The 72,089-nt window shown below is 34.5% G+C and overlaps 2 protein-coding genes across 8 annotated transcripts in view; both read left to right on the top strand.

Annotated features, from left to right (window-relative positions):
- LOC123554275 (uncharacterized) overlaps positions 1-10,513 on the top strand; it is a 21,834-nt gene extending 11,321 nt beyond the window's left edge. For all 3 annotated transcript variants that reach the window (XM_053548295.1, XM_053548296.1, XM_053548297.1), the window contains exons 3-8: positions 3,276-3,476; positions 4,990-5,071; positions 5,708-6,515; positions 6,739-6,844; positions 7,400-7,477; positions 7,892-10,513. In XM_053548295.1, the coding sequence (XP_053404270.1) occupies positions 3,276-3,476; positions 4,990-5,071; positions 5,708-6,515; positions 6,739-6,844; positions 7,400-7,477; positions 7,892-8,271 (1,655 nt within the window). In that variant the 3' untranslated portion in view covers positions 8,272-10,513. The remainder of the gene's footprint in view (positions 1-3,275; positions 3,477-4,989; positions 5,072-5,707; positions 6,516-6,738; positions 6,845-7,399; positions 7,478-7,891) is intronic.
- A 15,235-nt stretch (positions 10,514-25,748) lies between these two features.
- Positions 25,749-71,629, top strand: LOC123555880 (uncharacterized). 5 transcript variants are annotated; one of them, XM_053548294.1, is made up of 8 exons: positions 25,749-25,876; positions 51,166-51,989; positions 53,478-53,678; positions 60,386-60,467; positions 61,972-62,779; positions 65,753-65,840; positions 66,589-66,666; positions 67,190-71,629. In XM_053548294.1, the coding sequence occupies exons 2-8, from the start codon at positions 51,497-51,499 to the stop codon at positions 67,585-67,587; spliced, it is 2,148 nt and encodes a 715-aa protein (XP_053404269.1). In that variant the 5' UTR covers positions 25,749-25,876; positions 51,166-51,496; the 3' UTR covers positions 67,588-71,629. The 5 variants fall into 5 exon arrangements, with proteins under 5 accessions (XP_053404269.1, XP_053404266.1, XP_053404268.1 ...); XM_053548291.1 differs by lacking the exon at positions 25,749-25,876 and adding an exon at positions 30,016-30,160; XM_053548293.1 differs by lacking the exon at positions 25,749-25,876 and adding an exon at positions 49,198-49,308.
- Positions 71,630-72,089: the final 460 nt, after the last annotated feature.

The raw sequence follows: 72,089 nt of genomic DNA, 5'->3' as shown, positions 1-72,089 counted from the left end.
TTTCATGGAATCTTTATTAAAGTTGGTCAGAATGTTCATCTTGATGATATCTAGGTCAAGTTCGGAACAGGTCATGTGCGGTCCAAAACTAGGTCAGTAGGTCTAAAAATAGAAAATCCTTGTGACCTACTTGGTGGTTTTCAGTGAAACTTAGCCACAATGAACTGGGTTGCGTGCGGACAGGTGAGCGATTCAGGACCAGCATGGTCCTCTTGTTTTAGATTTCTCTCAGGTGACGATTAGAAATTGCATTAATGTGTACTAATTGTAATACAGTATTAATGTAGAAACTATACGAATTAAATAATTCCATGCATGAATGTTATACATTACATACATTAATGTTGTATTTTATTTGTTGTTCAAATCAGTGTTTTTAAAATATACACATTCCATTCATTTTTCTTGTACATTACAATATTATATGTTTGTATAACATGACCTATAACATGTTATCCAAAGACGGGTGTAATTTGGTTATAATTATCCATGTAATCTGAGTAGGATGATCATGGGTTAAACGGATAGGTTTTCATCATGTCCATGTAAACATTGCCAATGACAGCAAAACGCTGGATCGAGTTCCATTTCTATTCACGGTTTTGAAATATGAGAATGTAGGGATAATACATGTTTTTATGTGTATTAACGTCTGCAGAAGCCCGCGGGATTGTTTGTGACCGAGACCGAAGGTCGAGGTCACAAACATATCCCAAGGGCTTCTGCAGACGTTAATACACAAAACAAACGTGTATTGCCGCTATTCTTGCATAAAAATATATTTCACGACGATTTATGTATTGTTTTCATACGTGATGACTTGACGATTCCGGTACATTTTTTATTTACCATTCCAGTTGTTCTTGGAAACGGTAAACATGTTTTAAATATCCGTATCCAGGGCCCGGAAATAAACAACACTATCAAAAGCACATCCTGAAGGTTTTTAAGCGATTTTTTCTATCTCTCATTATTAAAAACATAAAATTTCCAATAACTGTTCATATCATTTCACAATTTGGTGGACTCGATCACAATTTCAAGAATAATAACTTTGCATTCGAGTTATATTGAGTACGGACACGCAGTTGGAGTACGGATAAGTACGAACGTAGTGTCAAGTTTCCAAGCTGTTTATATAAATTCTTCGAGAAATTAGATAAAAACATACCGACTGATACTTACCAAAATCATAAATATAATACTTAAAAACGATCAACAGCACAAGTTACACGCGATACTTATTTATTCACAGTTATTTACAATAACTGTACAGACGCTTTGTAAAGGGAGTGCACTTTAAGAGAAGCTATTGCGTACATTGATGGGGGTAGTACGTTTGGGCTTGGAAACAGATACAGCTAAATATACTATGGATTACATTGTATTTATAATGCTACAAGATGAGGTTGTTAAGGAAGAAACAAGACCCAGATGCCAAATATCAATGTGCGTAAAAATACATACATATATCCCTGGCAAAGCATTTCAAAAATAAAAATCATGTATTAACAGCACGTGAATTGCCTTGTTTGCACACGATTTTTCTCCCGTTAATACATGGGCGGATCCAGTGAAAAAAGTAGTTTTTATGCAAGAATATTGTAGAAAGCTTTAGTAGGGAAGTAGTAAAAAGTATCAGGACACCTTACATCATGTTATCTTTCATGCTTTTTTACCCGAAAGCACACAAATTAAACGATAAACCGAGCCATTACACAAATTAAACTATACACCGAGCCGATTTAATAAAGCAACACAAAGGTCTAAACAACTTTTTTAGGCATAGTTTTTATTTAACTTTTCTTTTCGTTGCCTGATTATACACTTAGCTACGGAAGAGCATTAGTGCCAGGTGTATGTTATTTATTAACTCGAAATTTTGAGTCACTAAGTCGAAAAATGAGTTACGTATCTGGAAATTTCGAGTTACTAAGTCGTAATTTCGAGTTACTAACTCGAAATTTCGAGTTTTACGTTGATGTATAGGACCTGGCCAAGGTACCTGGTGTATCCATCGGGTAGCCCTACAGGGTCATATGATTAAGATGACCGGCCAGTGTTTGCTCACAGAAAATATCACTATTTAAACCATGTTTATTTATTTCTTTATTTTGTTGAGTTTAACGTCGCACCGGCACAATTATAGGTCATACGGTGACTTCCCAGCTTTATGTTGGAGGAAGACCCCCCCCCCCCCCCTAAACCATGGTTAAGCCTGGAAGGTTTTCGACCTAGTTTGAGCCCATATGGCAATGAAATATAGACATACCCTTAATGAACGTGTAGTTATGAGTCTGACCAAGATCGGGTACCTAGACAGAATTACATTTTGAGCAGAGGTCAGAGGAGGTGATCTTGAAGTATTCAAACTTATTATATTTCACTGTTTTGACCATATCTGGAAGGTGTTCGACCTAGTTCGAGCCCCTACCACCTGAACATACTATTCATGTATTATATAAAATGAAGGTATATATCCTGGATACAGTTTGAAATCTGGAGTAGCTCTAGAGGCTATGTATGTTAGGCCATACATTGATGTATGTGGTATATGTTCAAGTCCCTACATGTTCGGTACAATATATGGATGTGGAGATGGATGATTCCACTTCGAAGAGTCAAGTTGCCTATTACATTTTTGGCCTTTGACAGACGGACAGACGTTCAAATTTTGCGGATAAAATGGCAAGATAGTAACTCGAAATTTCGAGTTGATAAAATAAAACGCACCTGGCACTAATCCTCTTCCGTACTTAGCAAATCCACTAACGTAGTTTTCTGCCAATATCTTTTGAATTACATAATGAACACCTATGAAACTTTACATATATTTTAAAACATCAACTGTTAACAAATATCTTGTCTTCGAAATATCTATTTTTGTCGTACAATCAACTCCAAGTGGAAAAGAATGACATTGCCCATGTCTCCGTCTTTGAAAAAATCACGGAATAGCGATTTACTTCAGTATTGACAATATATATACCAGATCGACTTGTCGCAGCCCTGAGATTCTAATACAAAATAAAACCATAGATTGTTTCACTCATCAGTTTGATTCGTTTTAACTTATGGATGATTTTAAAACTATACGCATCATGTTTCTGTTAAGTACTGCTTCAGATATTCTCAATAGTGCAGAAAGCGAATCTTCCATTCGTAAGGTCACTTGATGTCATTTGGGGTATTCAGATTACATTGAATTATGTACAAGTTTTAATTATATAATCTTAACTTTCAGTTTTTGTAAACATTCCTTTTTTTCTATCAAGGAACACCATATGAAGATACCAGATGTGAACCATGTAGGGAAGGGGTTTCCTTTTCGGACAATTCTTCCTTCGACATCTGTAAACCATGTTCTGTATGCAACGCAACAGTAAGCGCCAAGTGTACAGTTACGCATGATACAGTTTGCGGCCATCAGCTTCAACGGCTGCCATCACATACCAAGAACTCGTCTAAGCATCTAGGTATTATTTATCTTAATGAGCTGCAACATGGTTCCTCTGCGTTAGTGTTATTTTCGCATGTAATTTGCCTACAACTATGAACGGTTGGAAAGTGTAAAGCTAATTTTATTGCATGTTCTTGCTGATCACTAGTCTGCCAAATCGAATGTTAGCCTATGCGGGTCCGAATATAAATAGTTTTTATTTGCCTTACGTTCCATTTGCCCTTTCTCAATAGCATCGTGTTTTCATTTTATTATATGTATGTGGCATTCTGTCTAAATTGCATGCTAGATATAAGGTTTTCGAGATTTACACTGTAGTTTATATAGTGTAACTTTCTTTTACCAATTTTGTCTTTTGTCTTTTTCTATAGCAGCGATATAATTGTTTATGGGACTTTTAGTCTCTGAAAATCTGATACTCTAGCATATGTCGAAATAAGATTTTTAAGTGGATTGTATATGAAATAAAGAACTAATGGGTTTAGTTTTGTTCAGCCTGAAAATTAACTTTAAATATTGACTTCCATTTACTCTTAATACTGGTCACTTTTAAAAATGATAAATTATTTTCTTTACATGGCCTTAGCCATTTTAAAGGGAGAACAATCTGAATCAGTCACGTTCTTACAGAGCTGAAATAGATCAACAAAAATGCGCCAGGATTTTCTTTCTTTTACTTGTAAGGTTATGGCACATAAACTTTCAAATGACTTGTCACTAATATATACTAAAGCTTATGTACCAAATGATCGTGGCTAAGAAGAAAATGAGAATATTACAGTGTTCAAAATAAGATTTTAGATCAAAGGGTGTGCCGCCCATTTAGTGTTTTATTCCCTGGTTAAGATCAGAAATGTTTTTATCGCGCACATTTGACCAAGATAGGAATGCTATTCTACATGTAAATAATGGTTTTAATTTTCGTTAGGTGTAGGGAGAAGGGAGGGGAGTAGGGATGAAGATAGTTCAGGATGGATTTTTGTTTGCGAGTTAAATTAGTAACTGCAGAATTATGAAATATAGAAACAGATGTTAATAAGGCCTAAACAATTGTTTGTTTCCGATAACATGCTCCAAAAAATAAGGGTAGGTAGGTCGTTTTTATATATATTTTGTTTTTATTTAGATCTAGTTGGATTTTTTGGAAATTATTTTCGTGTCAAAAGTGAGTTATGCCTTAAGAGCATCAGTAAATTGATTTCTAACATCACTAACAATGTTTAAAGCACAAAAAATGCTGTTTTGCAACTTTTTATTAAAAATTAGAAAAAAATGCCGAGGCTATAAAACTTGACATTTAGGGTTTGGCCAAAAATTTAGGGTGGGTCGGGATACAGGAAGCAAACAATTTTTTGTGCCTTGGAAGTAAGGTCAAAGTAATTGAGTTTTACACTATAGCAAACTTCGGCTTGCACGTTTTATTTATTTCAATTTTTTTATTAATGTAGCTTTAAAATTGTTTTCTTTTCTTTTTTTTTTTGCTTGCGGTTATTTTCTACGTTCTAGTTTATATGCATGTTCATCTTTAGGTGACAGTGTTATTGCAGCGATAGCTTGTCCTGTAATTCTTATACCAGTAGCGGCGTTGGTGGTAGCATTTATCATATACAGGTATTGGTATTTACACATACTTGATATCATAGTATACTGTAATATTATATATGCTTACATGTATATGTATTGGCTGTAACCTTTTGTATCTTTCTTTTGTGTGTGTGTGTGTGTGTGTGTGTGTGGGTGTGTGGGGGTGCGTGCGTGTGTGTGTGTGTTGATTTTTTGTGTAACCATTTGATACAGTTCTTACAAACCTTACTGCGGGCTCACTTTTTGAAATGTTTGCAATAAACATACTAATTTTGCTGTTAAATCTCCTATTCTAATAGCACCGTTGTTAAAGAACAGGGAGGCATATAGTGTTTGAACTGGCATTTCGTTCGTTAGTTCGTCCGTCAGTCCATCACATTTTGTTAGTATATTCAACTCCTCCTTCTGTTTTCATCTAAATAAAAAAACTTGATATACATTATACATCAAGTACAGATATGCAGGTTTTAAGTTTCATGTCCGATTATCTTGTTTTTAGTTATGTCCCTTTTTGGACTTTATGATATTACCCTTTCAAGTAATCTCAGGCAGACAAATGTCATACGATGTTGTAACCATTCTTGTTCTAACTCGTTATATGATTTTGAATAATCCGCAGTCATGATATCATTTTGAATTTAACATTATTATTTTATTTATTAGGTACAGAAAAAATAAAGCAACTAACGAAAGTTGTGAATCCGACAAAGTCGATTTATCAAAAATAGATTCGAACGGAGAAAATGATCTTGAAAATGGTAACATTGTAACACAAACAAGCGTCATTGTGAGCGAAACTGAGACCTCAGAGTACAAAAGTGTGTCAAGTCAAGTTATATCGGCAGATGAAAATGACAGTTCTGATGATAGTGAAGAAGACTTGGTCAAGAGTTGCTCTAATTCTCAACAAAGCCAAGAACATGAATATGAAAATAATGCCTTTGATTCACAGTCATGTACCGAATTTACGACACAGAATGAGCCTGAAAACGACAAAAACTGCAACGCCATTCAAAATGCGCAAGAAACGAAATCTCATCAATCACAACTATCAACAGGTTATTGCTACGAGATAAATGACAATGACCTTAACCCGGACCGTATGGTTAGCGATGTGCAAACAGATACTACTAAAAGTGGCGATGAAAACCTACAGGAAGAAGACCTAAATGAACAAATGCAATTCCAGGGCAAACACGAACACACTGAATTTGAGTCAAATAACACAGACAGCAACAGCTCACGATCAAGCAATGAAAACACTTTGCCAACTTTCCCTGTTAGAAATATCGACACATTGTTAGATGGGAAAATCACTTCTGGCAATGAAACGGTCAAATACGACGAAGTGAATATTAACAACCGTTACGATGAAAATACTGATGTTAGTACAGACGCTGCTGCAGTGTCACCGCGAAGTTCTCTTCAGTGTGGAATGTCACACAGGGAAGTTACAACTGAAGAAAAAACAGTAAGTACAGAACATAAAGTTCAAAATCAATATAATGTATTCTGATTAATGCTATTAGCACTTTTAATAATACATGTGTATATCATTTAATGACAACAAAACAACCCTATAACCCGGAAGAGTCCATTCTTTAAAGTTCAGTCACGGCTCAATACACAGTGACGAACTATAGTGAATAAATTCTCTAAATAAAACAAGTTTCATCATATATTTTCTCTTCTAGGCAGAAGAAACTGAATCAGAGGTAGGTGGACAGTTTGGCTGCAACTTTGAAGACGATTTATCAGAGGAAACCATTCGGTCGGATGACTGCAGTCGGAAAAACAGAAGTACGGTTATTTCAGCACCATAATGGTGACCATTCATTTTAATAATTCGATGTTTCCTTTTATTGAATTTCTTATGTGTGTTGCAAGACAAATACAGCTGAAAATGGTCACTGGATTATAACCCCCTATCCTTAATGTCTAATACTTGCAGGCATCCAAGACGAAGTAAACTTCCTTCGACGTGTATATTTAAATAGCAATTTTATAACATGTTTACCATTTATTTTTCGTTTATATTTATAAAGAAAGTTCGCCTTTGGGGTCGAACTTATGACACCACGGTCTGTGTATCTGCGCGAAGAAACTCTGATGAACGATGCAGGGCCATCACGCTCCTGTTATTATGATATGTATAAACCGTTTACAGTCTGATCTATATATATTTTCCATAAGAGTGTGTTAGAGTTGATTTAAAAATAAAATACATCCCCATTAGCTAATATGTGTTGATTAATAACCCGTTCAATAACGCCTACAAAATGTATCAAAATAATTACCTTTAATTGTCATTGTTTCCTAGCAAATATATATTAGTACTTCCTTGTTTATTTTCAGTTTGGTTTGAAATAATAGCCTTCATTGCCCAAAACTTGAAATGGAGTGATTTTCATATATTTATCATGCAGCTTGTAGGTACGTATACAAGACATTGCGTAATCGAAATCAGTAATTTTAATCAGCAGTAATCGATTCATTCTACGAATATTGCAAAATCACAGTTTATAATATGTACTTATACCATCTTTATTAATATATTATGCTACAAAAGACAATGACTTCAAGAAAACTGATACCTTTTGTATCCACTGCTGAAAATATAAAGAAGCGTGAAAGTGGGAGAAATGTCTTGCAAGTAAAATACAGTTCAGTGCCGAATGGAACCTACACTGGACTGAATGTAAATAAGCAGTTAGCAAGTAAACTAATAGTGATATCAAAAATATATATCTATAGATCTTTTGTTAAAACAGCGTAAAAGCTAAAGCTATCAAAGAAATTGCGTTGCGTAATTCCAAAATACTGTAAAACAGATTTTATTTATTGTAGCAATCACGAATGTTGATCTTCTGAATAATATAGACGTCGTATTAGAGCATGCGAAAGAAGAAAACAATGCCTGCAAAAATATGATCCACAGTGTAATGAACACCTGGAGACAGGCGACACCAAAAGCAACAGTACAAGCCGTATTTGACGCTCTGGATGAATGTTCACTGAAGCTTAAATGTGAACAGCTCGGTGATGCGTTGATACAAAAAGGGCTGTTAGATAGAAGGAATTCTCCTTTGAGTAATGCTGTTGTACAAAATGAAGAAACAGCTGAAAAGCATATCTCGCCTCCTGGCGGTAGTTCACTCCATATTCATACTGAGATCAGTCATGAGATGAATGAGTTGAAAGTTCCGGAAAGAGAGATCTTTTGCTGATAATCAAATGTCATTTGCATAAGGATAAGTCACTTGTTGAAAAGATATTGTGACTATAAGGAGAGATCGTGTTTGTACACAGATCCGTTGTATATTCTATTTTTAGAACTGATAAGACCAAGATCGGGTGGGCAGACGCCGAGCGACCATGTTATTGTTAACAGTGATGTTTTTCTAACTGCTTAAATTTTCTTAAAACATCAATTATATCAATTTTTTTTTTTTTGATTAATGGAAAGGATATAAAACAAGCAATTTATTGATAACTTTTAATTATTATTTCGAAATAAAATGGATTAATTATGAACGCTTAACTTACAGTGTTTTTTCTAAAAGTTTTTAGAATTGCTACGCCGCTATTAAAATCATATGTCATTTAAAACGGTAATTCATTTTCAAAAGATGTTTGAATAAGAAAATATGAAAGTTGTAAGCATTTCAAAACTTTTTGAATTTTTAAAATCCATAAATGAACGAAAAAGTTATTAAAAATTCCGATCTCATACACAAACGATGTAAAAATATTTTGTTTTGCCCACCACCAGATATACAGGTGTTGATGCGTGACGTCAGGGCGATCTCTCCTGTATGTTTGTACTTTTGTGTTGTGTCTGTCACTTTTCGTAACTTGTCTAGCAGCCAACTTTTTTTCTTGCCTGTCCTGTCTATAATTACTGTTTCCCTAGAGCTATTTCATAATCATTTTCTACCAAAAAAGTAAGGCTGCAAAATCAGTTTTTTGGTCTTTTTGTGCAAAGCCACAAAAGTAAGGTGTATTGAAAATTTCTACAGGCCTGACCTTGCCAATGCCACAGTTGCCCGGACGCAATATGAAACTAGGTGTGCCATTATGACTAGAAGGTAACTCCAGCCATTTATTGGCTATTCTGTTGTGTACCATCTCTATTGTTCTCTTTGTAATTTCATTTTCCATATTTTCCTTAAATTCATAAGTATCAATTGTATTGCTGTTTTCATCCACAAATGCCATTTATATTAGCGAATCAATCTGCACCCTTTCACTCGACGTAATGACGTTGCTTTATGACGTCGATGTCAGAACCCGCAGACGTTCTTGTTATCCGGGCCATGATGAAAATGGCGCGTGAGGCACGGTAGTGCGTTATGGATCCGTCAACGGCGACCGAAATGGTCATTTTTGACGTTTTGTTTTTTGTTTTTAACTTATTATTAACAAAAAGTATATTATTGTGTTATATAGATGTTTTTTACTTAGTAGACGTGATGTACTTGTACAGGCTTATTGATGTAATATAACCTAATTATAATGGTTTGTTATTATATAAATATAAATGATATAAGAATTACGGTTTCTGATTTCTTTAAGATGCAGATTTGTATTTCTATGTGTATCAATTGATTACGTGTTAATATGTATTAGCCAGATACCATACTTAGTCAATTTCAAAGTTTTCAAATTTCCATGAGTTTTTCGGCTGCATATTGACTAAATTTTCAAACTTGTTTGCATATAAAAGGATTGGTGTTAAGTTTCAAAATCATTGATTTGTCTTTGTGCGCAAGGTCAAATTTAGAGGTAATGTGCTCTTACTGGTTAGGTTACACACGTCACCTAGAGACGAGTATTGCTCCATAATGAACCCATTACTTATCTTTTTAATGTAATTAGTTTGGATCCAAAGGTCATTTTATCTGATTTATAAAATAATTTATATGATTTATAAAACGGCTGTGTTGTGCCGTCTTGCCATTATGACATACGTAGTGCCATAATTTCCCTATGGCCATTATGAAACTAGATGTTTTATTATGACTAAAAGCCAGACAATAGCCCTTTATTGAACTTTCTATTAAGTGCCTACTCTTTGTTTTCATGTTATTTCCATTTTTTCATATTTCTATATACTTACGAGTTTTAATTTGTTTCTCTGTTTTCATCCACAATGCCATTAATTGTGGAAAATTGATCTGCACCCTTTCACCCGCCATAATAATGTTGCCACATGACGTAGACGTCAGCATCATTTTGATTATGGCGCGTGAGGCACGGTTGTGCATTATGGATCAGTCGAACGTAATTTTCGACGTTTTCTTTTTGTGGTTACTTTTTACCGCAAAATATATAATAATGTCAATGTCATATATTGTTTACATGTTGTTTGACTTCATAATTCGGATGTACAGGCTAATTGATGCAATGTTATCTAATTTCAATGATTTGTTATCAGATTATAAGAAACAATAAATGAAATAAGCCTGATTTCTTTTTTATGCCAATTTTGTATCTCTATGTATATCAAACAATTATGTGTGGTGAAATGATAAAATTATGTATTAGCCAGATACCCTTCTTAGGCATTTTCAAGGTTTTCATTTTGGTACGAATGTTTCAGGCTTCTAGCCTCATTCCACGTCTTGTCAGTCTGGACTGTTTGTGCCTAAACAGTCCCGGTTTGGTATATGTAGCAGAATATCTGTCTAGTAACAATCCATGGAAAAATGTTTGTATACATGTTCCTTATCACCAACATAGACATCACATTGAAACGTAAATCATAGTAATATTCTAATAATGAATTACCCAAGAAACAGCTGTGTAAAATTATTTTAAAATTGGGTAGGCGGATTCTGACAAGTGTCCACTTTATATATGGAAAGGCGACCTTGTCATCTGATGGTCATGTATCCAACAAATTTATCTGATTCATTTAAACAAGCTTGGTAGGATGTTATTTAATAATTTACACAAAGAAGCAATTGTGGGAATCTGTTTCGAAGTCAATTAACAGTTTCTGACAAAAAGAATAGTTTTACTTCCAACTTTATATATAGGGAAACGGCCATGTTTTTGACGAGTCGGAAATTAGTATACTGGAGGGTCATGCAAAGGACGTTTCTGTGAAATGATTTCGACTTAGGGAAAGTAATTTCAGACGAAAAAATCTTTGAATTTTCCACTATATACAAATTGGAAAAAGTCTACTAGAAGCAAACAATAATTAACACTTGCAGCCCCTGTGTGGTATCAAACGAAACTGCTTGTGCACATTTATTAGAGGTCATTCAGTCTTAGTTTCATCAGATTTAACAAATTGTTTTAGAGGAGAATATTGTTTGAAGAAGTACGTCTGGACATAATTATGTGCAGCTGACGAAACGATTACGTATCTGAGCACTTTGTGTTCAACAAAGCCAAAACCAATTAATGTAACATTGCCCGCGGCTTGTTTGGAAACAGAACACACACACACACACACACACACACACACACACACACACACACACAGAGAAACATTTAAATAAATACCCTTCTATAGTATCAACTGCAACGTATCGTAAGTTATTCTCAGTTTTACACACTTAGCAAATTATTTGCTCCGCTTTACAGATGCATTACGTTATACAAGTATAATAACATGTTTTCGTGAAGTTATGTTTATGCCAGTCAGGCTCCGGATATAAAGATTACATGTTAAAATGTTCTTTTCATAGCCAGATTTTCAAGGCAGTGAATCTGCAAGTTCATTTGGAATGGAAAAAAAATCCAAAACATATCCGCTTTGTGTGAAAAATACCGTTTTGAGGATCGATCCCTAATCATCGTATTCTTTACACCATTATGAGTTAACCCGCCCGTTTAGCTCAGTAGGGAGAGCGTTGGTCTACGGATCGCGGGGTCGCGAGTTCGATCCCGGGCGGGGCATATGTTCTCCGTGACGATTTGATAAAGAGACATTGTGTCTGACATCATTCGTCCTTCACCTCTGGTGTTTCATGTGGGGAAGTTGGCAGTTACTTGCGGAAAGCAGGTTTGTCCTGGTACAGAATCCAGGAACACTGGTTAGGTTAACTGCACGCCGTTACATGACTGAACTACTGTTGGAAAACGGCGTTAAACCCAAAACAAACAAACAAAAAAAAAAAAAAAAACATTATGAGTGTAGGGATAACGCATATTTTTTCGTGTTATAACATCTGCAGAATCCCGAGGGATTCTGCAAATGTTATAACACGAAATGAACATGCGCTAACGCTATTCTAGCATAAAAAGCGTAAAAGCTGATAAATGATTACAATGTCACTCAACGTCATTAAATTTCCACGAAATTCGCGGGAATGTCTGAGTTGTTTTTTTTACGTTGACGTCATTTCGTTTTGAATTATCCGTTTTGGGGCTGAATGACGTTTACCCTTTGCCACGGAACGCGCATATATAAAAAGGTGTTACAACAGCACGCGAGCGCGAGAATCTCTCTGTAAACACACGTTTTCTGTCCTGTTAAAACACCCCCGAAAAGTGACAAGAACAGCAGTTTTATGCTAGAATTAATTGTGAAAAACAGGAAGCCTAATAGATGCGGTTCTTATGAAAACAGAACTGTTCGGTTATTGTATGTCATGGTTATTATAGAATATGCGTGTTCTCCGTGTTCGATGATTCACTGCATGTATCAGCTCAATATATCTTCAGATCCAACAAAAGTCCTACTTAGCGTATCAAATAATACATTGTTTCAAGGCGAATAAACTGACTTGTTAATCGGTAATTACTGTAGAAGTGTTTGCAGTCATTGAGTTAAGCTGCTGTCTGCACCAGATATAATATGGAAAACAGAAAAAAAAATCTGTATACTTGAAACAAAGACACTGTTTAAAGATTTCAAAAGGTACGTTTTATACATCTCTTCTTCATATTTTACTACAAAAGGCCTTACTAAAAGTGTAATAGTGGATCTGGCGATGACAATTCGACAGAACATTGATTTATATTGTATAATTCAAATTACTTATCTGTATTTAAAGCAAGAAAACACATGTATTTGTTAAGAAAATTATATTATTCTGATTCTTATTGTAAACAATTTCTATTCACTACGTCATTCACAATTATATCGCTTAAGGGGACGCATACTTTGAAATTAGAAAAAAGTGGGTGGGGTATGATAAAATTTACCTGCAAAAAAGTACAAGGTTTTGGTACATGAAATGGATACTGTTTCAACTGTTATAAGTACACAAAGGATTGCTCACTAAAATAAAAATGAGAAAACTGAAACAAGAAAGTTATTGTTGAATTACATAAGACTTCTTGTGTACATTCAAAGTCAACAATTAAGACTTTTTGGTGCGAAAATAATAGTGCTTCACCTTGTCCAAACATTTATCAATGTCCTACAGATTCTAATTTAAAGAAAGAATGTGAAATATGGTCACTGTCTTGCTTTTCATTTCGCATATGTAAGCTAAAACACATTATTTAGTTTGTTTACAAAGTAGTGCATAAGAAAAGATACGGTGGTCAAGGAATGCCACATTCCAAAACTAAAAGAGTATATTCCCCTTAATACATTAAACATTTATCGTTACAGAAGTCTAGTGGCTTACAATAAAGGCCTAGAAATGTTGCCATTATTAATTTTTAACTTGGTATTCATGAACTACAATGCACTTAAATATCAAAACACATTCAACAAACTTTTGAAAATGTATTGTCTTAAAAATCCCTAAAATAAGTACACAAAGGATTGCTCACTAAAATAAAAATGAGAAAACTGAAACAAGAAAGTTATTGTTGAATTACATAAGACTTCTTGTGTACATTCAAAGTCAACAATTAAGACTTTTTGGTGCGAAAATAATAGTGCTTCACCTTGTCCAAACATTTATCAATGTCCTACAGATTCTAATTTAAAGAAAGAATGTGAAATATGGTCACTGTCTTGCTTTTCATTTCGCATATGTAAGCTAAAACACATTATTTAGTTTGTTTACAAAGTAGTGCATAAGAAAAGATACGGTGGTCAAGGAATGCCACATTCCAAAACTAAAAGAGTATATTCCCCTTAATACATTAAACATTTATCGTTACAGAAGTCTAGTGGCTTACAATAAGGGCCTAGAAATGTTGCCATTATTAATTTTTAACTTGGTATTCATGAACTACAATGCACTTAAATATCAAAACACATTCAACAAACTTTTGAAAATGTATTGTCTTAAAAATCCCTAAAATAAGGTATGAAATTTGGTTGAGAGGTCCAATCAATGTGTATATGTGCAAAAGTAACATTCTAATCTTGTTCACAAAAGTTACTAATACACAGCAGGCATGTCAATGATCAAAACTGGACGAATATACAGTTATCCTCACTTTAATGTCATTTATAATTTGTCCTTGAATTCTCCACCATACTTTTCATAATTCTGTTTGCACGAGTTGCACGAGAATGCTGTCATTCACGTAAAAAAATGGGGTCAAATAAGTTGTAAATGCAATATCATCTAAACGTAATTAATGGATTATGCAGTTCAAAATAAACTTTATCTCATAACGTAACGAACATGTATAATGTTGTAACAACAACTTTACTTACACTGATTTAAGTAGCAGTCGGTTTATAAGTGACTATTGATTCATTTTATGTTTTGTTATTGTTGTCAAAAAGTATAACGAAGTGCCTCACAACTGAAGCGGAAACCAGTTTGATGCGCAAAGTAGTCCAATGTAAGTAATATTTTTTGACAAATGTCCACAGAAATTAATAATTTTCTAATATTAAAGACGAATATCTGAATAGGATTCATTATTTGATAAGAAATTATAATCATCGACATGTTTTTTTAAAAATCGTACACGTGCTGACACCTAAGTTGTCTCCCGTTGTTTATTAGAGTTACCTTTCGTCCGGCGCAGTAATACATTTGCAGTGAATCGCCGAGAAGTCGTGGGAAAATTAAAAACCATGTAAATAAACTAAAATTAACCACCTTTTCAGATGAATTTCAAGTGATCGCCATTATGCATTTAACCCGCCTGACCTGTGTAGCATCTTAGATATCTGTTGTAAGGTATTCATTGTGTAGAATGTCATGTTATGCCCTTGCAATGCTAATCCCACTCTGATTTTTTTTGTTTACATTTTTATCAATGAGAAATATGGCGTCCATCCCGAGCTGAAATGACATGGCGTTAAATTTTTACATGTTTAAGCAAACCTGGTGTGTTAGAAAGAAAATCTCATCCCTTCAACATACTTTGGAACACTGTTATTGTAAAAAACCTGATTTTTCCTTATACAAAAGCTTAATATTTTGTGTTGAATGTACTTTCACAAAGACCTCTGTTTTCCTATTACATTCATAGTACCACATCCTTACCCACAAAATACTGAATATTACAGGTGTCCATCAGTATTAAATCAGTTTAGGAATATGTTTTTTATTTTCCCACCATCGATTTCTTGAATATGCACCCCTTCCGCATTTCTGTATGAACTGTTAATGTAGCAATATGCGTCCCCTTAACAGTTTATAACAATGAAACGTAATACTGATCGTTTCGTAATATAATTCACCGAATTGCATTCATTTTATACTTGATAACAAAGGATAATACATGTATATATACGGAATAAGTGAATTAGGCAATATTGCTCAAAGTAAAACAGAAAAGAAATATTTTGCTAGATTGTTCGTCAGCTAAGAAACAAAGAGAAATTTGTTCATTCAGCTATAGTAATTAGAAGTTTTACGTTTTGCTCATTTTTTTTATTTCATTTCTCTACATGAATTAATTTACAAACCAATAGAATAAATAAATATCCAGCGTTTTATTTTTCACCGTTCTACTTGAGAAACTTTAATTTTGTCGACTCTTTACAAAACGCACACTGCCATTCGAAAATGTATCAAATGTGACAATTTGAACGAACTTTACGTTTTACAACATTTGTATAAGCTTCAGTCTTTTATTATGTAGGCCTTCTAACCTTCCTGTAATTAGTAAAATCACCCAGTCCGGAATTAACAAAGATAGAAGCTTAAACTTACTCATTAAATACCTCTTATCTCTTGAATATCTTTCTTCAATGTCATAAAGACATGTTCTTTTTCTTAACATAGGTACCTCTACATGTTCGAGTCTTTGGTGGTGGTCCAAGGCATTCAGTTTTTCAACCTCATTTCTCCATTGACCGTATAAATATGTAAAACGTGGGCATGTGTACACATATGAAACACACTTTTTAAACTTTGAGTTTGTATGAAATATGTAATTCAAAGAATCGTTTTCTAAATATTCTGTAACAATCATTAGTAAATCGTGCTTGTCTTGTCTACTGAAGGCCCCGGTCAGCATGTTTCTTTCTGGTATGATATAATTAGGAAGATAGTTATTTTGCAAACAGTGTTTTATGAAAAATAGGAATTTTTTAACGAGGAATATCAAAAGGTCTGGAGAGAACTGATTAGGGGGGCTTCCTTCTGCTATCCAGAAAACTACATTTTTTCACAAGGTATGATGAGAATGGTTTACATTTCTGTTTGACATTTTTTGCAATCATTTTTAATAAAATGTAAAGCTTTATTTGAATGTCATTAAGACTTCTAACTAATTTTATTTCTGCTGTAGTGTAGCATACCCGCCATTCTATGTTAACATTTTCACTTTCCTTCATTCCAACTGGAACTACATATCCCTCAATATCAGAGAGGTCCCTTACAATGTCTTCTGGCGGCCAATTACGAACCCCTTTTCTCCTCATTCTTTGAACTATATCTTTGCCATAATAGTATAACCCACACACGATATCGTGCCTTACATTTCCAGATTCAGAAGTAATTTTATCGCAAGTGAGTGCTGGACCATTTGTCGTAAAATTATCATCAAACACGAAGTTGTCATATTTGAAATGATGCATGGTTTGCATAATTTTCAAAAACATATTTCTGAATATGGTACTAGATATGAAGGGATATCCGCTTCAAGACTGATACATATCTGACAGAGAAAGTAAATGTCCTATTATATATTTATCGTTAGAGAGATGTACAAACTCTTATCTCGTATACACCGGAGGCGTGTCTGTGTTATCTATCTGCAGTATATTAAAATATCTGGCGAAAGCAACTCTGTCTACACACACAGTGTCATCACTAATCAGCATCATATCTACATCACTGTCCTTCAGATTTGTCCCTTCCCCCAAACTTCCAGCAAGTAGTGGTGAAAAAGGAACTCCATATTTCGCGCATTCTGCCGAACATGTATTCGAACAAATCTCTAGTCGTTTTGCTCGGACAGAAACAGCGTCCCGTCCGAATCCAAAAATATCAAGAGTGGAACCAATTAAAAGGAAAAAAAAAATTTCTCTGTTTGTTTCGGTAGACATGTTATTCAATTATACTGCACATATATCTATTTAGTATACTACTCTAAAAACAGCAAGAACTGGTACTGCCATTTTGACATCCGTGCATTACACTCTTACTTCTTTCAGTTTGCGAGACTCAAAGTGTCATCAAGCCAAACTATCTATGAATGAGTCCCTTTCTGTTTATTACAGAGTTCCATTTTTAATGCATAGCAGATCTGTCACAGAGAACTTCTATTACATAGTGCTTACACAGTCGAATTCTGCATAAGTAGATACCAGCAGAAAGTATTGATCTAGTTCTGATTATAGTTTCAAAATATAGGTGTATCATATGATTTTATTTGTAGTTTGCACGTAAATACTTAATATAGTATCATCTAAATATTCTCCATTTCAAATATTTAATTGATTTAAAACAAACCATTTTAATAGAACATGTCACCAGTCGAAATGTTTTAACACATATTTCTCCTGTGCAGACCTCTTCGAAGTAATCTGTTGTTCGCAAAAGTTTATACGCTCCTTTACCGAGACATGTTATTTAATACATTTTAGCTAAACAAGTCTGATATTTTTCAATGAAGGTTGTTACTTTAATTTTTATTTAGATGCAATTTCAAGTTCTTGTAATATCAGGACAACGCTCAAATTTGAATTTATTAAGTAAATGAATCGACTTGGCTGTGTTTTCTTTTCGGCTAGATCTATCAAATCAAGTTATTGCGAAAGTATATTTGTCGGAAATAATGTGTAAATCACAATTATAATTATTCAAATCCTTCAGCTGATACCGCCTTGGTATATCATACTGCTTATTTCAGCGGTATTCAGCGGTATATACATCAATCTGTTCTTTTTTCTGAAAGATCCTTTCATTTGCTATTAATTAAATACAATGATATACATATCATGTTACTATTGAGCATGTTAATGTCACTCATTGGTTTTAAAGGTAGTTCAATACTTGATGAAAGAAGTATACAAAATCGTGTATAGAAAAAGTATGATTAGAATAGATAAGTGTCGAAAAGCCGCGTAAAGAGAGTTTTGTGTTAACTTTAATTGATATCAGGCACCTTAAAGACTAAAATATCCTTTCTATGTAAAACAAAATACCTTAAATAAATATTCATAGTCTGTTATTTGATATATAAAAAACACACACACACTTAGGAATTAAAGTGCAACTTTAAATGTATACAAAATAAAAAAATCATATTTTCAAATATGCCAATCACAAGATTTTGTAAACACACAAATTAAGAAGTTCATGCGTATATTAGTATGACTTTAGGTTTAAAGCAGTAGAGCGGTTGTAGTGGTCAAGTAGTAACACTGATGGAATACGAACCAGGGATCGTTAGTTCGAGCCCCCGCTCCTCCCAATAATTAATAACATTGAGATAAAAGGTCCGACAATTGCGTGCTTTGCAACTGGAAATCTAAAGAACCAAGGAAGCTTCTGGCATTGGAGTGTCCTTTGTATCTTGTACTTTCCTCCTACTAACATTACTAACTGTCTGTGATACATTAATATTTTTAGAAGTACAAAAATAAATCAAACATACAAATCTTTTTCCTAAAGATATCTGATTGCTGTTAAATTATTAGCTTAACGCAGTTGTACCTCCCCTAGTTATGACCCAGGACTTCGGACTTCCCTCTTCCTATCTTTCCATCCATCTCGCTTTGTCTTAATTTCTACAGTTAGGCCGTTCATTTTAGCTTTGTACTCTTCCAAATACATTTTGTCATTTTATTTTCATGAGAATACAATGCAATCAATAATATAAGTTTTCCTTACGCACCGAATTACTAATGTAATAAGAACTTGTGGTCCAACCCTTTTACATTGCCTAGAATGTTTTATATATTCTGTATATGTTGTCTTAAAAAAAAAGGAATAAAACATGTTTAAATCAAACTAACTGTCTTCTGGAAGTGTCGCTCATACGGGGTACCTGTGGTGACTTTAATAAAGCACACACTTCAAACATGTATAGATAGATACAGTATAAATGTGTCTTATCACCCGAGCGATATTTGAAACCAGAGCTCAACGATCACAATGATCAAAATCAATGAAAATCTTAAATTATATTTGAAGGGGTTCTTTTGCTACAGTAGTTACGCATAATGGTGTCCCCGTTTGCGACATTTACAATGAATACCCAGAATGTAAGCATTTTATGATCCAGACCTGAGCCCTTTCGGAAGCCGAAAGTTGTTTTGCTTTAAAACTATTAACAATTACTTACATATACTTGAAAACTGTGACTAAGAGGGATAAAGGCGTTTTGTTATACACCTCTTTTTGTTATAATAAAAACATCGTTTCTGAAATACTATGTTTATTCTAAATGTTATTATCTTAACATTAAGTTGGCTTTTTTCTAAATGTTATTATCTTAACATTTAGCATACGTAAATATTATAACGGAATAGTGAACTTTTTTCTGGCATAGTAGTTCGACTTAAAGTCCGCGTGTGAATTAAAAAGAAAACAGTTACAGATATACAAAGTTTACAAAATGTAAAAAATAAAGATTTTTTCACTTACCATTAGGAGGTCTTGATAAAGAGAACCCAAAAACTACCTAGACTATTCTTACAAATTTGCCAATACGTTCTTCTTTTGTTAAAGAGTTTGAACAGACCGGATCATACTGGTTTTAACATCTAATTCAGGTTTTCCATTAAATAATACATTGAGATAGTTTTGATTGTTGATGATAGAAAACGGTGAATGGTTATCGATCGTACGCCAAACATTTATTATGTTAAAGGGATACACAGTTTGAACAGTAAACGAACAGGTAAAATCCTTATAATGTTAATAGATATGGTATTTTTCACAATATCGTCGCACACGTTGTTTTCACATTAGTAAAGCGCTTCCGCAATTTTCGTAATTTTGCTACCCTGACCTTCATATGCTGGATACCTTCATATGGTCAGATTCTCGATTTGATGATTCGTCACATGTTTTCGCGACTTCACATATGTCCAGTTAACATTTTTTTTGCAACAAGATTGAATTCGATGAAACAAATTCTTCCTATTCGCTTTAATTGACAGAGAAGAAAAATATTAACAAATCATGGATCTATTTCATGTAAAGTTATCTCAATATCCATTTAATCATGCATAAGAAATTTTTAAGATAAAGCACCTAAATATTTGTATGTCTAGAGTTATCTATATCATGATATATATAATACAAAGCACATAAACTGTAGTTCCTAACAAATGTGTCAGGATACGAGTTATATGACCAAAGGAAGTGCCTACGCCTTTAGTATCTTGAACAATGAAATGGGTCCAATCACTAAGGTGACTATGTCTTAGACTAGCTGACAAACAAAATCGAATGTCCTTTGTTAAAACATATAGCTGGTGAGACCAAATATCTCATATATAAAATTTTCCTCTGGCTACCTTGCCTAATTGATTAGTGTACCAATGATCCGTAAATGATTTCAATTATAAGCTGTATAATTTCTGAGATCAGGCAAAAGTCACTCAATATTTCAACTATCTACCTTCAACTAATGAAATCAGCTGCAACTCCTATAGGCTGGAGATACTATAATTGTCTGGTCTTTTTGTCGAAGTTCCCGTCAGACAATGTCTTTGAATCAACAACATACGAGTCCTATCGCACAGATGCTCAGCCTATGTCCTCTTAATTAAAGCTGCAAGTCTATATGTTTGCCCTGACTCCAGGATGCTCAGCGCTTATATGCCATCACATGTAGCATTTACCTGTCATATAGATATAACCTCGATGCCTTGGCTGTACATCGGCAACAACGTTGAACTTCGTCTGTAAGCTGGAACTCTCCTCCTATCTAAGTAGATTACCAAACTCTGGGTCTCTGTCTCAACTTTCCTATGCTCAGCCTATATTTGCTATCGTCTATAGCATTCAACTACCCTGAAGGTAAAAATATGCTCTGGCCCTGTAGCTCAAAACCTTGTTGAAATTCTGTAACTCTTCTTTAGTATGTGAACTTCAAACGTCTTTTTAAAATAATTTGTCCGCCCTGACAGTGTAGTTGCAATAACTTCCTTATCAAGGAACTGGGATAATTTATTACTTGAATCCTTGATGTGTCTTTTTCCATCACTGGATATAGAATGATCTCTCTGGCACCCATCTACCTATTTATACCTTAGCAGAGTGCGCTTTGATTGGTGCTATTTTATAAAACTTATATCTGATTGGTCCTAATTCGAACATAATATTTTACAACGAGTTCTTGCTCTGACAAATAGTTGGTTCCCTTTAACTATTGTATGTCGTAATGTGTGATGCTGGGATCCAGTTATCACTGTAATTAATCCAAATTGTCCATAAATGACCCAAATCATATTATTTACAGCAATTCAACCATAATTATAGCAATGATATGAATGAAAAAGGAGTCACATTAATAATATATCAAATATACAAATTATTCTGACAAAATGTCGTTAAAGACTGTTAACCAATTAACACGATCAGATAAGCACTGAGTTCTAAAAGAAGGTATACTTTATATAACGTGAAGCAGAAGCAAATCGAAGTAAGCGGAATTTGGCAAAGTCGTTGACCTCAAGAAATTTGATTGAAATGTTAAACAGGGAGATACAAGGATTTGTACGTTTGTTTAGGTATTCCTTGTAAATACAAAGTCGTGATGTTGAAAAGAAACGTTCTAATAGTTTGTAAAGTCTAGACATTTCTGAGCATACTAGTATTTGTGACTTTTCAATTATTGGCTGAAGTCGTATTAAATTAACGACCTTGCTCAGTCATTAATGAGAGCATATCTGTATTTCTTATTATCTGATTTATCAAGATTATTTTTATACATAAACCGAACCTTGTAGTGACGCAGCCATAGTCTGGAAAACTCACTCAAAAGTTCAATTTTAATCCAAAATGCAATGTCCGCATAACGTTAACGCTAATATTTCATTTTTGTGGCGCGTGCCTTGCACGTGTTGGTTTAAACAGTATTTATTGACAGTTGCAATTATTACAATATTACAGATATTGTAAAACCGGGGTTCAGTCAAATCGGAGAATTATTTAATTATTATTTCTGTATACATGTTATAAGCATATTGTTGAATTAGTAACCTAATTCAGCTTATACATAAATAACTCGGCATTTAATTGTGGTATGCGTTTTTATTGTCGGTTAAATATAATTGTTTTCGTAAGTCAATTGCCATAGCCGTTCATAAAACAAGAGGACCATGATGGTACTGAATCGCTCACCTGTCCCCGCATGACCCAGTTTTGAACTGAGTATGCTTTGATCTTTCTATTATTTGACATAGTGACCTAGTTTTTGAGCTCACTTGACCCGGTTTTGAACTTGACCTAGATATCATCAAGATAAAAATTCTGACCAATTTTCATGAAGATCCATTGAAAAGTATGGCCTCTAGAGAGGTCACAAGGTTTTTCTACAATTTGACTAAATGACCTAGTTTTTAAAGGCACATGACCCAGTTTTGAATCTGACCTAGATATCATCAAAGTAAACACTCTCACCATCATGAAGATCTCATGAAAAGTATGGCCTCTAGCGAGGTCACAAGGTTTTTCTATTTTTATACCTACTGACCTAGTTTTTGACTGCATGTAATCCAGTTTCAAACTTTAGCTAGATATTATTAAGATGAATATTCAGACTAATTTTCATGAAAAATATTGCCTCTAGAGAGGTAAAAGGTTTTTTTTTCTATTTTTAGACCTACTGACCAAGTTTTTGACCTCAGTTGACCCAGTTTTGAACTTGACCTAGATATTATCAAGATAAACATTCAGACCAACTTTCATACAGATCTCACGAAAAATATGGCCTCTAGAGAGGTCACAAGTTTTTTTTATTATTTGACCTACTGACCTAGTTATTGACGGCACGTGACCCAGTTTCAAACTTGACTTAGATATCATCAAGGTGAACATTCTGACCAACTTTCATACAGATCCCCTGAAAACATGGCCTCTAGAGAGGTCACAAGGTTTTTCTATTATTTAACCTACTGATCTAGTTTTTGACTGCAGTTGACTCAGTTTCAAACTTGACCTAGATTTCATTAAGGTAAATATTCTGACTGATTTTCATGACGATCCATTGAAAAGTATGGCCTCCAAAGAGGTCACAGGGTTTTTCAATTTTTAGACCTTATGACCTAGTTTTTAACCGCAGTTAACCCAGTTTCAAACTTGACCTAGATATCATCAAGATAAACATTCTGACCAACTTTCAGAAAGACCTTTGAAAAATGTGACCTCTAGAGTGGTCACAAGCAAAAGTTTACAGACGGACGTACGGACGGACGACGGACGCTGCGCGATCACAAAAGCTCACCTTGTTACTTTGTGACATGTGAGCTAAAAACGGTCATGGCAGAAAGTCAGTCACGTCAAGGTTGAAGCAGACTGGCTACTGCTATTGCCACTGCCATCTTGCTTATTTATATTTTTAAAATGCTCGTTGGATAATAACATTTTTGTGAATGCTTAATGCACTTACCGACTCTTCGTGACGTAAACGCCGCAGAGCGTTTTCCTTTAATACTTAACTGCTGCTAGTTCATTCAAAACATTATTTACTACCTTTGCAAACAAAATATTAATTAATAAGGTAAAGGGAAATTATGAGAATTTGCATTTATATCATTTTATTTGTATTACGCAAAGAAAAAGAAACCACAACTGACGCCGTTTACAATTTCCACAGGTCTCATTTAGGATAGATATTGCTCAATAAACAATAAATCCATTATTTTTATTTCTTTACAATTTTATTAGATTAACTGATTTAAAAAAAGGAGGTTAATGTACGGCTTTGCTGTACCTTCTTGCCAGTGTCATAGTTGTCCGGGAGCCAGTATGAAACTATATGTGCCATTATGGCCAGAAGATAACATCAGCCGTTTATTGACCATTACATACCATGTGATGTACCTTCTATTAATTTTCTATTATACTCTCCTTAAATATATTTAAAGCAAAATTTAAAGAATTGTTTAAGCTTCCCATTGTACCAAAGAGAAAATTCAGTTTATCATGTTCGATTAAGAATTAAATGTAACATTCTTAACTACGATCTTGGCAATAATCACTTACGAAATGGGGACTTTCGTGAATGCGGAAAAGGAGAATAAAGTGCAGAATATTATTTCTTTATTTGTAAAAATACTCTGAGGAAAGACTCCGATTATTTCAATTAACAAAACAATTTCATCCTTTAAACACAAATATATTACTCTTTGGAAAAGAAGAACAAACAGAAGAAGAAAATAGTATAATATTTTTAGTAGTGCAAGCTAACAATCAAATCGGTTTTAGTAGTACAATAAATTCAACAACCTAATATATCTTTCTTTTTATTTCTATTTGTTACCTTTTATATACATTTTGTTATGAATGAAATTGTCTACGTATGCTCTTATTTGCTTGAACAAAGTATGGCTTTATATAAGTTTTATATAAGTTCTCAATTTATAAGTATCAATTTATATCAAGTATGGGTTTCTTTTGGAACGGTCGGGATGAAGAGGCAGCTTCAAGAAACAATATAGTAGCTCCATTACTGAAATGTATTCTTTGATATGCTTTTCTTCTTTTGTGTTATTGTAAATTGTTTGTTTGTTTGTTGTTGTATTTTTCTCTCTCAAGTAACTTGCTCACATTAAATCTGTTTAGTAGAATATAACATTTTTTCTATGGGAAGGACTGTATGCTGATGTTGAAATAATTCGTTGCCCGACACTTTTTGTTTTTTGTTATGTGTTAAAAATGTATCTACTATTGTGTGTATTTTTGAAATAGAAAGCAATAAAATATTATTAAACTTAAGATCTCATAACAATGTTGTGGGCATGCGCTACAGGAAGGCGACAAAGCGAAAAGGCGAGATTTTTCCTTTGGCGCATTGTCGCCTTTTTGCTTTGTCCCGGGCGACAAGGCGACAAAGCGAAATAGCGATATTTTTTTACGCACCGTTTACGGGGCGTTAAAAATCTCGCTATTTCGTTTCTACGTGCCATTCATGGCGCGTTAAAAATCTCGCTATTTCGCCTTGATGTGTTGTGGTTTTTCGCTTGTCGAATTCTAAATCTCGCCTTGTCGCTCTGGCGCCCGCGATAAAGCGAAAAGACGACAACGCGCCAAAACCAGAAATCTCGCCTTTTTTTCGATTTGTTGCCTGCGAAGTTGGCAGAAATCAGCCACCATATTTTTTTCTAAAAATGCATTGCGTTATAAATAAACTAGTTTCTTATCTTCAGTACGTTATTATTATACACAATGCTACATTTCACACGTGACTGGTTAACCGTTTGAGACAATTAATGAAACTAAATACTTTTAACGTAATTACTATTACATATTCACCAAATTTCATTCATTTTATACTTGATAACAGAGGACAAAATTATTGAATAAGCCAGGGATCGTCATGGTAAGTGCGAGATTAACTAATATATATGTATGTGTCAAAAGTAGAATTGATGTGTTATACAGTAGTTTACATGGACGTAGGAGCAATTTGAGAGATGAAAAACTATTTAAAAAAAAACAACGAAAAAAACCAAACAAAAACAACAGTAGATAATGGAGAAAATCCAACCTGAGAGACCATTTAGATTTACTGATATAGATTTATTGATATATATTGACTACCCCCCCCCCCCCCACAACACACACACACCTCCTATAGGTTCGCTCCCACGCCATTGGTTTAAAATGTATAACGAAGCAAATTTGGAAACCCAAAAAAGAAAAGTATTTATAGTAGATGACACATCAAATTTATCTATAGTTAACGTTTACCTAATTAGATAATGGGTAAATATCAACAATACCAACAAGTATTTATAGATAGGCACCACATGCCTTTTAATTGTTTGCTTACTATTCTTTGCAGTTTTGAGAAAAAATGTACCGCGTTGATAGCCACGATAGTGCAGATTAGTGCAGATGTCAGAGTTCCAAATTTAGTATTCCATTCTATAATTTTTTATTAATTAATCCAGTGACTATACTTAAAATGAAGTTATACGGAAATCTGTTGCATTTTGTAATATCTTTCTTAAAATAAGTACAGAGTGAACAATACATTTTTCTAGCCAAGCATTTAATGCAGTTATAACGTATTTTATTTGCAAATATATTCGACACATAGTTTGTGTATTCTATAAAACAAGTTGTAATTATTTAAAGAAAGATTCTGAACTGAAAACGCGACAGATTGCCGTATATTTTCATTCTATGTATATATAATTATCTTCTTCTCATGAACCGTTTGACGGAATATTCATCAAATTTGGTCTGGAATTGATAATTTTGAGGTCCATCCTGAAATTTGTTCAAATGGGATAGTTGGCCTTTTTAGGGCAAACAGAGCTTTAAATTGAACCGACGTCTGTATGGATCTTCATTAAAGTTCATTAAACTTGGTCGATAACATCATTAACAATGATCCAAACAACTCATCTTTTGTAAAGCCATACTGCTTTGTCGAAAAAAAAACAAAACGATTGTTGCCAGACAGAGGGTCTGGTTTTCCCTATCTGAGCCCCCTCTGCAGGGCTGGCTCCTCCTCTTGTTCATAAATGTACACAGGTGGGTGAAACCCGTCGAAAATCACGTAAATTATACAATAATAATATTATTTTCAACAAGATCCAAACGATCTCTTTGAAATCTCTATACAATATTCATCCAAAGGTTATCATCCCACATATTTTAAAAATAACAAACAAATTGAAAACGGCATGTATTGGAGATATTTATTCCTCGATTTAAATCGAAGGGATATTGTTTTGTTTGTGTCCGTTCGTCCGTCATTCTCAAGTCATAGCTGTGTATTCAAAAGTCATACTGATTTAAAAGTTTTGTTATTGTTTGTATATACAGCTGTAGAACGGCATAAGAATAGACACAACTGTCAAGGAAAACGAATATCTTGCTGATCGCTTAAAGTAGTAAAACAACCTGAAATTGAAATGTTCATTGGCTCCCACTCTTGTTCTTAGCGTCCCTCTGTAGTGCTGGCTCCCCCTCTTGGTCATAAATGTACACAGGTGGGTGAAACCCGTCAAAAATCGCATAAATTATACAATAATAATATTATTTTCAACAAGTTCCATACGATGTCTTTGAAATTTTTGACTAGTGTAAATTAGGGCGAAATATATAGACATATAGCCATTTCCGTTTTGAACTGGTCCTATTTCAGTTTTCAAACGTTCTCACGTCATATGAAATATAACAATTTCTAAGTGGAATAACATTGTCCCTTATCGAAATAAGACCTAAAATTTCTTACAGAAAGTAAAAAATAAACTCGCCCTTTTTTTGGTTTATATTTCTCATATAGTTCCGGTCATTAGCGCCGCCTAGGAAGTATCACTAGCTCTTTTTTCAACTCGCCTCCATAAAGGGAGGGAGCCAGTGTTTACATGCCGTGTGATAACACGACAGCGATGACACGTTTGTGATGGCACGACAGCTCAATAGCACGATGATAAGGGATAAGGGAGCAGAGGCTTCGCGTCTTCGTCATCTTGCCCTCGCTCTATCATCGTCGTATCGCCGTGGAATCGCTCGTGTATGCGTTGACAGAGAATAGCACGATGGCCCGAACGGGACACCGTATTTATATATAGTTTGCAGTCCTATTACGTAGCGTATTGATTTAAATGGGGGTGTACAATATATCATGCAATTCAATGTTACATGCGTTATATATAGATCTTAAGTGAACCGTTTATATACCACAGCTACATTTGTAACAAGTATATTTAATATAACGGGTATTATTCTGTGTTTCGGATAGCACATACAGATCAGCTCACGCGGAAAACCCATTCTACTTGATTCTCGGAGGATGGCCAAAACGAGTACCAAGGCTCCGACTCGAAGTTTTTCGAGTCAGCCATTTTCCGTCAAGGAATTTCGCTATCTGACTCCGAGGATTTATGCGAAATCACTCGAAGGAAATCCTCGAAGTGACTCGAGATGAAATCCAATTAGCGGAATACACACCTTCATTTGTATATTGGTTTCTTTTGTTTCCGAGTCACTTGACGGAATTCCTTCGAGTGACTCCGAGACGAATAATTAATTACCTATACAAATTTAAATGAGCCTTCGAATAAATTCGAGGACAGATTTCAGATTACTTGGAGCAGGGTGATTATATTTTACATAGTGATACGCGAAATAACACAAAATTTGTAAATAAAAATAATACTGAATTGTAAATAAAAATAATATCGATGTATTTTATCTTACTTTAAGATAAACCAAACTTTTCTGTTTACTAATGATATTTTATTTCTTTTTTAGTGGATACGGCAGTAGTGTTTTTATCCTATTTATAATTCCTTCCAACTGAATAAAAGAAAGACCACTTTCATGATAAAATTAATCATTTCTCCTATAATTTTCATTACTTAATAAAAGTCACTTTTCGTTCACGGCCATTATCTTATAGTTTATCTAGTATCATATAGTTTCTAATTTAGTCCATTTTACATCAATTTATTTCTAAATTAAATTTGCACTGTCAGAAACTATTTCAATATTATATTTGAATCACTATTCTATAATGGCAGTTATTTGAAATTCTGTTTACTTTTAATTTACTTTTCTAGCGGGCGTAATTTTAAAGTTTATCTAGTTATAAAGTATTCATATTTTAGTGCATTTTTATGACTTTATTTCTAAATTAAATTCGCAAAGTCAAAAATTATTTCTATATCATCATACAACAAAACAGTTTCCTTTAACAGCGCTCATTTGGAAATTTATTTAATAATATATGATTAATAATTTATTCCGTTCTACATAAATTTACTTCTAAATCTAATTCGCATGTATTTCAATATCATACTAAACAATTTACTTAATTTACTTTTAGCGGGTGTTATTTTAAAGTTTATATAGTATAAATTATTTTTAATTAAGTGCATAAGTTATAAATAATAACACGACTTTTTTTCCTAAATTTGATTCGCAAAGTCAGAAATTATTTAAATATCAAAATTTAACAAATCACTTTCCTTTAACGGCGGTGATTTCAAAGTTTGTTTAATGTCGTGTGATTAATAATTTAGTTTATTATAAATAAATATATTTCTTAATCTAATTCGCATGGTCAGAAACTATTTAAATATCAAAATTTACAACAGTTATATACATTCAAATATATATATAAAAAAAAAAGAACAAAAGAAAAACAAGCTAATTATGTAAAAACAATCCGTAAGTAAGGAAATGCTGCCTCGAAGTTTCGTCAAATCACCTCGCGGTACTCGAAATGACCGATTTATTGTTTATTACAGACTCGGAGTCGCGCGGAGTGGCCATAAAATACCTGAAATCATTAAAGTGTTACCTGTATATTTTGGACTCGGAGTTCCGTCAAGTAATTTCTCGGAGTGACTCGACGAAATTCCGCTAAAGTAATAAAACTATAACAGTCGGTACTCCGAGTCAGAATTAGGCAGTACTCGGAGAAATTTCTCGCTATGCAAGATTTTTCCTTCGAGGAAAAACGGAAAGTGGGTTTTCCGCGTGAGCTGATCTGTACTAGTTTCAAATTCAGTGTTTGAAAGCTTGGAATTTTATATGTATACCTTACCACTGAACATTTATTAACACTACTTATAAAATGTTTTTGACGATATGCTAGTCAAGAGACACCATTTGAGGACAAATTCTGCGTTACTTGCCGTCAGTAAGTAATGTCTGTTAAATATTTAACTCATTTTAGCTCACCAGAACACAAAGTGCTCAAGGAGAGCTATTGTGACCGGTCATTGTCCGGCGTCCGTCGGCGCCCGTCGGCGCCCGTCGTGCGTTGTGCGTGAACATTTGCTTTGTGAACACTCTAGAGGCCACATTTGTGGCCCAATCTTTATGAAACTTTGTCAGAATGTTAGTCTTGATGATCTCTAGGCCAAGTTTGAAACTGGGTCATGTTGGGTCAAAAACTAGGTCAGTAGGTCAGATCAAAGGAAAAGTTTGTGAACACTCCAGAGGCCACATTTGTAATCCAATCTTTATTAAACTTGGTCAGAATATTAGTCTTGAGGATCTCTAGGTCAAGATTGAAACCGGGTCATGTGGGGTAAAAATCTAGGTCAGTAGGTTAGATCAAAGGAAAAGCTTGTGAACACTTTGAAGGCCACAGTTGTGGCCCAATATTTATGAAACTTGGTCAGAATGTTGATCCTGATGATTTCTAGATCAGGTTTGAACCATGGTCATGTGGGATAAAAAACTAGGTCACCCGGTCAAATCAACGGGAAAGCTTGTGAACACTTTAAAGGCCACAGTTGTGTCTCAATCTTTATGAAACTGGGTCAGAATGTTTGTCTTGGTGATTTCTATGCCAGATGTGAAACTAGGTAATATGGGGTCAAAAACTAGGTCACTAGACAAGATCAAAGGAAAAGCTTGTAAACATTCTAGAGGCCACAGTTTTGACTCAATCTTTATAAAATTTGGTCAAAATATGTGTCTTGTTGATTTCTAGGTCAAGTTCGAATCTGGGTTATGTGGGGTCAAAAAATAGGTCAGAAGGCCAGATCAAAGGAAAAGTTTGTGAACACTCTAGAGGCCGCAGTTGTGACTCCATCTTTATGAAACTTTGTCAGAATTTTGTCTTGATGATCTGTAGTTCAAGTTCGAATCTTGGTCATGTGGGATCAAAAGCTAGGTCAGTAGGTCAGGTCAAGTGAAAAGCTTTTGAACACTCTAGAGGTCACAGTTGTGACCCAATGTTTATGGAACTTTGTCAGAATGTTTGCCTTGATGATCTCTGAGTCAGTTTTGAAACTGTGTCATGTGGGGTCAAAAACTAGGTCAGAAGCGAGATCAAAGGAAAAGCTTGTGAACACTCTAGAGACCTCAGTTTTAGTTTAAACTGTATTTATTTCCACAAATTGTATATACAAACATGAGTACTATATTTAAATGTTTTTGACGATATGCTAGTCAAGAGACACCATTTGAGGACAACTTCTGCGTTACTTGCCGTCAGTAAGTAATGTCTGTTAAATATTTAACTCATTTTAGCTCACCAGAACACAAAGTGCTCAAGGAGGGCTATTGTGACCGGTCATTGTCCTGCGTCCGTCGGCGCCCGTCGGCGCCCGTCGTGCGTTGTGCGTGAACATTTGCTTTGTGAACACTCTAGAGGCCACATTTGTGGCCCAATCTTTATGAAACTTTGTCAGAATGTTAGTCTTGATGATCTCTAGGCCAAGTTTGAAGCTGGGTCATGTTGGGTCAAAACCTAGGTCAGTAGGTCAGATCAAAAGAAAAGTTTGTGAACACTCCAGAGGCCACATTTGTAATCCAATCTTTATTAAACTTGGTCAGAATATTAGTCTTGAGGATCTCTAGGTCAAGATTGAAACCGGGTCATGTGGGGTAAAAATCTAGGTCAGTAGGTTAGATCAAAGGAAAAGCTTGTGAACACTTTAAAGGCCACAGTTGTGGCCCAATATTTATGAAACTTGGTCAGAATGTTGATCCTGATGATTTCTAGATCAGGTTTGAACCATGGTCATGTGGGATAAAAAACTAGGTCACCCGGTCAAATCAACGGGAAAGCTTGTGAACACTTTAAAGGCCACAGTTGTGTCTCAATCTTTATGAAACTGGGTCAGAATGTTTGTCTTGGTGATTTCTATGCCAGATGTGAAACTAGGTAATATGGGGTCAAAAACTAGGTCACTAGACAAGATCAAAGGAAAAGCTTGTAAACATTCTAGAGGCCACAGTTTTGACTCAATCTTTATAAAATTTGGTCAAAATATGTGTCTTGTCGATTTCTAGGTCAAGTTCGAATCTGGATTATGTGGGGTCAAAAAATAGGTCAGAAGGCCAGATCAAAGGAAAAGTTTGTGAACACTCTAGAGGCCGCAGTTGTGACTCCATCTTTATGAAACTTTGTCAGAATGTTTGTCTTGATGATCTGTAGTTCAAGTTCGAATCTTGGTCATGTGGGATCAAAAGCTAGGTCAGTAGGTCAGGTCAAGTGAAAAGCTTTTGAACACTCTAGAGGTCACAGTTGTGACCCAATGTTTATGGAACTTTGTCAGAATGTTTGCCTTGATGATCTCTGAGTCAGTTTTGAAACTGTGTCATGTGGGGTCAAAAACTAGGTCAGAAGCGAGATCAAAGGAAAAGCTTGTGAACACTCTAGAGACCTCAGTTTTAGTTTAAACTGTATTTATTTCCACAAATTGTATATACAAACATGAGTACTATATTTAAATTAACAAAGTTTGATAGAAAGACATACATCAATCAAAATAGTACAAACAAACAAAGAATTTTTTAATCGAATGGATTGGAAAACAAGCTACTTAAAACTTATATGAATTCCGCTCCATCAGAAAAACAGAGGTTAGATGAAGAATAGTAACTAGGCTGTGTAAGTATGTGTATCATGTTGTGTTAATCGGAATATGAATGTGAAAAATATATGTATAATACAAAGTTTCTGTGTGTGCGTGTGTGCGTGTGTGTGTGTGTGTGTGTGTTGTTTTTTAATGGTGAGTAAAGAATTAACGAGCATGTTTATGCTGGTGTCTCGCGTCATCGTTTGGGGTTGGGAGAGCAGAGATGGTGATTGTCGCAGCTTATGTATTGAATCTATTTGTTGAGATGATAAATCGTTGAACGTCTGTGAATAGGGAAATATTATGTTGATAAGATAGATGTTCATCACCATACAGCAGATTGTTAAAAGTCAGAGCGCATTGGGGATTGGAAAATATGTCATTTCGATAATTTTGGTATTTTCGACAATGAAGCAGATAATGGCCGACAGTTTCTATCTCACCACATTCACATCTAGCGGTGTTTGTGATTCCTCGGCGGTTGAGGTCATAGTTAAGGGAGCTACAACCTAGACGTAATCGAGCATGAAGAATTTGGCCTTTTCTGGATCCAGCATTAAATAAAGGATTTGATTTCGTTAGGTTTTTATTCAGATTTGATTAGAAGGCATTGACTGAAGGAGATGATTTGTTATGTTGAGGAAGTAAGTTCCAGTCGTTTATTGTGTTAGGAAGAAAGGAAGATTTGTATGAATGTGACTGGCAAAAGATATTTCTGATGTTTCTTTTGTTATATCTAGTATTGATATTATGCTGGTTTTCAAGAATTACATTCGTTCGAGACTTTGTCGATTTAATAGAAATTTAAGAGATCTCATTATTCCAATTCGTTGCCAAGCTTTTCTAAAAGTAATAGATATATGTGAGGACCATTTTAGATCTGAGGAAAAGGTGAGACCGAGATGTTTGTGTACAGCCACTTCAGAAATTGGTATATTGTTAATATATATTTGAGGATGATTGGGTTTATAGAGTTTTCTTGAAAAGATCGTGGATTTTGTTTTTGATGGGTTGAGTGTCACAAGCCATGCTTTGGACCAAGAGTATACTAGTATAGTTTCAAGATCAGTGTTCAGAGTGGTACTGGCTAAAGCTGGATCATCTACGATGATATAAAGACTAGTTAGTATCATCTGCAAAAAGACGAATTTTAGAACCAATGTTTGAAACAATGTCGTTGATGTTTGTTAGGAATAACAAAGGTCCTAGAATAGATCCTTGTGGGACACCAGCGTTGACTGTCGACCAAGAGGATAATGCATTTGCGTACACAACTCGCTGCTTACGCGTGGAAAGGTATGAGGTTATCCAGTCCAGAAGTAAGCCCTTAAAACCAAGAGAGGATAGCTTATGAAGAAGTCCGCGATGCCACACCCTGTCGAAGGCTTTCGAAACGTCACAAAACACGGCTCGAACTTCTTTGCCGTTATCGAGAGCATTGCAGATGTCGTTATGAAGATATACCAGTTGGTTCACTGCAGAGTCACCTTTGATAAAGCCTGATTGAAGAGAAGTAAGAAGATTGTTTTGAGTGACATAGTTGTAGAGATATTTGTGAATACACCGTTCCAAAAGTTTGCCTATGCAGCTTAGAAGCGAGATTGGTCGATAGTTCGAAGGTTTAGAGGGATCTGAATTTTTAAAATCTGGAGTAACGTTTGCTAGTTTCCAGGACGAGAAGAAGAAGGCATGCGACAATAACTTATTGAAAAACTTTGAAAGAGGTTCAGAAAGTTCTGCCTTACCTTTTCGAAGAAGTTTAGGGCTGATGAAATCAGGACCACATTCTTTAGATGGATCAATGAGGGATATAGCATCAGAGACGTATGTTGGTGTAATAAGAATATTCGTTAGGGTAGCTGTAGTAGAGGATGGGCATAGTGGCAAAATTTCATTAATGTCATCTATGGTGGATTGTGAGCAAAAGAAATGGTTAAGGAGTTCTGTCTTTTCTTGGTCTGTAGATGCTTGTGTATTTTGGTCTTGTAGTGTTGGAATTGTCTGAGCTGTTGTTTTATTTGTTAGTATTTAACAGTTTTGAACCAGAATTTCGCTGTTATTGTGTTTGAGTTTACGTGTTCAATAAGTTTATTTTGGTAGTTTTGTTTTGATATTCGTATTAGTTTTGTAACCTCGTTACGTATTGTTTTAAACTTTGTCCAAGCTTGTTCAGTGTTAAGGCGTTTTGCTGTGTTGTGTAACTTCAGCCTTTCTTATCGTGTTATTTAGCCAAGGAATGACGTTTGGTCTTATTGTGACTGTTTTATTTGGAATTGTTTGTTGTGCTGCAGTAAATATTGCGTGTGTGATGTCTTCAGTGGCTTTGTTAAGGTCTGTGTTTTCTATTATGGTGTCCCAGGTAGTATTATGCAGTATTGTTTTGTATTGATCATAGTTACCTTTGTCGTACAACCATACCTTTCTTTTGAATGTAGTGTTTATAGGTTTGTCTAGTTTAAGAACAGCAACAATAGGGCAGTGAAATCGAATCATGTCAGGAATAAATGATCGGCAACAAAGCTTGTTAACTAGTACGTGATTTTTATTTTTAACAAAAATGAGATCAATAAGAGAGGATGAGTTTTCTGTAAAATGTGTTGGTGATGAAATTAATTGTTCTGCCTGGTAAGAGGAAATTTGATATCTTGTTTGTCTGAGTGTTTAGAATATTGATGTTAAAGTCACCAGCAACTAGGATATTATCACAAGGTTGGTTAAAAGCTTGGTCTATGGACTGTTCAAGAAGAAGTCATTGCTGATTATTTGAATCCGGAGGACGATATATGCCTCCTACAAGGATGACACGATGTCTGAAATTTATTTCAAGACAGAGAGCCTCTAATACAGCAACAGAAAGGTCGTCACGATTTTTGGCGAGAAGGCCATCTCGAATATAGTTAGTGACTCCTCCACATGTGCGAGCATTACGATCACAGCGAAACGGTGTTTGAAAGTTAGGTATGAGAAGATCGTCATTTGATATTGCAGGAGATAGCCAAGATTCTGTGAAGATAAGAATATCATAAGGCTGAGCTTCTATTTCTAAAATGTCAAGTTTAGGCTTGATACTTTGAATATTTAGATGCATAACAGAAAGACCACTTTGCAATATTTCACTGTATGCGGATAAAGATGAGTTGTCTGATGAATTTGTACTATTGGGTCCTGGCTGAGGGTGTACATTTCCAGAGAGTATGAGGAGTAGAGGCAACAGTTGAGAAGATATGTATGTTCGAATGAAAGTACTGACTGTAACAGAATGTGCATGTATGTATAAGTGATTGTATAAGAAAAATGTGACTGGATGGCGCTTTTTGTTTGAGTCATGAATTTCCATGATCATGGAGGCTGATATGTGGTTAATATCCGTAGTTTAGCCACAAGTCGTGGATTAAGGTATTTTGCTGCAATAGGGCGGATCCGCCCCTCCGACGACGGGAGAATGGAACGTGCATAAATTACAAATTTTAAACTAATTAGTGAAAGACATGTAAAATTGAATATGTACAATAGAGAGTTCATAATTTCCGAAACATTTTGGTTATCGCCATTGAAACTTAACTGCTTAATTATGTATGAAATAAGATTCTGATCTTTACAGTTGCGAATATGTGATACGTTTTCTCAGATAAAGTGTTGGTACCTATGGTTCGTTGGCTATTTATAGACTGTAAATACTTTATAGACCCTAGAGATGTTTAAAAAAAGACAACAATATTTTGAAATTAATGTACGAGTATAAAATGGGTGATTACTCCAGCAAGCATAATGAGATTTTCCTTTATATTGTAACGCACCTCGCGTGGTCCATTCACTTGCTTACAACGAGAAATTTTCGTTTGATTAAAGCTACTTAACCGTTCAATATTGATAACTTTTTAATTTGAGATCGTAGTGATACATGTAAAGGCAAAATGCAAGTTATTCCAATAGAATCAATGTTCCAAACACAGCAGTTCTTACACGAAAAGAAATTGCAAGACTGCCGTTGGAAATGTTAAGGTACTTCCGCCATCTTGAATTTAGAGTGACTTTCATTTGAGTTGTGAAAATACAGTGAACAAAAGCTTTCAAATGCAGCTGTTCCAGAGTACAAAAACAGCTCAGTTTTCAAGACCTGAAATAAAAGTTGCTGTATAAAAAGTAAAACAAAAATTTGGAAATAAACAAAGAAGATATTTTACCTGTATTTTTCCAAATTTTTGGTTAGATTTATAATTCCTTTCAAAATACTTTATCAAAAATTCATGAATGGCAAAAGTTAGTTCAAAGTTTCAATTAGTGCATAGGAGAATTGTCTTAGTGAATAGAACTAAACTTAGTACAAAATCCGTTTTCAAATCTGACCACCTCATGTATTAAAACAAAAATAAATCTGTACATATTGCTATTTTCGGCATACATAAAAGTAGTGTAATGTGCGGACAATGATTTTTCTACGTATGGTGTACCAAACTGCCTAAAATTTTAAGACAAGTCTTAGACTTAATGTGAACAAGATTTGGCAACTATCCAAAATTCTTTTCAAGGATTGTGCAAATATAAGAAAGGTTTAAATTATTATAGTGGAATTTATGTACTTACGCGCTGCTTATCTCACGGAAAATTTGGTGGAAATAGAATTTTCGGCACTTCCTGCGGTAACCTTAACGTAACTTTCTCACACATACGTGATTGTACATTTATAAATTATAAAAACAATCGAAATATTTGCTTTATCACGATATATGCAATTATTTTAGACAATCTTGAAACATTTGGCCACAGTATTTCCGCATACTGGTCCGGGACAATTAAGATGTGTATAGGGATTCCTTATTAGATGTTTCATGTGTCCTAAACTAACCAATTTTGATCTATCGACTTTTTATACAATATGATAATTTATGCAGCATGTTTCTAAAAACACTGAGAATAAATCGCAGAAAAAATGTACAGCCAAATATGTTAGGAGGTAATACAATTTGTATACAATTGTAGATAGCATGTTCAGCGTACGTCACACTTCATTTCCGATCAATAACTGGAGAACCATTTGATCTAGCACCTTCAAACTTCATAGGATTGTAGGGCTGCTGAGATAGACGACCCCTATTGTTTTTAGGGTCACTCCGTCAAAGGTCAAGGTCACAGGGGCCTGAAAATTGAAAACCATTTCCGATCAATAACTAGAGAACCACTTGACCCAGAATGTTGAAACTTCATAGGATGATTGGTCATATAGTGTAGATGACCTCAATTGTTTTTGGGGTCACTCCGTCAAAGGTCAAGGTCACAAGGGCATGTACATTGAAAACCATTTCCGATCAATAACTTGAGTACCACTTGACCAAGAATGTTGAAACTTCATAGATGATTGGTCATGCAGAGTAGATGGCCCCTATCGATTTTAGAGTCACTTTGTTAAAGGTCATGGTCGCAGGGGTCTGAACATGGAGAACCGTTTCCGGTCAGTAACTTCAGAACCACTTGATCCAGAATATTGAAACTTCATAGGATGATTGGTCATGCCGAGAAGATGACCCCTATCGATTTTGGGGTCACTCTGTTAAAAGTCAAGGTACAGGGGTCTGAACATCGAAAACCGTTTCCGATCAATACCTTGAGAACCTCTTGACCCAGAATGTTGAAACTTCATAGGATGATTGTTCCTGCAGAGTAACCCATATTGTTTTTATGTTTTTAGGGTCACCCCGTTAAAGGTCAAGGTCACAGGGGCCTGAACATTGAAAACAATTTCCGATCAATAACTTGAGAACCTCTTGATCCAGAATGTTGAGACTTCATAGGATGATTGAACATGCAGAGTAGATGACCCCTATCGATTGTGCGGTCACTCTGTTAAAGGTCAAGGTCACAGGAGCTTGAACATGGAAAACAATTTCCGATCAATAACTTGAGAACCACTTGACCTAGAATGTTGAATATGCAGAGTAGATGACCCCTATTGATTTTTGGGTCAATCTATTAAAGGTCAAGGTAACAAGGGCCTGGTCATGTAAAATCATTTCCGGAAAATAACTCGAGAACCACATGACCTAGAATGTTGAAACGTAGGATAATTGGACATGCAGAGTAGATGACCCCTATTTATTTTGGGGTCACTTGATCAAAGGTCAAGATCATAGGAGCCTGAACAGTGACTTAAGAAAAATGTCATATATGTAAATATGACAGATAAACATGGATGTTGAAGATTGTGTAACCTGTTGTAACGGAGAGAATGTTGAATAAGTTCTAGGTTTGTCAAAAGCAGCATGAGCCTGATATTTTCTGTAGACGAAACAGTCATAATTAGTATGCGTATGAATCTTGAAAATAAAAGTAAGTGTCTAGAGGTACGGGTCCGTACCTCTAGAATCTGAATCTAGAGGTACGGATCCGCACCTTTAGACAATCCTGTAAGGGGTTTTCCATGGGAACGGATCTCCGTTTTTCTAGAGATTAAGGGGCATTTACATTTCGAATCCTGTTGAAAATGAAATAACAAATAAGTCTTCATCAGAATTCACATTAAACTTGTATATAAATGGTTTAGGCCTACAGATAACAACGTTTATCTGAATTGTTACATTTTCTTTCGGAACGTAAATAACCGAGGAACACCAAATAAATCACGAGGATCTGAACTGGCAGAAAAAAGATATCAAAGATTAAACAAAATAATGGTAAATATTTTTGGAAAGAAAAAACTATTTTTAATGATAATTAACCCTTAGCGTATTTATGTTTTCCACATATTTGGTAGCCATTACGAGATACAAGGGATGTTTTCACAAACAGTTTTTTTTACTTAATGTCGGTTAATTGATTATTAAACAATCAGTTCCGTACCGATTGTCATCATATTTTGTTAAATAACAAAACAAGTAGGTGCATATTATTATGCCTAATTTATTTTAAAAAAATTTTTTTTGCTGATTTTCAAATAGAATTTATTTACCATATATGGCCCATTTTCTGTCCAGTTTGCCAAAAACCTACATGTTGTACAACAAACTAATCGGCACAGAACAGTTATTCATTTTGACTTCCTCGGTTATCTAGGTATTGAAAGAGACGGTAAATAAACGAGTGATAGCTGGTATCTGTAAACCATTTAGATCCAAGTTTTAAGTGAACTCTGGTTAAGAATTATTTGTAATTTCATTTTCAATATAATTTAAGATATAAATAACCATACATCCCTAGAAAAAGGAGGCCCCTAACAGGCTTGTCTAGAGGTACGGATCCTTACCTCTAGACTCAGATTCTAGAGGTACGGATCCGTACTCCTAGACACTTCCAAAAAAAAACATAAAAGGGAAGTCATTTGCCATAGAATGAAACAACTGTATCCAAATGAATATCAGTCTGATTTTCCCCTTGTCATCTGTCTTATCATAGACTTTGTAATAAAATATTGATACCCTCTTTGATTTAGAATATGTCTTTTAGAAACATATTGTTTTTGTTGTTATTGATATGCCATTCTTTCACTTTTTAAGTATGTTAAATTCTCACACAATATAGTCCCATTATATATACTAATTGTTTTACTTAATATTATGAATTATTGGGTTTGTTAGTTACCCTCCACAGAAATCTGTGGGGTCAGTATGATAAATGGGGAAGGGGGAAGGTGTTATTTGGTAGTATATATTTTTCATAATAGGTTAATTGTCATCTCAGCAAGGATAATACATAAACTTTTATTTGAGCCATGCCATGAGGAAACCGACATAGTCTGGCCAGGATCCATGCTGTTCGCTAACAGTTGCTCTAATTGCAATAGACTTTAGAATCGAACAGCATTGACCCTGAGCAGACTGCGCGGATGCGCAGGCTGGTCTTGATCCATGCTGGTCACAAACCACTATGTTGGTTTTCGCATGGCACGGCTCATGTGTTTTCTGATATTTACTGTTTCCTCAGAGATTTGTTTGTTTACATTTAGAACACAGGGTTCAGCCAAATCAAAATATCAGTCTAGAAAATATATTTATTGTTAACCTTTAAATTGAAAGAAAAACAGAAAAAAAAACAAAAAAAAAAAAAAACAACAAGAGTTGAATCATACAGTTCACTACATTTTTTCATTAACAATTTTTCAATAGAACTTTTTACTGGAAATTTTGGTTGGTAATTTATTTGTTTCTAACTTTGACCCAATGCAACTTTAACAGGACACTCTGGTCTAGCCCTTGACAACATAATAGCTCATAAATGGATTACATTACTTATCTTTACATTTTTTTTTTATTAAATTTTACATTTTACATATTGTAGATGCCACATTTTTACTAAATTTGTATGTTGTAACTGGCTAAAACAGAACTTATCCACAGGCAATTGTATTGGCAGAGTTGTAATATGGTGAAGGCAAAGGTTATGTTTTAATATGACAAAGACAGTGGTCTAGTATGGCATAATTTTCACTCTGCTTTACTGAAACTGACCAACAGAAGGAAGTGACAATGATTTTGTAAATAACTGTCAAGTCGATCACATTAACTTAAGAAATAAAGTTGTTAAGATGAGCAGCACTGCGCAGTCAATTGCAAGCTCTGATGGACAAAATCCACGACTGGTTATCTTCTTTGATTGAGGGAAACCATGGCCTGTATCAATTTCATTTAACTACTTGTAATATTTTGTTGTTATGACATGTGTTTTGTTATATAAAATTTATGTTCAAGTTATAATGGTTTTGGATTTCGTCAAAAGTGTTTAGCTTTTTAGCTCACCTGAGTAATGTTCAGGTGAGTTTTTCTGATCGCTCGATGCCCGGCGTCCGTCGTCTGTCGTCTGTCTGTCTGTCTGTCAACATTTAGCTTGTGTATGTGATAGAGGCTGTATTTTTCAACTGATCTTCATGGAATTTTGTCAGAATGATTACTTGATAAAATCTAGGCCGAGTTTAAAAATGGATCATCTGAGGTCAAAACCTAGGTCACTAGGTCAAATCAAAGAAAAACCTTGTGTATGCGATAGAGGCTGTATTTTTCAACCGATCTTCCTGAAATTTGGTCAGAATGATTACCTTGATGAAATCTATGCTAAGTTTGAAAATGGATTATCTCAGGTCAAAAACTAGGTCACTAGGTCAAATCAAAGAAAAACCTCGTGTATGCGATAGAGGCTGTATTTTTTTATTAAACTTCATGAATTTTAGTCAGAATGATTACCTTGATGAAATCTAGGTTGAGTTGGAAAATAGATCATCTGAGGTCAAAAACTAGGTTACTAGATCAAATCAAAGAAAAACCTTGTGTATTCGATAGAGGCTGTATTTTTCATTTAATTTTCATGAGTACTGGCCAGATTGATAACCTTGATAAAATCTAAATCGAATTTGAAAATGAGTCATCTCGGGTCAAAAACTAGGTCACTAGGTCAAATCAAAGAAAAACCTTGTGTATGCGCTAGAGGCTGTATTCTTCAATTGATCTTCATGACATTTGGTCAGAATGATTGCATTGAAGAAATATAGGTCAAGTTTGAAAATCGGTTGTCTCGGTTCAAAAATTAGGTCACTAGGTTAAATCAAAGAAAAACGTTGTGTATGCGATAGAGGCTGTATTTTTAAATTGATCTTCATGACATTTAGTCAGAATGATTGCATTGATGAAATGTAGGTCAAGTTTGAATATGGGTCATCTGGGGTCAAAAAGTAGGTCACTAGGTCAAATCTAAGAAAGACTTTATGTATGCGATAGAGGCTTTATTTTTCAATTGATCTTCCTGCAATTAAGTTAGAATGATTGCCTTGATGAAATCTAGGTCGAGTTTGAATATGGGTCATCTGAGATCAAAATCTAGGTCACTAGGTCAAATTAAAGTAAAACCTTATGTATGCTATAGAGGCTGTATTTTTCAATTGATATTCATGAAATTTCCTCAGAATGATTGCCTTGATAAAATCTACTTTGAGTTTGATTATGGGTCATTGGACTCAAAAAGTAGGTAACTGGGTCAAATTAAAGAAAACCCTTCTGTATGCGATAGAGGCTGTATTTTTCAATTAATCTTCATGGAATTTTGTCAGAATGATTGCATTGATGTAATCTAGGTCAAGTTCAGATATGGGTCTTCTGGGTCAGAAAGTAGGCACTAGGTTAAATCAAAGAAAAACCTTGTGTATGCGATAGAGGCTGTATTTTTCAACTGATCTCCATGAAATTTTGTCAGAATGATAGCCTTGATGAAATCTAGGTCAAGTTCGAATATGGGTCATCTGGGTTTAAAAACTAGGTCACTAAGTCAAATCAAGGAAAAACCTTGTGTATGCAATAGGGACTGCATTTTACACTGGATTTCATAAAATTTGGTCAGAATGGTTGTCTTGATGAAATCTAGGTCAAATTCGAATATGGGTAGTCTGGGGTCAAAAACTAGGTCACTAGGTCAAATCAAAGAAAATACTTATTAATACTCAAGATCTTTTGCTCCAATTTTAATGATAATTGGTCAGAATATTTTTTCCATGAAATCATTAGGTCAAACATGTTTACACTGTTATGGTGTGTTATGGTGTGTTTCTCAGGTGAGCGACCTAGGGCCATCTTGGCCCCCCTCTTGTTTGTTAAATGCACACAACATCTAGATGTAGGAGGGGGGTGGGCTGTAAAATGTGGTTTATAATTATACCTCGACATCTCTTAAATAACTGCTATATTCCTGTAACTGTTATAAGAAAGAACATGTATGACCGAGTTTACATAAAACACAAGTTTTACGTGTATGTTCTTTTTTCTGATTTTGTTTTAAACTAATTGGAATGCACAAGGTCAACAATTATCATATTATATTAGTACTTCACCAAGTCTTTATCAGTAAGCTGCAAAATGTGCACTCTATCGACAGTTCAATATAACATACACTATCTAATAGACAATACAACATTTCTTGACTTTTGTGCACAAATTTCCTGGTAATTCATTTTAAGTCTGAAGAAAGAAACGCTTCATAATCCCCTGATAAAACCATTTAGGTTATGACCATACGATACCGAGACAGTGCAGTTTTAGTGTTCAAAAGGTTTTTTTAGGCCATCTGATTTATTGAAAAAAAAAGATAAGTTATTGTCATCACTTGATCTGCGTCAGCTTTGGCGTTGCCTGGATAAGTTTTATGTTTGTCAGCCTTTAAGCTCACCTGAACCAAAGGCTCGGGGTGGGCTATTGTGATCACTCACCATTCAGCCGGCCATCCGCACTTTCCTTCAAACAACATCTCCTCCTAAACCACCAGTTCAATTTTGATCAAACTTCATAGGAATGATTCTTGGATGGCTCCCTTTCAAAATTGTTCAAAGAATTGAATTCCATACAGAACTCTGATTGCTATGGCAACCGAAAGGAAAAACTTAAAAATCTTCTTGTCCAAAACCGCAAGGTGTACTGCCTCGATACTGGGCCTGTAACATCATCTAATGGTCCTCTATGATGATTGTTCAAATTATGCCTCTGGGGTCCCAAATTAACATAGATTTATATACGAAAAAAACTTTACCACAAGACTTAGGCCTTTGATATTTGATATGTAGCATTGCCTTGTGGTTCTGTACCAAAATTGTTCAAATTATTACCCTGGGTTGAAAAGAGGCCCTGCCCTGGGGTGAAAAGAGGCCCTTCCTCGGGGCTCCCAAGTTTTACATAGACTTATATTGGAAACATTTTTAAAAATCTTCGTCTGAAACTGCATGGCCTAGGCTTTTGATATTTGGTATGTTGCGTTGCCTAGTGGTCCTCTACCAAGACTTCAAATTATGCCCCGAGTTGAAAAGAGGCCCCATCCAGGGGGTCCCAAGTTTTACATACACTTATATAGGAAAAACTTCAAAGATATTCTTGTCTGAAACCAAACTGTTTATGTTTGAATTTAACTACACTTACACACAACTTAAGTCACAATAAGATCTCGGTTCCTTTCGAAAACTGGCTGGATTCCTTCATGGGTTCTAGAGTTACTGCCCCTGGATGGGGCAAAATTTTCTATTTTGGCCCTTTCAGCCATATAGAGGATTTTTAATTTATACTTTGATTTGATACAAATTTGCAAAGAATGATTATCTTGATGATCTCTAGGCCTGGATCGAAACTGGATCATGTCGGGTCAAAAACTTGGTCATCAGGTCAAATCAAAGGAAAAACTTGTTAACAACCTAGAGGCCACATTTATGACCCTATCTTCATGAAACTTGGTCAGAATGTTTATCTGATGATTTCTAGGCCAAGTTCGAAACTAGGTCTTATAGGGTCAAAAACTAGGTTACCCGGTCAAATCAAAGGAAAAACTTGTTAACATTCTTGTTCATTTGATGTGCATGAAACTTGGTAAGAATGTTTTTCTGCATGAAATATCGCATGAATTTTTATCTGGGTCATGTGGGGTCAAAAAGTAGGTCATCTGGTCAAGTCAAAGAATAAGCTTGTTTACACCCTAGGGGGCACTTATTTTTTATTCTATCTTCAAAAATCTTGGTCAGAATGTTTGTTATCATGTCTTGGATGATTTCAAATCTGGGTCATGTGGGATAAAAAAACTAGGTCACTTGGTCAAATTAAAGGAAAAGTTGTATATACTCTAGAGGCCACCTTTTTGCTCCAATTTTCCCGAACTTTGCCATGAAATTCTGGACAAGTTTGAATGTGGGTCTTGTGGGGTAGAAAGACTAGGTCACTAGGTCAAATCAAAGAAAATGCTTGTTTACGCTCAAGAGGCCACGTTTTTTGGTTCAATCTTAATGAAAATTGGTCAGAATATATGTCTCCATGAAATCACTAGGTAAAACATGTTTACACTGTTATGGTGTGTTACTCCGGTGAGCGACCTAGGGCCATCTTGGCCCTCTTGTTATTATTGCATTCATTCGTATTCATATATGCGTACGCTCAGTCGATTTGCTAATGTGTGCATTAACCTGTTTCCATGGGCAGTTCTGTAAGGGTGGCTGCATTCTTTGAACTTTGCTGGTCATGTTTTACTTTTGTTCTTATTAGCTCACCTGAGCACGAAATGCTCAAGGTGAGCTATTGTGACCGGTCATTGTCCGGCGGCGTCCATCATGCATCAACATTTGCCTTGTTAACACACTAGAGGCCACAGTTTTGACCAGATCTTAATGAAACTTAGTCAGAATGTTTGTCTTGTTGATCTCTAGGTCAAATTCGAAACTGGGTCATATGGGGTCAAAAACTAGGTCAGTAGGCCAGATCAAAGGAAAATTTTGAAAACACTCTGCAGTCCACAGTTTAAGTTTGAAACTCATTAGAACTGGTCAGAATGTTTGTTATGATGCGTTCTAGGTCAAGTTCGAATCTGGGTCATGTGGGGTCAAAACTGAGTCACCCAGTCGAATCAAAAGAAAAACTCGTTAACACTCTAGAGGCCACATTTATAACCCTATCTTCATGAATTTATCTTGATGATCTTTAGGCCAAATTCGAAAGTCATGTGGGGTCAAAAACTGGGTAAGTAGGCTAGATCAAAGGGAAATCTTGTTAACACTCTGGAGTCCACAGCTTGATACTCAAGAGAATTGGTCAGAATGTTTGTCTCGATGACCTTACTAGGTCAAATCTGGGTCAGGTGGTGTTAAAAACTAGGCCACCTGATCAAAAATCAAAGAAAAATATTGTGTATGCAATGGGGAACATCAGTCAGTTACTTCCTCTGATTTTGTCTAAGAAGTAGATTGGTCCTTCCTCTGTTTTTATCGTTGACTTCTTTGTAATTTTCAAAAGCAATATCTATACTAAATTTCATTGGACTGGAAAATGTTCAAGGACAGGTTCCTTTTAGTGGCACTCTGCTAAATTTATGTTTGTTTAATCATTTTTATTTAGAAACCTACACATAAAAAGCATATTTATTTTGACCAACCGCAACATCTTGGATAAAGATTATAACGAAAAAGTCAGAGGAATCCAACTGACAGGGACCAATGTAATATTTGGTTATCCTTGCGCTTTATCATACAACTTTTCAAGGGAAGTAACAAGCTAATGTCCCTCATAGGGGCTGCATTTTACAGTGGATCTTCGTGAAATTTTATCAGAATGTTTGTCTTGATGAAATCTAGGTCATGTTCGAATATGGTCTATCTGGGATCAAAAACTAGGTCACCTGGTCGAATCAAAGAAAAAACTTGTGTATGTAACAGGAGCTGCATTTTTCACTGAATATTCGTGGAATTTGATCAAAATGTTTGACTTTATGTAGACCAGGTCAAGTTCGAATATGGGTCATCTGTGGTCAAACAATTAGGCCATCTGGTGAAATCAAAGAAAATCCTTGTGTATGCAATAGGGGCTGCATTTTTCACTGGATATTCCTGGAATTCAGATTCTTTGTCTTGATAAAATCTAGATCAAGTTTGAATATAGGTCATCTGGGGTCAAAAATTAGGTCGCTCTTTAAAATCATAGAAAATATTGGTGTGTGCAATAGAGGCTGCATTTTTCATCTGATGTGGTTGAAACTTGGTTGCATGAGCTCTTATCTGGGATGCGTAGGATCAAAAACCACGTTTGAATATAGGTCATTTGGGGTCAAAAACTAGGTCACTGTCAAATGAAAGAAAAACTTCGTGTGTGCAATAGTGGCAGAATTTTTCATCTGGTGTGCATGAAACTTGTTTGGATGAGTTCTTATCTGGGTCACGTGGGATCAAAAGCTAGGTCACTAGGTCAAATTAAGGAAAAAGCCTGTTAACAATCTAGGGGCCACATGGTCACGTGGGGTCAAAAACTACGTTTTATTCAATCTTCATAAAATTTGGTCAGAATGTTTGTTGTCACGAAGTCTTTGATGATTTCGAATCTTGGTCACGTAGGGTCAAAACCTAGGTCACTAGGTCAAATTAAAGGAAAATTGTGTTTACACTCAAGAAGCTACTTTGCTTCAATCCTCGCGGAACTTTGTCAGAATGTTTGTCTCCATATAATCTTGGGCGACTTTTAATCTGGGTCATGTGTAGTAAAAAACAAGGTCAGTATGTCAAATCGAAGAAAATGCTTGTTTACACTCAACAGGCCACATTGTTAGCCCAATCTGAATGAAAATTTGGCAGAATAATCGTCTCCATGAAATCTTAGACGAGACAAAAATTGGGTAAGGTTGGGGCAAAAAACTAGGTCACTAGGCCAAATCGAAGAAAAAACTAGTCACTCTAGAGGCCATATGTTTGCTCCAATCTTCATGAAACTTGGCCAGAATATTTATATCCTTGAAAACTCGGACGAGTTTGAAACTTGGTCATATGGTGTCAAAAACTGGATCACTAGGTCAAACATGTTTACACTGTTATGGTATGTTACTCAGGTGAGCGACCTAGGGCCATCTTGGTCCTGTTGTTTTTCTTTCTAAATAAGCTACATTTCTTCAAAACCCACCCGCTTAGCTCAAAAGGGAGAGCACAATTATACGGAGCGCGATTTCGTAAGTTCGATCATCGGTTGGGGGTCGTGTGTTCTCTTAGTCTGTGACAATCTGAAAAAAGATGTTGTATCTGAAATCATTTACCATCCACCTCTGATTCATGTGGAGAAGTTGGCAGTTACTTGCGGAAGGCAGGTTTGTACTGGTACAGAATCCAGGAACACTGGCTAGGTTAACTGCTCGCCATACCCGCTGTTACATAACTAAAATACTGTTGAAAAACGGCGTTAACTTAACCCAAAACAAACAAACAAACATTTCTTCAACAATTTCAAAAGACTGAACTTTGATCAGGTGCACTTGAGATCGACGCTGGGAAGCAAAATGTCCCCATTCTTCCACCCATTGATCATGAAGATAATGTGAAGTGGTATATACTCAGTTCCAAAAGAAAGTGTGCACTTTTTAAGTTTAAATATTTTAAAAAATTCCCCGACGTTTTTGTTTCATTTTTTTCATACACTAACTCTCAGGTATAACTCAAAATCTAAAATGCACACCAATTTGTTTACGAACTGATTTAAATTTTGGTACCAAACATTATAAGTTTTCATGAAAATAACCGAGAAAAAATAACAGAAAACTAAGTGCACACTTTCTTTTGGAACTGAGTGTATATGACAGAAAGCGGGTTTGTGAGGTTGTACTGCGGCAACATTACAGGACTCAGACTCAGGCGTAGACGTCACCTTGGGTAGCTTATTTATTCAGTAAAATCATAACCTGAATTTTTTTTAAATTAAACAACTATTAAATAAATTTTGTGCGTTTGGAGTATTTTTCGACTGATTCAGAACAAATTTAGTCATAGCGTAATCTTTCTTATTATTAAGATCGGTGTTATACACAATTCAATAAATATCTGTTACGTCATAATACTATCTATACACTTCAAACATACTGAATAAATTTAAAGCAAACCGGTTGTAATAGATATCCTACATGGATATTTTAAGATTTCAATTTTCATATTATCTAACTGTATTAATTTTCAAGGCATTTTACATTTTATTGAAAGGATAATCCAAAGATCATAATGGTTATACATGTAACACTTTACATTTTATTTTTGAAGTATGTGTCATTTTAAGTGAGTAGTAACTCTTCGAGTCAATAGATGAGTTATTTTTTTCGTTGTATCAACAACTTAGAGACCGCACGAATATCGGGTGTGCTGTATTTATTTATAGTATCTGGTAGTTTACAAAAACGAACCCGTGTGTAATCAGATTGAAAAAGAAATATTCAGATACTTATATCTGCGTAATTTCATTATGCCATCTTGTGACTTGTTATCAACACATATTTGCTAAACGGTGCGGACAGCATGGGTCTTAATTGTTTACGTTAAACCTAATTAAGGTAGTGTTAAACGTTTAATGGCGTATCGTCATTTACCCGGTTGTGGAAATGAAACATCATTTTACGAATTCATGACATTACGTGAGTAGATTTATTAATACGATAACGTTTCTATTTTACTGAAAAAATGATATTAAACAGTTCGACACGTTAAATGTCTTAAAACGTATGGATCTCTTTAATCGTGGCCAGATATTTCAGAGCTAAGATTTTTATTTCACCATATATTACTGACCAAACGTTTATTTATCGCTGTGTGAAGTGTCAGTAGAATCTACATTGTAGGAAAATTTCTGTTCAAAATACTGATTTTCCCATTGACTCCCATTATTGTGTGAGGTCCATTTTTTAACCAGTTTAGAAAGGAATCAAGCACACGACCCTATCTTTTGATTTGCCGAATTTTCTAAGCACCTTCTACATTGTAGAAAAAAATATCCGACCGCTCAAAACTACCTTAAAATAGCCATAAGTATCGAACTGATTGAATATTTTAAATACAGTTGACGTGATATAGGATAGGTAAGCACTGATAAGAACTTTTATACCTTTTCGTTGGGAAACCAAAAATTTGAAAAAAGACCTTATCATGTAATATCTAAAAATAATCTAGCCTTTGACCTCCAGTCACGCGTCCCGCGATAATAACTTATTTAGTTCAAAGCCAGAGAGAGTAGAAAATTTCAATGGAAAAAAAATGTTTTACAAGTTAAAGCACAGCATAAGTTCCTTCTAGGGCATATCTATATAAATATAAAATGATCATCTTGTAAAACTTTGGTTGCAATGTCTGTTTTATACTGCCAAAAAAAAATTTTTGGAAAAAGCTTCAATAAGCATTAATTTGCTTTCAGCTTAATCCTTGTCATTTCTGTTGTGTTCAATATGTTTTCATGTAGCAGTATATAGACGAATAAAATATGTTTAAACCAAAAAAATTCAAGTATTTACGCTAGTAATTTAACATAAATTGTTAAATCCAACAACAAATTAAATCTGTTACCACTTTCAGTAGAGTAAATACGGCAATAAGACATTAACCCGGTTAATCAATTACGATTCGATGCGTGAATTTGTTGCGCGTAATTAGAGGGTCGCAATGAGGTTTGTTTTCATATATTAACTATGCATTTCAAGGTAACGATAATATTTAGTTGTTAACATTTAAATTTGATGATATATGTCTATCTGGTCGACTGAATGTATGTTATGTTCCTCAGTAATGGAGGAAATAACATCCTCGGGTTTAGTAATATGTAATCCACGGAACGCGTTCAGTCTGAGAGTCGCCTCAATTAGGAAAGAATAGTCTAACGTCAGAGGTTATTACTAAGGTCACGGAGTTTTATTGGCCAGCATGTAATGACAACAGCTTTCGGTATCAGTAGCTCAGTCAAGTGTGACTTATTCAAGAGAAGGAATAATGAATATATACGCAAGGAAATAAAAGAAGTATTAGACCGTAAAACTTTCAAAAACGTATTTTTTACATTGTATATTTTTATTTCTATCATAATATGTCATTTATTTTCTGTACTTTCAGAGTATGTTTCCACAACTGAATAAACAATACAAGAATAACAATGAAACGTTTCTACATCAACAGAATTGCTAAAAAGAACTTTAAACGTCTTTTTCCTGTGAAATCATAGGCGGTTCGAGAGAATTGTTTGCACGGAATCTGTATTAAACATGTGCCAATAATATGATATTTGAGTTGAAATTTGGAAGACGTTACTAGTTAGGTGTAATCATAATTTACAAAAATAAGGTCGACAATATGACAAATTAGTGGTCAAACATTCGTGTCAGGTTTGAAAACTTAATATTTATCTGATTTGAAGTACTCCGGGAATTATACCTCGGGCGTCTTCATGAACCTGACCCTCTTCAACCATAAAACTTGTACCCCGCTCCTGGAAATGTTAAAAAGATGGCTTTTGATATTGGTGACATGCGTAGTATGTTTTAACTGTTTATTTTGTATAAGACTTACTTGTGATCAAACCTACGAAGCCAGAAATGGTCATCTGTGTTATCCGTGCAGTCCGGGATATTTTAAAGTTTCAGACTGCGTTGTGAACTATGAACAAGCAAGGTGCATGCGTTGTGGAAATGGAAAATACCAGCCTTATTGTGATAACTCTAAAAAATGTGCTAGCTGTAGACCTTTCTGTCCGCCTGGACAAGTCATAGTTAAACACTGTAATGCAACCAGTAATAAAGAATGCCAGTGTGAAGCTGGCTCCTTCTGGAAACATGATGCACCGAAGCCTGATGAAACGAAGCCTGGTGCAGTGAATCCTGATGAAGGACATTGCAAGCCACACAGTAAGTGTAGACCAGGAGAGGGAATGTTTGAAACAGGTATGTTAAGATACTAAATAAATGATATTAAATAAATAATTTTAAAAAAATCAGATTTCTAAGAAGACGGTTAGAAATAGCATTTATGTGTACACAGTCATATATAGATTTGCGTAACTACATTATTTATCTTCTTATATATAATATATCCTAAAGATGAATTACCTATAATAAAATTTGTTGAAATTTCGTTTGATTTAAGTTTTCCATTTAAACTGGGTAGAATAACTTAAACAAGTATTTTTAATATGTAATATGTTTCAACAGAAAGCTTTCAAACAATATTTATTTCCAAATATGCATTTCATACAAACATAATTATATTAATGTGATAGGATTGAGGAGTAAGCTAAAAGTTTGTGTTAATACCTCTTTTCTGAACTTAAACGGACAGTTAATCATCATGACACAACAGGTTTATCAAGGTATACCTTCAAATATTCAATAATATTTGACTAAATGCCAAAAAGTATTGTGTTTTATTCTACAACGTCAATCGTTGTAATCAAGTTATATGCTATTAGGTTTAACTTTCATTTATTAGTCCCCAACTGATTGAAACCAGTTTCGGGGACTATACACTTCTCCGCCCGTCATTCCGTCCGTCTTTTCGTCTGTCCGCAATTTCATGTCTGGTCCATAACTATGCCATCCATGAATGGATTTTAATTTTACTTGGTACAAATGTTCCTCATGATATATATACTCATACACATGCTCATCTATAACTTTGTCATGTAAAACAGGATTTAAATATCATTTGACACAAATATTCCCCTGGATGAGGCAACGTGTCTTGCGGAAAACCCGGGACAAAAGCTGAAAGGTCAACTGCACACTTTGAAGTCAAAGGCCAAAAAGGCATTTTTCCTGTCCAGTCTGTAACTCAACAACCCTTAAAGAGATTTAATATTACTTGGCATAAATGTTCACCACTATGAGATGGAGTGTCATGCGCAAGAACCAAGTCCTTAGGTCTAAGGTCAAGGTCACAAGGTCAGGTGCAAGAACGACTTTGGCCGGGCATTTCTTCTTTATGCGTGGAGGGATTATGATGTAACTTGACACAAATGTTCACCACCATGAGTGGGATTGTCTTGCACAAGAACTAGGTCCACAGGTCTAAGGTCAAGGTCACACTTAGAGGTCAAATGTCAAATTCAAGAATGACTTTGTCCGGAGCATTTCTTCTTCGTGCATAAAAAATAACTGATATTGTAACTTGTTTTATTACTGGCTGTAGAGAAAAATCGAGACTACTTTTCTTAGTATAACATGCATGTTGTATCCAATTTTAGGTGTGTTTTGACTTATCTCTATCTGGTAAAGAGTTATTTGTGGACTTACATTATACAGTTTTTCTTTTAGGGTTAACTTCCCTTTGTTGTTACTATAAATAACAATAGAGAAAAATAGGTGTCTTCCAGTAGGGGACTTCGTATTGCATGGTAATACTTCATTCACTTGTTGTTGTTTTTTTCTGTCAAGGAACAGCATATGAAGATACTAAGTGTAAACCATGTAGGGAAGGATTTTCCTATTCGGACAATTCTTCCTTCGGCAACTGTAAACCATGTTCTATATGCAACACAACAGTAATCGCCAGTTGTACAGCTACGCATGACGCGGTTTGCGGCGAACAGTTTCCTCAGCGGCCCTTAACAACAAAGAACTTGTCAACGGGTCCAGGTATTATTTTTTATAAGCATGGAATGTTTCCTACTCTGATAGTTCTAAGGTCATGCCAAATTGATTACTAGCTTGTCGGATTTTTTTTTTTTTCGAAAAATTATGGAGCGAGAGCGCGCAATTTTTTGTTTTCCTTGCGGGTGCATTTTTGATGAAATGAGCTGGATAATTCTTTTATGTAGACTAATTTCAGCTTATAAAACGACCGACATGTTTCAAAATAATACCAATGTGCATGACAAAGATAATATCTTTTCAACTGTTTAATGTAGGGAATCTTGAAGAAAAAACTCCAAGCAGTTTCAACATATGGGCAGTCTTGGTTATTATTGAAATATGGTAACTAATCTGTTTTACAACAAGTATATTGTAAATAAAAATGACATTTTATGTCAAATGTATGAGCAATGATTTGGTGCACATCTGTAATCATGTAAACTTCGATAAAAAAATTAAACTACAACATAAAGAGTTCCAACAGGGCATTTTAACAAAGTCATTGCCTGTAACTTTGCTCTTGCAGAAGGAATCTCAGGGCACTTCTTGTCTTGTTTTTACTTTTTAGGATGAATGCAAGTGACATTTAAACAGATATTTTTCACTCGGCTATTAAAAGTCTCGACATTGTCCCGGGTAGTCATTTGTCAAGATTGCATCCGTTTTATACCCTTTACATGACAAGCTGACCAATAAACACATTGATAACATCTAACATAGAAAAGAAGTTTAAATTAGGGCGGTTTGATTTCCACGTATATAAGTGAATTGCTTTGAAATCTAATATTCTGTCTAGAAATAGACCTGACCACAAAAGGGGTTCATATTTTAAGAGCTCAGGGTTAGTTTATAAATAAAAGTAGCGTTAAACCCAGTTTGCTCAACATTTTACTGTTATTAATTGGTCGTCCAATCAAAACAAATGTTCGAAGACTTTTTTTCCGACATGCAAGCGAGTGAAATTTTAATACAGTCGGTTTGACGAACTAATAATCAATTTCGCATGACCTAAGTATGCATGAGTATGTTAATTTGCATATTTCGTATTTGTTGGTTTTATGCAGATAACGGACTTTTTATACTACACCTACGTTATTTTCCTGGTTTGTGAAAGGTAACGCTTCTAATCGTCATAAGTGTAATAAGTCCCCTACCGGAAAACCGGAGGGGACTATAGGAATGCCCTTCGTCCGTCCGTCCGCAAATCTGGATCCTGCAATTACTCAAGAGGTATTCGAGCTATGTTCATAAAACTTGGTATGTGAATAGAGAGCAATATGTGAATTATGCACGTGCTTGTAGGTCAAAGGTCAAGGTCACTATTGAAGGTCAAGTAAAAACTGTTTCCACTCCATAACATTTATATGCATTGATGGATTATCTTAGTAATACACATAAACGTTCCCAATGATGACTATGCTTGTCGGTTAAAGTTCAAGGTCACTGTTTAAAGTCAAGTGAAAATTTGTGTCTGCTCCTTAACTTTATATATGATTTATATTGAAGGATTTTTTTATTTCTACACAGAAATGTTCCCCATGGTTAGACTGTGTGTTGTGCACATGATCTATGGTTGGTGGTCAAAGGTCAATGTCACTATTGAAGGTCAAATAAAATTGTTTCCGCTCCATAACTAAGATAAATGATCTATGCTTGTAGGTCAGGTCACTAATGAAACTTAAGTAGAAATAGCTTCTAAATGTCTTGAACCTTTATAATTCCTAACACTGCTGCCAAGAACCACAAGGAACGAACACTAATAAACTTACAAAGTTCTCCAGTGGTAGAGGACTTCTGTATTGCCACTGTATGGTCACTTGTATAATCTACGACTGTAACCATTCACGGACGTCAAGAATATTTGATTCTATTTGTGCGAGCACAAAACTAGTGGCCGTGAATTCGACGCACCCTCTCCATCCAGTAAAAAATACTATTAGATTCTAGATAGAGTCGCCAATATGGATGACTGATGTTATCTAAAAACAAACTTGCACACACACTTGCGCGCAGAACTCATCAATCAATCTCTTATCTTATTGAAGAAAATTTGGTTAAAAGTTTTTTATTGCGACGCATAATTAAGGTTTAAGAGGATACATGAAATTATCATTTACGATTGTAAATTTTTTATTCAGTTAACATTCCATTGCAAATTCGGGTTTATGCGTAGCAAAGGACATTCTTCAAGTGTAATATTTTGTTTTCGATATCGAAATTGGCGTAAAAAAACATCCATAACCTATACGGAAATTTACGGTAGGGAAAGAGTGGTACATGATTTAGAAGATAGAAATGTCTGCCTTTTACTTTTTGTTTCTCTCAGTGAACATATTTTTGGAAAGGCCAAGCAACTGCTCGAACTGTTTTATGTGGCGTTAAAAATACATTTATCAATGCACCTATCGGTTTCACCGGTCGCATTGTTAGAATTCATAATGTTATATGTGTAGAAGCCAAAAAAAAAAAAAATAGAAAAGAAAAGAAAAAAAGATAAGATTAAAATGCAGAATATTTCGAAATGAGATTTTTAGAAAATTTTCCAAAATTGTTAAGTTAAAAATTGTAGCAGTTTTCTTGAGGTTATGGTAAATATATTTCAAAGTGATAGCTTACTTGTAAAGTATTTCAAGCTAGTATATAGCCTAACTAACAATTTAGTATACTATATATTTGATGTTTATTTATTTTGGTTTTGTGAAACTTAAATATTACATTTAAACAAGGGGTGTTCAGTGCGTAACTTTATCTTATTTTATGCTAACTAATAAAATACTGTATTGTATGTTCACACTGTGAGAGATATAGCTCCGCCCCCCTCATACATTGTGCCTGAATTTTAAATTATTTGCTTATACAGGATGAAAATTGTAGTGGCACATTGTTCTTTATAGTATATTTCACAGTTCAAATTATTTTACTTAATGAGAATTTCATAACGTTATACAGCAATAAAAATAAAATAAAATGGAACTTTATGTTACACATTTATGCCGGGGGTAACTTCTGCTTTATTATGATATCAAAATCATATGCGGGTTGTAGAAAAATTACAAAGTGCTACTCCACCTTAACGAAATAGAGGACCCCTAAGTGAAAAAACGAAATTATGGTGTTCACGAGTGAAATTTAATTAAATAACGTTATGCGTATAACGTTAAAATAAAATGGAACTTTATGTTGTGTGCGTCTTTCTAACGTCACAACACGTTTGACGTCATGTCCGTTTACGCGCGTCTGTTTCCCGCGCTGAGATTAAGAATTGTTGCAAAATGCACATCTCAACGTAATTGAGCATAAAATAAAACGAAAATTTGTTTTTCGTGAATATTGAATATTGAATATATCTCACCTCGAAGTGAGAAAGTGTTCACATTTTCACTCGCGCTACGTGCTCGTGAAAATATTTGAAATTTTCTCACTTCTCAGTGAGATATAACGTTATTCCATAATAATATTCACTCAAAACAATCAAGTATCCTCTATATATTTAAAAAGAGATAATGAAATGGAAATCATGACATAATTGAGCCGCACCAAGAGAAAACCAACATACAATGTAGTGCATTTGCGACCAGCATGGATCAAAACCAGCCCAGTGCGCACCCGCGCAGTCTGGTCAGGATCCATGATGTTCGCTTTCAAAGTCTATTGGAATTAGAGAAACCGTTAGCGAACAGCATGGATCCCGACCAGACTGCGCGAATGTATGCACTATGTTGGCTTTCTCATGGCGCGGCTCATATTTGTTACACTGCTTGTTGGTGACAGGATACGGGATATACGCTGTCGAGGAAATCCATATCAGGCGAGAGAGTAACAACTTACTTTTATCTAATTTTTGCGTACATTTACAGAAAATATAAATGATTCACTTTTCTCGTTAAGAGAACAACTATGAATAAAAATAGGTTTACTACAGTGCTTCGATAGTTATGTCCTAGAAGTAAATGTGGCGTATTGTTCAGGCGAAACACTTTATATAGCATCCGTGACGCTTTTAAAAATGTAACAAAAAGTTATTTACTGACCTTAACATTGTAAATATGAATTACATGCTTTTATATTCGAAACATTTTATAAAAATATTTCAGTTTTATGATTATCCAATAGTTTTTGGTGGCTGCTGCCACCAGTGTTAAAAAGAATACTCTGTTTGAGAATTCTTGTCAGTTCTTAAGACCATCCTAACAACACAACCAAAAATAGGTCCAGGCTTTCCAGGGAAATGATTATCTACACAACGTGCAGAATATGCAATGCTACAATATATGCCTTAATACCATTTTTAATGTAAATTCCGCAACTAAAATCAATACAAACTGAAGTCAACGTTTTAATTAAAACAACCACGTGTATGAATACAAATATGCAAATTTATGATCACGTGAATAAACGTTGACCTCATGACACCTGAACTGAGCGATGATATTGATTAGCTATTGCATAGTACTGCCCTAGAGGTCACGTAGCTTATAACGTAGAAAAGGTAGAAACCTAGCCGGGAATCCAGACTGACAATTCAAACATGTTTCCTAACCGCATTGTGACATGTATAACTCCCGGAATATAAGACTGTATTTGATAAAGAACGATGGCTTCTAATAGCAATAATCTACAGATTATATACATCTACAGATAATCCATGGCTAAAAATAGAAACGGAATTTCAACGGAAAAATTTCCGAACATTTCCGGTCCATATACAATACCAGTTTGTACCTACCATAGCTTTTCCAGCAAGTTGTCAGAATAAACTTAAATGTTCGTCAGTCATAGCTATCAAATTATAAGATATTATATTAATGCAACCCTAGTGATCTAAGAATGTTACCGAATTTTAGACAGTATTGTCTCGTTGTTGTTTCAAACACTCGAAAATATGACCACATATTAATTAGGCTATTTATAGGAAATCGATAATCAGCAGTGATACGGGTTTCCTCAGGCGTTGCTACTGCCAATTAACACTAATTAGCGCACTAATTTAGTAAGATGATTTATGAACAGTACAGAACAGGACAGTAATTTATTGATATAACTTGAACATGTACAGTTCATCGTTATATTAAGAACAAAATATAATTAATCATGCTTTGCAATACGAGAGTGAACAAAACAAAAGAATATTCAGTTAACATTCATTCAATATTGTTTGCAATGTGACCTGCCATGAGAATCAAAGACATGTATGTTTTCTAAATAATATTCCCTACACGGATAATCTTCCTTCAGCAAATGTACAACGTAAGATACTATATTAATGCATAGATACACATGTATTCGGTACAATTTCGTCTAACAAAACACGAATTATCAACGTGCGCACCGATGATATTAATACTCGCCTTTTTGAAACGACAATATGTCAGACTGTAAGCAAGCCATCGGATAACAGATTTGACCAACTTAAAAATTGAATTGTTTTAAGACAGATTCTGCTCACTTCAGTCGCACCAAGAGTAAACCAACATAGTGCATTTGTGACCAGCATGGACCTGCGGATTCGCACAGTCTAGTCAGGATCCATGCTGTTCACTAACGGTATCTCTAGTTGCAATAGGCTTTGAAAGCGAACAGCATGGATCGTGACCAGACTGCACGGATGCACAGGCTGGTCTGGACCCATGCTGGTCGCAAACGCACTATGTTGGATTTCTCATGGTGCGGCTCAAAATGTCTGGATTGATACAAATATGTATAAAAATTAAAACGGTTTCGTTTCGCCAGTTACATAATTTAATTTTCGACTTTTTTTCTCGGTCTGACTGAAGTTGTAAGTTTGTCTGACTTAAATGTCCAACATTTTTGCGAAGCCTGCTGCTATGTCTAGCGGACTTTTGAGTATAACAGATGGAGTGATAATTAATGCGCCTCTTAAATACACTGGCTGCAGAACTGAAATTCTGAGGTGCATTTGTGGTGCATGTTTTATGCTGTTTTCTTCCACAAAAATCTCGTGAAAACCAAAGTTATCCGATAAGGACTAAATCAGTGTGTATATAATTAATGATAGGCACTGTCCAAAAGCTTTAGAAAGAAATCTTAAAAGCTGAATGGTTTGTAGAAAAAGCTTCATGACTGGCAATGAAAAAAGGATTAATTTTGAAACCAAAGCTGAATATTTTGCCCCCTACACCCCCACAAAAGTTCTTCTCAGGTTTATATTAAGAATTCCTCAAATGTCACTTTCTTTGTAATATTTTACACATTGATTAGCAGCCACCATCAGCGCTTTGAGCGCTTTGATTATTAACCGTAGTCATTTACATTTGTCCTGGAACAACTGATACGTATTAGACCTTCCTGATTTGTCATTGATAACGCAATTTATTATCTGTGTGTATCGTATTTTACGTGTTTTTTCCCTAACTATAAGAGGGACAAATATATATGATTAGTATATATTAATATCTAACATTCATTTCAACGTTTTCTGGTATTTCAAAGAGGTAAATATAACTTTTTAGAGTGTAATTGTGTTATTTATATCTATGTCGTAAACGTAGTAACAAAGCTTAGTTAACTTATTTCAGCTTTTATATGCATCTTTTGCTTTCTTGCGGTTACTGTTTTATATATATATATATATATATATATATATATATATATATATATATATATATATATATATATATATATATATATATATATTATAGTTATATATATATATATATGCCATTATATTTTCCATGCATGTTTATCTTTAGATGCTGGTATTATCTCGGCGATAGTTATTTCTGTAGCCGCTGTTTTAGTAGCTGTGGTGGTGTTAACACTTCTCTTCTGCAGGTAATCATTTATACACTCAACAACATTTCTGGCGACCCAGACAGTTAAATATTTGACATGCTAAGTCTTGCATTTAGAGTAAATAATGATTCAACAGTTCTAATATATTTTTCTCATTATTACAAACATTGTCCGTCAGCTTCATAAAATATTAACGAGCAGTTGATGAAAAAAATAGCCATCTGACAATAAAAGTTACATTGATCAATTGCCGAAGGTGTGTTTTATGTAACTTTCATACTTCATAGGCTCTTTAAGCCCTTTTTCCGCCAAGAACCGCTAGAAATCTCGTTTACAATTTAATTTTCTAATTTTTGGATTCAAAGCTTAAAATAACTGTCATATCTTTGCTATGTATCTTTATTCAATTTTTGTTATCCCCGCAAAATGTAGAGGGAGATTGTTTTGGCGTTGTCCGGCCAGATGTTCGTCCGTCCAAACAAGCGCGCGTTTGTCCGTCCGTCCGTGCTTATGGTTCAAAATGTACTAAAGCTAGAATCACCAAACCTCACATAATTATTAATCAGTGTTTTACCAGCACGTAAACGCGAGAACCTCTCTGTTTACACGTTTTCTCTCCTGTTATTCAAACGAAAAGTGACAAGAGTAGCAGTGTTATGCTAGAATTAGAATCACTAAACCTCACATAATTATTAATTAGCACATGACCTTTGCTCACGCATAGTTTTTCCTTTTGAAATTTGGTAAAAAAATAGGAATTATCGACTAAGTAACCTATTGATGGATCTTCATGAAGGTTTGCACAAATTTAGATTACTATAGGGCATAGTTGCACATGCAATTTCGTCTGGATATCTTTATTAACCAGAGTTATTGCCCTTTAATTATTTTACAATGCATAAATTCCCACATAACGAAGTAATTAACGAAATTAAATACAACTACATATTACTATAGGGCAGTGGTGAATGTGTCATTGTAGTTTAAAAAAGGAACAAACAAACCGTTGCACGGTCCTATTGTATATAACCTTTGTATCTGTAAATAAAATGAAGGAATAATATATCTCATTTTCTGATTTGACGTTTAATAAAATCATTATAGTTTTAGATGCAAAGGAATTAAATCACGAGCCCTCGTGATATAATAATACGCATCTGAACGACAAGCAATGATTTTATTCAAGAGCAAACCACTAAGTAAGATATATTATTTTGATAAGGATTTTTAAGTGCATTATTTATGCCTTTTATCAAATATTCGTCTGTTTTGGTTTATTTTCCAACGCGCCGCTATGCCGTTTGACACAATGACGTAATAATTGTAACGTCAGAAAAATGGATTGTAAAAAACTGACAATTTTTAGCCTTCTTTGTTTAATAGGAAACTGAATCGGTTCGTGTTAGAATATCTTTCAAAATATACTCCCCTCATTCACAAAACAAATTATACCGCGGGGAATATAAATTCACTAAATTTGCATGTTTGGTTTTAGATCTATACCATTTTTCCTAAAATAATTTAATGTGTATTTCTATATAAGGCGGAAACGGAAAAAAAATTCTGACCCTTTCAAGGTGGATTTATCACATAGTAGTGAAGAGCGTGGTCATGGAAGTGGTTATAATGACACACCTGGTAACCTAAATGGTGCCGTTGAAACTCCTAAAGACAGAAGTCTGTTCAACAACAGTATATCTCAAAAGAATAAAAATGAAAATAATTATGAAAATGAATCAACAAATAGTTTCCTCAATTCACAAGGAAGCCGCAGCCACGAAGATTCGCAGCCACGTAATGAAAACGACACGAATCCCGATAGACTTGCCAGCAGCGAAGTCGACCAAAATGAACCGAAAAATGAATATGTTTACCCCAAGCAAACAATAGAAAAGTGTACCAAGATCAATATACCTGGTCCAAAGGACAAAAATCCGATCCCGGACTGTAAAGTAAGCGAATTACAAGAAGATAGTACTGTTAAAGTAAGCGGAACAGAAAGTCAGCAGCAAGAGGACCCACGTAGCAAAATACAGTTTGAGGACGAAAACGAAGACTTAACAGTGCCCCATGACAAAAAATGGGAGTCAGAAGGTACTAGACGCCAAAGCTCACCATTAGGCGACGCAACCACCATGCAAACTGACCTTGAAACACCAGTAGAAAGAAAAGTAGTACCTGCTAATGAAATGGTCGAGAACGAGTCATTATCAAATAGCTGCGGTGAAAATGCTCCTATAAGTACAGACGCTGCTGCAGTATCCCCTAGAAGTTCCTTTCGGTCTGGCGGAGTAAATTTACAGTTAAGGAACCCTGTGTCCCCATTAGATGATGTATCGAAAGCCCAAAGGGTAAGTGCAGACACTTGATACATTTTAACATACTTGTGTTCAAAGATTTTAGTTGAATTTGGATTGCGAAGATTTATCTATATACCTATCTTCCGTTACTGTCTGCTCAATTACAGGGACGTAGACATTTCATGCGCGTCAAGCCACAAAGATTAGGAGTAGAGAATAAAAGATAATCGGGCCAAATTAAAGGGAATGGAAAGTTTGTTAGTGATCTAAAATATAAAAACAGGGATAAAGAGCGGAGTTATGGTGATGTTATGTTTAATGTTTCAAACAGCAGCATTGAACTGCTCAATGGTTGAAAGGTTGGCTTTTTTGGTTTTAAAATTTTTGTGCCACTGTACAAAAATGTTCTTCTCAGAAACTTGTTCTTAAAGATATGATATGCCCAATTACATACGTGAAAATAATTATGAACAATTACTAAATAGCACCATGTAGACATAAATGAACATGTTGGTGTTTATATTGTATAAACAGTACTATGAGTTAAGTTTAAGATAATACACATGGGCAAGATAACACAGTATGAATGTATAATGGCACTGAAAAACTGGAAGTTTTTACATACAAACAGCTGTTATTAGGTAACATTTACTTAATACCATTTAATTGTCAATGCAGCTCTAACAACTGTTTGATCTACCTTTTCTGTAGCAAGGTTTTCTTTAATTTTTAGCTCACCTGAGCACGAAGTGCTCAAGGTGAATTTTGTGATCGCCCCGTGTCCGTCCGTCGTCAACAATTTGACTGGTAACACTTTAGAGGTCACAATTTCGGCCCAATCTTTATGAAACTTGGTCAGAATGTTACCCTCAATAAAATCTTGGACGAGTTTGATATTTGGTTATCTGGAGTCAAAAGCTAGGCCACCAGGTGAAATCAAAGGAAAAACTTGTTAACACTCTTGAGGCCACATTTATGTCAATATCTCTATGAAACTTGGTCAGAATATTGTTCTTGATAATTTTTAGGGCAAGTTTAAATCTGGGTCATGAGGAGTCAAAAATTAGGTCACTGAGTCAAATCAAAGGAAAAGCTAGTTAACACTCTTTAGGCCACATTTATGATCTTATTTTAATGAAACTTGATCTTTAGGTCAAGTTTGAATCTGAGTCATGTGGAATGTGACCTACTGACCTTCTTTCTTGTTTTTAAGATAAAGTCTCGAAATTTGGACGACATGTACAGTTTTGCACACTAATCTTAAAACTGATTATCAGTGACCAAGGATGTGACCGAATGGTCTACTTTCTTGATTTTTAAGATACAACCTTGAAATTTGGATGACATGTACAGTTTTGCAGACTGATCTTAGAATTGAATTTCAGGGACCTTGAATTTGACCTACTGATGTACTTTCTTGTTTTTTAAGATGCAATCTTGAAGTTTGGATGACATGTACAGTTTTGCAGACTGATCTAAGCATTGAATTTCAGGGACATTGAATTTGACCTACTGATCTACTTTCTTGTTTTTTAAGATGCAATCTTGAAATTTGGATGACATGTAAGGTTTTGCATACCGATCTTAAAACTGACTTTCAGTGACCATAAATGTGACCTACTGACCTACTTTCTTAATATTTTAGCATCAGTTTGACATTTGAAACATGTAGCTCATATTACTCAGGTGTGTGATCCAGGGTCATCATGACCCTCTTGTTTTTAAGGCAATTTACCGTTCTTGGTATACATCATTTTAAAGAACTCTGAGTGTGAAAATAAGAATTTTAATATTCAAAATATCTCGATTATTTTTTATTTTTTGTCAAAACCATCTTTAATGGGATGTTTTAAACTATTTCCACTGTAAATTTTAGTCGAATTCGGCTATGAAAAGGTATTGTTATAAATGTATTAGCATAAAACAAGATTTCCATGTAAAAAGTTGTAATACTTTGAAAAAAAGTATATCTAAAAATAAAATCGGTAAAAATTTTATACAGGGGAAAAACTAACTTTCGACAATAAGATACTATCTTCAGAGGCGTATACAAAGATGTTTTATATTTTAAAAACAGTAATTTAGTTAGGTTTATGTACTTTATGACGGTTTTCTAGATGTAAATAAATAAGTAATTATAAATTATTTCAACGAAAGATCAGCATAGTATGTCTTCAAGAAGCAAACGTTATATTAATTAATTGAAGCATGTATATCCAATCGCATTTTCTTCAAAAACTAATTTAGTTTCACCAAAAATAACTGACGAAAAACATACGAATAGTGACACTTGGAGGATTTTTTCGCGTGAATGATGTCTCCCAGTTTACATCGTTGACATGACAGGAGAAAACGTTTTTCGATACACATCAGATGTAGCAAAATGTCAAAATGTATAATATAAAACTGTAAACATAATAAAATGTTTGAATTTTGAAATGAAATCACTTCTTTGGTTTGTTTACGTTAATGACCAGTCAGGTTAAATGTCATTAATGCAAATTCCTTTGTTTAAAAACGGACAATGCATATCTGAATTACGTATCATTTAAGAATATGACTTTTTCCTACGCCTACATTTTATGAAAGTTCTGTCATAAATTGGCGAAATAATTTGAATGAAAGTCAAGAGGTTGAATATAGTGAAATGCCACTCACTGGCGGTCTGCTACCCTAAAGACATATTTGCTATTGTCAACAAAGTAACTCCTACTTTCAGTTTCGATCTGAAAAACTTGCCATCGTTGGAGTATGAATATGAAAAACATCACGTTTCATGTAGACTAGCAGTCTGAAAGTGTGATTAAGGCACCCGATCTGCACGAAAATGCGCAGAAAAGGAAGAATTAACTAGTATTTATTTACTATGGATCTTTCTTTTAATACACCACGGAAAGCACACTTTTTGACCGAATCACTGATGTTAATCCTACGTACATGACTACCTTTTCCCAGTTAGTTCCCTTAACTTATTTGAATTGGTGGCCTTTGACCGTTAATGAGATGACAAAATTATACTTCTAGATTGAAGAAAATGAATCAAAGGTAAGAAATTATACTGGCGAAGATTCCGAAGAGGATAGATCGGATGACACCTGTCAAGAAGAGATAAGTACGTTTAAGTCCAACACATTCGTTTTATCAATATGAGATTAAGTTTAATGGTAAAAATTGCTTTTTACTTAAAATACTAAAAGTAACAGAAAATTAGCAACTATCAACGATACCGAATTTATCTTGAAAAGTAACAATTCAAATACCTTAAAAATATTAACTAGCTGTAAAGTCCAATTTCAGTATGCAAGAATAGTCCAAATCCTGTTCTGTTCAAATCTAAATCCAATCGACAATAATTCCAAATTCCTCAGAGAATCCAACTGAAATTAGTATATCCAAGAATATAAATCCTCTCTTTGCATATTTTTTAATCCACAATGTTAATATCAAATGTTAAATGTCCAAACTAGTAATAGTTTGTTCAGACAGCTTCCTATTTAAAGAATTATGGAAGATTCTTAATGTTAACATCCTGTTGATGGAACCTTCTGAGCAACCATAGAATATAAATAACTTACATTTCAGTTTAAAGACTGATATCATCTTTTAAACTTGCAATTTAGGTATAGAGTTTCACCATAACACTCAGCTGAGACTGAAAATGTTTTGTGAACATGAGGCCCTAGTAAGTCTAATACTGCAGTACACAGCAAACGCTGCTCAAAGATTGCACTTTTAAGTTTTTTATTTACTTTAAATGCGTACTGCTCTAATCAACTGTTCTAGTTTAGCAAATCATCACAGATTTTGTCTCATCCTGTTATCATATTCAAATTACCGCTTAGTTTTGAATTCAATTCCAGTATGGCGAGAAGTTATCTTTCTTGTGTGTCGTATTGTACCATGGGACCAGTTCAAAATGTTCCTCAGAAGACTGACAGGTAAGCTTTCACTTCTTTATTGTCTTTAAAGCCTTTTCCCGTTACGACCATTACTAGTTGAAATACACTAATACATAATACTGTCAGCGCTTACAAATCAGGGCGAGGTTGCATCTATGTGTGTATTTTAGTGATGGACTTTAAATACTCATACAAACTTTTCCTTCTGAATTGTTTGCAGGACCCGTTGAGCTCCATGCTATTTAAACGGACACGCATCTAGATTTGTGTATTTTTTTCTATGTTTAGAAAGTTCGTTTATTTGTTAGTATTTGTAAATCAAAAGTAAAACTTGAAGTTAGATACTGAGTTTTAATAGGTAAAATGTATATATTTATGAAAATACGAACAAATAATTTTGGTCAATGAGTATACTTGAGATACTGTGAGGTATAACTAGGGTATCTTGATATTAATGCCACATCGAGACAAGGATTTTCGTCTTTACTGTTTTCAAACACTGTAAAAATATGCGTAGTTTAACTGATCTCTTTATTACCATGGAGTATTTAATTTGTTTTAGCGGATACGAATTCTGCACTGTTTCAGTCGGTTGAAGCAGATATGACAAATGTTTTTCTTGAGGTGCACAACAAATCCCAAGAGGCTATGTACCAGCTTATGATTAGATGGAGACAAGCAACGCCAAAAGTTGTAACAAACGATTTCATTCAAGCCCTAGAACGTTGCCAACAAAAACGTATTGCTGAAAAACTAAAATCGTTGATAGAAAATATACAGGTACCAGACAAAAGAGATGAGATTCAAATCTCTGATAACGGACAGAATGTTGTTGAAGCACCTCCACGCGGTGAACTTTCAACTTCGGATACTTTACAGTCTCTAAACATTGATACAAACGCAAATGCTGCAAATGATCACGGTGCAAACAATATACGGATGATGGAATTAAAACTGTAACAAGCTCAGCTCTTTGTTTAAAAAACTATTAAGCGGCCCGTTGTCGATTAAATTTCGTGAAAATGGTTACTTTAACAAGTTTTTAACTTTAAGAAAGTTCGTTCAAATGTAATTTTATGATATGAGGATTTGCTTGATTTTGCCAGAAATATTTATCGACGCGCATCGATTACAACAGTTCATACGGTTACTCCCCATTATATGTATAATCATCACGAAAATAGTATGTATTGGATCTTATATCTAATACAAAATTACTATTTTTACACAAATTATTTCCACGTGAATCCTGAAACAAAGTCTACCAGTTTAATTTAGACATTAGTCTCCACATCTCATTCATGCTAGATTACGAGAAGAGCCTGTTCTATTCGCATAACGCTGAGCATATTAAGGGAGCAACTGGAATTTTCAATTCCTTGGTACGCGACCAGGGATTGAATCCGCGACCTTCCGCACTATAGGCGGACGCTCTACCATTAGACAACATTAATTCTATGAAAGTTGAATCGGCGGTTGAACCTCACCGGGGAGTCAAAGAGACAGAGAGGTCACAGTTAGTCAGAGTAGCTGGTCCAGCGATGGGACTTTATTCCTGCCCATTAGACAACATTAATTCTATGAAAGTTGAATCGGCGTTTGAACCTCACCGGGGAGTCAAAGAGACAGAGAGGTCACAGTTAGTCAGAGTAGCTGGTCTAGCGATGGGACTTTATTCCTGATAGATCTTCAGATGACAATAAAGCCTTGCAGCTGGTTTGCCGAAGATAATTTATTCTTGAGAGAATGTCTTCATATTACTATTAAGCGATGCAATGAATTTTTTCCTTGGCGAAAAACTTTTAATCAAGTACCGAGATTTTCGGACAAGAGTATTGTTAGCAATAGGTTGAAGGATCAGTTTGTACAAAATTGGAGTAGAGTTGTTGAAAACTCTAGTAAATGTTTAAACTATAGAATTATCTTCAAGTCTTTTCATTTGAAAATTACTTCAGAATTCTTCAAACTAATTTTGTCATTGTAGTTTTTAAATTAAGATGTATTAACCATAACTTACCTATTGAAAAGGACAGGTTTATTATACCCAGAGAATTCAGGTACTGTTAGCTTTGTAATTTAAATCTTTTGGGTGATGAATTCCATTGTCTATTTAATTGCACACACTTTAATGACTTTAATGACTTGAGAAGAAAAAAATTGGATAAGTTTTATTTTCAGCACCCAAATTCTATTATATTAAGTTTTCTATGCTATGAACAGTGATAGTAAGGGTACGCTGTTGAAGCTTTCAATTTTTTGCAAAAAATATTGTTAGCATGCATGTAGTAGGTATTATCTCATTTATCACATGTAATTTTCTCATTCTCCACATGTTAAATACATTGCAATATACTATGTATTGCCAGTTTTGTATCTTGTGTTATTGTTTTTATTGTCTTATATGTCAGATTTTTGGACAAGAGTATTGTTAGCAATAGGTTGAAGGATCAGTTTGTACAAAATTGGAGTAGAGTTGTTGAAAACTCTAGTAAATGTTTAAACTATAGAATTATCTTCAAGTCTTTTCATTTGAAAATTACTTCAGAATTCTTCAAACTAATCTTGTCATTGTAGTTTTTAAATTAAGATGTATTAACCATAACTTACCTATTGAAAAGGACAGGTTTATTATACCCAGAGAATTCAGGTTCTGTTAGCTTTGTAATTTAAATCTTTTGGGTGATGAATTCCATTGTCTATTTAATTGCACACACTTTAATGACTTTAATGACTTGAGAAGAAAAAAATTGGATAAGTTTTATTTTCAGCACCCAAATTCTATTATATTAAGTTTTCTATGCTATGAACAGTGATAGTAAGGGTACGCTGTTGAAGCTTTCAATTTTTTGCAAAAAAATGTAGTCGGTATTATCTCATTTATCACATGTAATTTTCTCATTCTCCACATGTTAAATACATTGCAATATACTATGTATTGCCAGTTTTGTATCTTGTGTTATTGTTTTTATATGTCAGATGCCTTCATGGGCCTTGAATGTCAAATTATAGTTAACCTTGAAGCAAAATTCCTATCGTAATATCGTCCCGCCTAGGCGAGCCGAAAATAGACGTGGCTTGTTGATAAAGATATGTAATAGATTTATTAGTAGATAGAGAAAGAAATATGTAGTATGGTTTGCTATTTTGATATACAATACTTGGTAAACAGTACTTGTTTTACTGTGTTTTAAACATAGAAAGTGTACAAATTTAATAATAGTCTCTCGTATGCCTATTTCAAAAAAGGTTTCCTTGATAAATCCTATGTTAATTAATAATGTATAGTATATGTATATTGTATCATGGAAAGTGAGACTCTAATAAAACTTACATGTATCTTATCTTAGTAGATGGGATAAGAGAAATTCACTGTATCATCCGCTGCTGTTAACATATACCTATCTACTGAAAATAAACAATTATTTCCTTGTTGCGTTAACCCAAATGTTAATTTATGACGCAGTATGGGTTTAAGTTACATTAACAGTGTCATAGACTGTTTGTTTAGCTTTTTATGTTGGATAAAGATCCTATATTCCCATCGAATGGGGTATTTTACATGCACATGTGAGCATATCGGCTTTCAGGAAAGTCAGCTAAATTACTTCCTCACTTTACGAATTGAGCAAAACTCGAACTCTAACTAAAAGGGGTGAGTGTTCTGCCACGTAGGTTCAAAAACAATTATTATATAGTTTCTAGGGGCTCCTGGATATTTTTGGGCAGTATCTTTCATAATTCTACTGTTTATTTACATACATTTTGGAAAACTGCTTTGTTAATAATATATTAAAGGTTCAACAAATAAAATAGTGCAAATAAATTATTTCATTTATTTAATAATTTTATATATAACTGTTTTTAAAAAGTCACAAAAATACGTAACAAAGGTCCATAATGTATTTTTGTTTTAATTGTGGCTATCGCATTCTTTGTGATGAATATAAAATATTTCTGTTCTTGTTAAATCATATATTTTCAGTAATGATTGTAGGTTTGATTCACTTTGTGTTATTGTCTGAGTCTGCTGATGATTAGTGCTACTAAATGCTTTAAATGACTGGTGTTATCAAAATGACACGAATGTTAATGATTGTAAAAGTAATGTACATTTTTACCCAAGTCAGAATTATACACCCAGTTTAGATTTGTGTGTGGAATACATCAGATTAACATTGTGTATAGATATACTTTGGATAACGATGTTACTGTTTAATCTGTTGCTAAGAGTTCCAGTCGGTCGTGCATTAGGTTTGTTTAGTACTAAATGCAAGACATGCAGTGGTGTACCAAAATATGATGTCTTTACAAAATTATACGATTCTATTGTTTGGCCAGTTATAATTATTGTGCTCTTTTGTGGGGGTTTCGATCATATTCGTGTATAGAAGAATCTTTTAATACTTTCATTGTTTTAGAAATATCGTAGTAAAGAAGTCAAAATGTAATATGGTTAACAGTGGTGCTTCGGTTTTATTCCGTAAACCTGTATAGAAATAACGATAAATAGCTGTGATATTGTCAGCCATCTCTTATATCTCAATGTTAGAGTTACATTGTACTTTTATGCTGTTAACCTTGTTATATATTACAATTATTAAATGTAATCACAATGATGAGAATTAAATAAAGATTGAAGAAAATATCACTGAATCCATTTTTTATTTCTTCCCTTAATGATTTTACCTGTATACGTTCATGTGTAACATTAAAACTGGTGTTTTTCTAACCATTTAATATGCTTATTTTTTCTACCGGTATTTGGATACACATTTTACCTGTTTTAGCATAAAATTAAAAGCCTTGTAAAGTAGTATTTTATACGACTAGCAAATACCATTAATAATCTTTCACTGACATAAGGTCAGATATCAAGCCAAATATATATTTCCTAAGGTATTACAGGATAAGGAAGTTATTTGTTTTTGTCATGGTTTCCCAACCTTGTAACGAAGTACATTTGTTTCTGAATTCTAGACATTTGGGTGTATTTTTTTGACTTTTGAAATTAAGTTGAGATAACAGAATACATAAAATGATATAATTAAATCACTGTATTTGTTATATCTCATATCTTTTTCAACAATCCTATCACTTTTATTCAATAAATACAACAGTAATAGTAATGTGACCTTGACCTTTGACCTACTGACACCAAAAGCAATAGGAGTCATTTACTGACCACAAACAATCACCCTAGTTTGATGCTTATTCAAAATGCATTTACACTAATGTTTAAATTATTGAAGGTTAATTCTTAAAGAAACCAGTCTAGATGTGCATGTATAAAGAATAAATGCAACTATTTGGCTGCACTTACATCCATAAATTTTGTGATGAAGAAAGTTAAGAAGTGATTTCTGAAATAAGACGACAGTAAGTGGTTTCGAGCAGCATTTGCTGATCAGGGACAATTTGCTTTGCAAGGATTTGCAGCCTTAATTTACATTAAAACGTGCATA

The sequence above is a fragment of the Mercenaria mercenaria genome, chromosome 7 (genome assembly GCF_021730395.1).
Source record: "Mercenaria mercenaria strain notata chromosome 7, MADL_Memer_1, whole genome shotgun sequence".
NCBI classification, from domain to species: domain Eukaryota; kingdom Metazoa; phylum Mollusca; class Bivalvia; order Venerida; family Veneridae; genus Mercenaria; species Mercenaria mercenaria.
The sequence above is the reverse complement of the archived record's forward strand: the minus strand, read 5'-3'. Positions and strand labels throughout refer to the sequence as shown.

Coding starts and splice junctions, on each gene's coding strand:
- LOC123555880 (XM_053548294.1), top strand. CDS start 51,497: ATGAACCTGACCCTCTTCAACCATAAAACTTGTACCCCGCTCCTGGAA. Junction 62,780..65,752: donor ATGTATCGAAAGCCCAAAGG/GTAAGTGCAGAC, acceptor TTATACTTCTAG/ATTGAAGAAAATGAATCAAA. Junction 66,667..67,189: donor GTTCCTCAGAAGACTGACAG/GTAAGCTTTCAC, acceptor AATTTGTTTTAG/CGGATACGAATTCTGCACTG.